Here is a 72,089-nt window from a genome sequence, read left to right as displayed (position 1 = left end):
TTTCATGGGCGCATTTGCTGCAGTATCCACTATGGGGTATTGCAATGTAGAGGTTTGGGTGTTTGGCTGGTTTTGAGACATTTGGTCGAATATATGCCAATAACCTTCTGGGATATCTAGGAGGGTATTCCTAGGTTGAGAAGGAATGGCTTTAACAAGACTGGTTTTAATAACACTTCCTCTATCTAGGATAATGAGAGTGCCTAATGTCTGAGGAGATTGAGTTTCTTCAACAATGATTTTTGCATCACTTCCCTTGTCTGGGGTGTTTAATGGATGAGTTGTCCCAAGAGGAGACCTTGGTTCCATAGTTTCCCTTGTTTCTCCTCCTCCTCCACAAAGATTGCTGAAATTCCATTCTTGCAATAGTTCTGGAGTAGAATTTTCAATTTCTTGAAATTCCTGCTCTTCAGTTTGACTATGCACCTCAGCAAAGGCTACAGATGGTGATCCTGTGACCTGAAGGGAACTAGTAGGTTGTCTAGAAATAACTTTTCTGGGTCCTACTGAAGGCTGAGATTCTTCTTTCTTGAAGATTTCGTCTATGAAGGTTGATCAGCCAAGGCTCACCGGCCCCTTAGCTTTTTCTGGCTTGGGTAGAGGTTTGGAATTCTTTTCTGGATTTTTCTGCTTAGTCATGCACACAAATAAACTACTAGGTTCTACCCAAACAAAATAGCAGCAAATTTGTAGGAAAGTGGGCAGGGGAGCAGGGCTGTTACATGCTCCACACGTAGGTTCTTACCTTCTTTTTTCAGAACCCAATTCTTCCCTAACAGGTTAGTACACTGTTGTGGAGAAAAATGCCTATGCAGGACGATCCTATCCACCTAAGGTGTGACAGTGCCTTAGAAACAAACATAAACAACTATTCTAGTATTCTTCCTTTATGAATTAAGAATGAAGAGAGATGGATGGACTAACCGGTGTCTTCCGTTTGTCCCTCGATCCGGTTTCTCTTCTCTTTGAGAGTTCCCAGCTACTTGCCTTCTCGCTTGCCCAGCTTCAACAGGTTCCTGCAAGATCACAAGAAGGGAACACTACAAAAAGACATAGATTCATATTCATAACTAGTTCAAGATTAGAAATAAACCAAATACACTAATGCAATCATACATCAAAGACACATCAGCATATAGGAGAAACCAAGATAGCTTTATTGATGAATAACAAGGTTCAGGAGGAGATACAACCAAGAGAGTTCCAATCCAGCATCTCCCTCCCAGCAAATGAAATTCCTATCTTCACCTCCCTTCAAAGCATTAAGCACCCAATGATTCCAATCTCAAACCAACAGCAATTCTTTGCAATAACAAAATTCCAGCCTCTGGATCTCATGGAGGAGAGATCCATATATAGATTTTTGGAGAGAGGATGAGTCAGCTTGAGATCTGACTAGTGTCCTCTCCCTCTGTCAGTTCTTGCTTCCACTTGGAGACTAAGAGCCTCTTACTCATCACTAGTCGAATTCATTGAGGCAAGTGTCATTCGAGAAGATTCAGGAAGCTTCCAGGGTCTTTCCACCTCGTTGAATGAACTTGCCATTTGTCATTTCCCACTCAGCGCACCCTGGTAGTGCTTCTACCTGCGTTGCAGTGCACCTAGCCAGTGTAATCTCTGCATTTCAGCGCAGACAGCTAGTGGAGCCTCTGAATTGATCCTGAATTGACTTGTTTTTTAGCAGTTTCTGGTGGAGAACTTCTGTGAATTGCTGTGGTTTGTTAGCCTTGTTCCTCTAGGGGTAGGAACAACATGTTTAGGGACTTTGGATCCCTTGGATTATGGACATTTCATGCTTATAGCTGTAAGGCACAAAAATGTCTATAACAGTTGCCCCCTAAAGTATGAGGTCGTTTATTGGGTGAAATGCTTTATTAGGAGGATCTGAAGTTCATCCAATGCTGGGAGGAGACCTGTAATAAGATACAATACAATACATTATTTTTCATACTGCTTTCATGATCTAGCTGAGGCGGGCATTCCCATGCTGAGCTTTATAAATTCATTTTTCTGTACATAGAACAGACAATCGTCTGATGGTAGACTGATAATTTTGATGAAATTATCATCCTTTGTGTAGGATGATTATCTGCTGCAATGATGTACATGTCAATTTCTTTATCTTTCCTGAATATATATCGCAGCCCGGATGGATGAAACTAGATCCGGGGTCTTCAAACTCGTTCGATCTTCACTCTAAGTACAAGTCGATCCATGTGAGAAATGTTCTGAAGTCGAACATGGAAAGACATCGCTTGATTACCGGTCAATGAGGTAAACCGTTAACAAGCGCGAGAGGAATCACCGATAATGATAATGACCCTCAAGGTACTGCAGTACAATTCACATGGTGTGAATAAAGGACTTGGCGTCGAACACCACGCAAAATCTTTCGGTCGAAGGTCATTGATGTATACCTGTCGCCGGAAGTGAGAAACTTCCCATTGAGGCATGCAAGCTTCAAAGTACTGAAGGGGTTGTTCCTAGATCAACTTCTTGGATAATGAGCTGATGTCGACAAGAAGTGATCCGCCAAAGGAGGGCCTTAATGAATCCCACATCAATGACACGGAACGGAGCTAATGATTTTGATGGAGGTGAAAACGATCTGATGACATATGATTCAGGGTGGCAGTCATGAAAGAGTATAATGTATGGTAGTGGATGGGACACTGGTGACTTCTCTGAATGACTTCTCTTGAACATATGGCGACACTGATGCGATGGATCGGTAGCATTACCCCAAATATGGATGGTATGGCGAGACCATGGTGATGTGACCGGTGAATGAAACAACCCAACCCGACTGTGGTATGGAGGAAAAGTGTCATGTTCAAGAGTGACTTGCTACCATCAAAGTTTTCTTGAGTTTCTCCCAATTTTTCCCCAGTCATTGCTGACCAGTACCTCTTTATTTTTGTCAAGCTTGAGGAGGATAACATATGCTTGTTCTATAACTCGCCCTTCAGGCAAGCCCATCGCTATGTTTTAACGAGCCTAGCGATAGTGAAACTCGTTCTCGTCTAAAGACAAGTTTGTCGCTATTTAATGCTTTTAACGAGTCTAACGGCAAAGATAACTCGGTCCTTTTCATTTTTAGAGAGTCTGAAAAGGTACGTAAAGTTAACTCCGAAAGTCCTTTTTCGTCATCTAATCCCTTAAGTCCGAAAAAGTATAAAACAATACAAAGGGATGAGTTTTCGATAGTTTTAACGAGTCGAACAAAACAAGGGCTCGATCTTTTTGTGCAATAATCCCTCAGGTCAAAAAAGATTAAAATCTAGAGGAGGGATAGCACTTCCGGTCGCTTTAACGAGCTGGAAGGCCAAAACTCGCCAATGTTTTCATATTTTACGAGTCAGATGAAAAGAGCTTAAAGAAGACTTGTCTTTTGAGGAACGAGTGATAAAACGGGTTAGCAGCTGATTCCAGGTACGGGTTGGAATTTTCCAATCACGGCAGTGTCACAAGGATGGCTAGTGAAATCACTCTTCGCAGCTATTCCTCAAAATGGGCAAACAATCATATGGAGGTGAACGATCGGCCAATGGAAAAGTGGAGGTGATGGTGCAAACACGACCAAGGCTTTAATGGCTGATAATGTTACATTCACGGTGGTTATTTACCGGAAGATAGTTCATTTTTTAACGAGCTTAAACGCGAAAAAACACTGCTCAGTCTTATGTTTATTTTTTAACGAGCATGAACTATGTGCTAAAACTGCTCGGACCTTGCGTTTATTTTTTAACGAGCATGAACTGTGTGCTAAAACTACTCGATTTTCCAGTCATATGATAAGAATGTCTCATGTAAGATCCCATTTTTTATGGAGCTTGCGCCTCACAAAGCTATGCTCCTGGAATCCTTTCTTTATGCAAGTTCGGAAACGACTAATCCTACGAGTTTAAAGGGTTAGACCTACAGGTTTAAAGGGAGGACCTAAAAATTTAAAAAATAAATAGCCGCCCCTCGCTTGCATTCAAAAAGGTTTGCATGCCCCCAGGTATAAAACAGAGTTTCAAGGTTACCCCTACTTTAGTCCGATAAAACATTTGTTTCAGCGAGAGAGGCCTACCTCTTACAGGTTACCCAAATATTGTTCTATTAACCTTTCAAACAAAACACTCCTTCGGCAATGTCTATCGAAATAGACAAAGGTGAGAGACTCCGTCTGTCAACTCACATAACTTTGACAAAAGAATCTTATTCTAGAATAACCCTCTTCCAGCATGGGCGGGGTACAGACTAGTCATATTCTCCCGCGGAAACCTACCCTATACCCAAAGTTTTCCTACCGAAGCAGACCAGGACGCATGCCCCCTGGGTTCCAGTCATATCCCTCTGAATTACTCGCGCTCATCGGGAGGATGGACCGTGGGTTGAGACATTTCTTGCGTGAAGAGACCATTTAGGGATGGTGTATGACTATTTGCGATGCGTGATCCGGGAAATGAAAGCTGGTCCACGAGCTTGACCACTCTTCCTTCGTGCGGAAAACACATTACTCTAAAGAGTGAGGAGACGATGGCTCCCATGCAATATATATAGTCTCGTCCAAGGAGTAGGTTATAATCCAAGGGTCCTTGAATGACCATCACGTTCATTTGAACGGTCTTCCCTTTCAATGTTATGGGCACATTGGGGAGGATCCCTAAAGGTCGACTGGTTCCTTTATCAAAGCCTGTCAGATTTCTCATTTAAGGCAAAAGCGCTGGCGAACCAAGCGCTTTCCAAGCAATAGAGGAAAGGATACTCACAGATGCCCCTTCATCAATGATGGTGCCAGCCATTACCATTCTGTATATTTGAACGATAATTCTGAATGGTATGCTTGCTGGCAACCAGGGTCTGCCTAGTTGGTTCCAATCGAAGGATACAACTAGGTTGCTCGGTGGTGGGACCGAATATACGGCCGGGTATGACTCTGACGACGTTCCTTCCTGCGATAAAGGAATGGGCAAATTGCCCCCTTGTTCGTTGGAGTCTGTGTTGATGAAGAGAATTTGGACGGTGTCGTCTTTATTCTCTTCTGTGTTGGTATCATTCGAAGATAGAACCTCTGAAGGCAAGACCGAGTCAACTGCCGCCTCAACCTTTTGACTTTCGTCAGGTATGGATTCGGACGGTTCATCCTCAATGATAGGTGCTTCGGCTAACCACCTGAGCGGGCCAGCCGAGTTCTCAACTGGTGAAGGACTTGGCAGGAGCTTTTGATATCTAGGAGGAAGTCGCGCTGGTAAAACCAGGCGATCTTCCAAAACTCTTTTAGCCTCGTCTAAGAAGGGACAACGGTGGATGGCATGGTCGCCTTCACACAGTTTGCAGGGAAATCTAGTTTTCCCTCTCTGTCCTGTGGCTTCACTTTCACTAGTTGACGGTGTGCTGTCAACATGGCTATCAGAGGTTGACGCCACTGAATTGTGAAAATGGGGAGACCAGTCCCTTAGTATCCGAGGGATGCAGGGACAATCTCTGTGGAAGTGGTCTCCCTTGCAGATGACACATGGCGATTTAGGCCTAGTCAGTGCTGTGTGTGGATTTTTGTCAGACGACACTTGTTTGACCCCAGTCGCTTTTAGCTCCTTCTTCTTCTTCTCTTTCTTCTTCTTTTCCTTCTTCTCCTTAGGAACTTGGGTAACTCTGGTCTGGTCTAACTGTTGATTCGACTGTTCAGGAATAGTGGTGTTCTGAACGACATTGGTTGAGAAGAGCCAGACCGGCAAGCCAATTGTCAGTCCTGGAAGCGACAATGTGGTCATATGGGGTGCACCAACATCTCCCCAAGAGGAGAAGGGACTAGGATTTCCACCAAGGGGAATTCCTTGGTTGGTGTGCTCCATTTTCTCAACCTAAAGATCAACGCAGGAAAAAGGGGTGATTGTTCCGTTTAAAATAAATTTTAACGACGCTTTAGACACAACTTGCTTTTTCAATTTTAAAGAGTCGAGAAAAAGCTAAAGATGACTCTAGTCTCCTTCGATGTTTTAACGAGCCCGAAGTGACAAATGCTCGGATGGACTTTTTCCGTTATAGAGTCTGAAAAAGGCCAAAAGGAACTGCTCTGGAGTTCTAAGTAGAGGGTGTGCCAAACTTTTCGCAAAACCGCAGAATACTTTTTAAGGTACGGGCGGTCAATCTTCCTGAATGTTGTGTTCAGTGCATTGCGATCAATAGGGCGGCCGACAGGACCTCCTAAGGATAAAGGTTTTATGCCTATAGGGGTCTCCCAATATATACTCGACGGTACGTGGGAGCACAATCCGTACTGGCGCTATCGTCCCTCAGGAGGAATCACCCAACATCAGCGAGATCGACAGTCACCAGGCTTTACGACGCTGGAACACGTCTCCAGCCTAGACCTCTATGTTGTGCGTTAAGTTACAAAGCGTTGTTAAGTTCATTCAATTTATTTTAGGTTGATCTTTCTTAGAAGTTTGCCTTTTTGGATCACCACGAGATGTATGATACAATTCCTAAATGCAGTCTAAAGATGATAAGCAAGCTTTTATATCTTTTTCAACAATGAAAATCCTAGCTACAAAGGGAAAAGAAAGACACCATATTTTCTCAAAGAGCAATCAACACACTCTAAATGCACTTTTCCTAAATCAAGCATGCAAACTATCAAGATGCAAATGCACAATGCAGGTGTTTGTTTTCCGCTCTCTTAATATTGATGCCTAAAAAGAAAGCTTTTTGTACAACTTTGAATTTGCTTTTAAATGACAAATACAAACAAGTTTACTTTTTCGAAATCAGAAAGGGTAGAAGAGAATACAACACTTTACGACTTTCGAAATGAACACTTGTTTCGACACTTAAAAGAGACAAACTCAAACCAAAAGCAAAAGTAAATGTATAATCAATTGTAAACAGCCAATGAACTCTCTCCTAAGATCACAATCAACAGATCTGAATCAAGGGCTACAGGATGACTATTTCACTCTTGCAAAGGAAAACTGTAAATGACGCCATAAACACATAAAAACACTCACAGTCTTTTTGTACAAAAGGAGGCAGAATTTAAGCAGAGAAAAGGAGTTATCAGATAGGTACCTATGCTGGTTACAGGCTGTAGAAATCAGAGATCAAAACAAGGCAAAACAGAGTAGAGAACCCCAGCTGCACAAGGCCTAAGCTGGATCAATGCACCCTCAACACAGAGGTTTTGACATTCAGCGCAGGTAGCCTTCACGGGACCTGCGTTGAAATGCAGAACCTCTTTACAGGGTCTGCGCTGAAGCAAAAACGAGAGTTGTTTCTGGGTTCTGGGTTACAGTTTGCTGATTAATCTACGGTTTCAGGCCAAATAAAAGCAACAAGAAAGGTACAATCAAAGGGATGATTTGAAGGAGGGCTAAGATCTATCACAAAGGATCATCAAATCATTTGTGAGTCCATTGTTCAGATCATAGACAAATCCAGTGATTGGATCAAAGCAGCAGTTGTCTACTTTGCATCTGAAAATAGCAGATGCAGTTCGATTGTTGCTCTTGAGTCTATGAAACAAACAATGATAGAGACACAAATAAAATGACTAAACAGATCTCCCGAGTGGAGTCGCCAATTTGTTGTGGGGAAAAATGCCTATGCAGGACGATGCTATCCACCTAAGGTGTGATAGTGCCTTAGCAACAAACAGAAACAGCTATTCTAGTATTCTTCCTTTATGAATTAAGAATGAAGAGAGATGGATGGACTAACCAGTGTCTTTCGTTTGTCCCTCGATCCGGTTTCTCTTCTCTTTGAGAGTTCCCAGCTACTTGCCTTCTCGCTCGCCCAGCTTCCACAGGTTCCTGCAAGATCACAAGAAGGGAACACTACACAAAGACATAGATTCATATTCATAACTAGTTCAGGATTAGAAATAAACCAAATACACTAATGCAATCATACATCAAAGACACATCAGCATATAGGAGAATCCAAGATAGCTTTATTGATGAATAACAAGTTTCAGGAGGAGATACAACCAAGAGAGTTCCAATCCAGCATCTCCCTCCCAGCAAATGAAATTCCTACCTTCACCTCCCTTCAAAGCATTAAGCACCCAATGATTCCAATCTCAAACCAACAGCAATTCTTTGCAATAACAAAATTCCAGCCTCTGGATCTCATGGAGGAGAGATCCATATATAGATGTTTGGAGAGAGGATGAGTCGGCTTGAGATCTGACTAGTGTCCTCTCCCTCTGTTAATTCTTGCTTCCACTTGGAGACTAAGAGCCTCTTACTCATCACTAGTCGAATTCATTGAGGCAAGTGTCATTGGAGAAGATTCTCGAAGCTTCCAGGGTCTTTCCACCTCGTTGAATGAACTTGCCATTTGTCGTTTCCCACTCAGCGCACCCTGGTAGTGCTTCTACTTACGTTGCAGTGCACCTAGCCAGTGTAATCTCTGCATTTCAGCGCAGACAGCTAGTGGAGCCTCTGAATTGATCCTGAATTGACTTGTTTTTGAGTAGTTTCTGGTGGAGAACTTCTGTGAATTGCTGTGGTTTGTTAGCCTTGTTCCTCTAGGGGTAGGAACAACATGTTTAGGGACTTTGGATCCCTTGGATTATGGACATTTCATGCTTATAGCTGTAAGGCACAAAAATGTCTATAACATACACTAATCTAAAAATAAAGAACCAATGGCTACAATCTTTCCCCAGCAACGACACCAAAATGTGGAGCTATAAAAAGGGTCTCTTTTACCTCTAATTACCTCACATTAGTTGTCAATCCAGGAACGTTTTGTTATTTCAAAGAGTGTCTCAGTCTAAGGTTACCATTTTTCAGAGTAATTATAGTAGTACAGTGTTCAGAAATACAAGAGTAAACGGATGATTGTTTATAGTAAACTACTTGAAAAGATTAAACTACACATTCAGAAAACTAAGCAAGTTATCAGTCAAGGGTTCAGTAGCAGTAACTCATCCCTTTGTAAACTGATGAAACTAAGGTAAATTAGATAACAGATCGTGGATCTGGAACCCAGGCGGTAAATGTTGGTGCTCACTATAGCCCTGGATCGTTCTTCACACCAAAATATCAAAGAACAGGAAATAGAACGGAAAATCTGAAATGGAACAGCGAAATAAGAAATGGAACAACAAATCTGAAATGGAACAGAAAATATGAAACTATAACAGCATCTAAGTCTAGAAATTAGTAACAACTTAGTCTACAAGATCAAATGCATGAATCGTGACCTACAGGAATCAAATGGAAATCCTTCACTCTTAAGGACGAATTGAACAACACACCAAAATGGAACAGCACTGATCAACAATGAATTATAGAATAGTACTTCAAAACCATATATGCATACGACAAACCTTAATAGTAACCTGATCTCGGTAAACCAATTGTCACTCTTAGTTATAAAATGTTACGACTGCATTTCAGAATGGAACAACAAGTCTATAGATCCACAATCGCAAAGAACATAATCGCTAAGATGAATTCCGTAATACCAATGAATAAGTGCACAACACAGAGGCTCTGTAATTGAATAGCAACAATATTCTATAAAGACTGACAGTATTATATTAACACTTAGAAGAATAGTGATATGTTGTAGATTCAATGCAATAGTTATGTCTCAATAAAGTAAACATAACATAGTATGTGATGTAAACTAACAAAACGCATCAGATTACCAAATAACGCTGATAAACAAACCACACATAAACCAGACGTAATAGTACAAGAGCAAGTGTCCTCCAGGGCCAGGCCCTTAGCCTCCAGGGATACACCGCTTGAAATTACTCCAGACTCAGGGATGAAATAGCAACCAAGTTTGTATTAATGCATAAAATAGAATTACAGTAAATCAATTTTCCACGAGACTCGATGATCAAAGTTCCAAATCTTCAAAGAAATTACATAAAAACATAAGGATTTGACCCCTTTGAGCTAACAGTGTTGCCCCTTTTATAATGATCAAGGCAGAGATATCTAGGTGCAAAAATAGTTAAAGCAGCGATCCCTCAGGATCAAAGGATCCTGAGGGATTCGCTGAACTGTTAGTTCTCAGTTATCTCTTTTCCTTCTTGCGCCGCACAGATATCTCCACTTCCTTTCCAGGGCTGATTCGCTTTGATTTGCTTTGCCTTGTTTGCATACGGTCTCCCATCAGAGGGACAGTAGTTAACCCGTCCTTATCCTTTCCTTTGGAACGACAACTTCTCATTTTTCCTCCTTCCTGCAAAAGGAAATGACAATTGTCAGTGTTTTCGTCTTTGCATATTAATCTCACATGTTTTATTACAATTCCTTATCGTTTTCTGAGTTCATGATGCAAAAAGGTTTGTAAGTTCTAATGAAAAGATGCTGAAATAATTACCAAAAACATACCTTCTTCAGTACTCCATAGTTATGTTCCTATACCAATAGGTGTCATAATTTTTGAATGGCTGAGGTGAAATCTGTAATATGTACATACCTTTGTTTTCTACAAATGTTTTCCATATTGAAAAAAATTAAAAAAATAAAATAAAAAATGTAAAGAGGGTATGTCCCAAAAGAAAATCAAGGGACAAAAAGATTAAAAGAGGTCAAAAAAATGAAAAAATGAACACCAAGAAAGAAAAGGACCATGAAAGTGTGCAAGTCCAAATGCCACTGCTATTTATTTTTCTGTAATAATAATGATTGTGTGCAACTTGTTATTTATGCCACAATCCATGGTAACCAAATAGTTTAATCTTGGTTATTCCATGTTTTTAATTTCATGTTTATAGATAGAGAATAAAATTTGACCAAATTATTTAATCTTGGTAGACAAGTAGATAGGTAGAGTTAATAAAAGGAGCTCAACTGTTTAATCTAAGCCCTTGGATGTAATAAGGATAGACTTAGATAGGTTTCTATCGTAAAATAAAAGAAAAATGTTTTGATAAGGTTTTGCGAACTTAAGTGCACCCTAATAAAGAGTAGAAAAAATGGTAGGATGATTTGATGGGTAAGTAGCTGGATGCTTGTAGAATTATGGTGATTGATTGGATAAAATAATATCATTTACTTTCATCATCAAGTTGTTAAAAGTATGGATGACACTAGAACATTTACAGGAGCATCTACAATATCAACTGATTAATTTCCCCATTCATTTTACCTTTAATTTCACTAATTTCCCATAAGTAAAAGCAAAAGTACCTAAAACCTTAAGTTAAAGGGGCTCAAAGCATTTCTCTAACTTCTGGAGGGACTGGACCCTCGGCCTAATAACTTATATGTTGTAAGTACTAAAACTCCTCTAACAACATTCAGCCCTCCATAATGCATTCATTTCATCTAAAAAATCCCTTTTCCTAAGGTAAAACCACCATTTGCATAGGGAAAGTAATTACCCCTATGCAATACCCCTTTTTCACAAAAACCCACAAAATACACTTAGCCTAAGTTATAATGTGTAAATGTGAATACGTAAACAAATGTTAAACACATTATACTTAGAACAAAAACCCACTTTTCCTCTTTCATTTCATATTAACTTTTAATTTCCATTATATTTAATTTAACTCCTGAAAAATATAAACCCTTCCGCATATATTTTATTAAATCCCCTATCATAAATATCCTGCCCCCAAGGTTTGAAACATAAACCTTATTAATAAATTAATTAAATGGATTAAATAGTCAATCAGTAGCCAATTAAGAACCATAACCCTCCGCCAAACAAAAAAGAGAAATTAGTTAATCAATGATTAATCAAATCTGTCCCCACCAATCGAATCAGCCCCAACATCATCAAGCCTTCCTAATCCACATTTAAATAACCCTTTCACTTATTAAAACCCCATCAAGCCCCTCCATTAAACCTTCGATCAAATCATAGCCCCAACCACCATGCTATCTGACCCCTTCAGATCTAACGGTCGACACTCATATTGGCTTGCCTTCGAAAGCAGAACTTTACCCACCCGATGTGAGCATTTTCACTCTTCACCCTGCCACTACATGGCACCTGATGAATGGCATTGGGCGGCCTCTCCCCAAAATCACTTATCCCAAAAGGTGGTGCGATGGATTCCGCTTATCACCTCTGCTACATGCCAAAAACATCACATCCCTTAGTGGCACGAACTGTCTTTTTCTCGATGTACCCACCAAAGTCATTGACTTTATGCATAAAACCAAAAAACTTATAATTTTTTCATTTTATTGTGAAAATAACATTCTGACTTCCATGCAAAGTAGAGTATGTTCAAGTGTCAACCTGCTATTAACTGCCAACTTACCAAATATGCTGAACCCTACACCACCTTGCAGACCCGTCTACCAACAATGCACAGTCACCATTTCTCCGTTCAACAACTAAAACTAGGCATTTACCCCAATTTCACTGAGGAATCTTGTTTTCTTGCCAAGCCTGAAATTGAATTGCTGTAAATACTAAGTGATTTAGTTAAATAAGTTGCCTGGTGACTCTCAAACACCCTGAAACAAACCAGTTCATCCCAATTTACTACAAACCCTTTGCCCCCATCCTTGAATCCACAAGAACCAAGTATGGAAGCCCCAATTGCACTAAATATCATGCCCATTATGACCCCCCATAGGGATTTAGACCATATCCCACTTGTAGACAAATATTTCCAGATTAAAGACACCTCTGTCTCAAAATACCCTTTGAAACTTTTCTGCAAGTACATGGACCAGTTATTGAACCAATCAAAATTCATTGGACTTTCAGAATCAAGTTTACCCAAGTACCAGTTCCCCAGAGTGCATATATTCCTAGAGATTGCACATTATTGTCACATGAACTATAATCCCATCGAAAGGGAAATGAAAACCCTGACCATGTTGTTCTATTTACCATCACTACTGAATCTATTAATGAAATTCTATAATTACAACCAAGCCAAAGTCTATGTCCACTTTCCATTGGAGATATGTTGAATAGATACACTACCCTCACATCAATTAAACTTGCTCAGTTATTCCAGACCTTCATCAGAGAAGAACTATATACCCCAAAGGACTCTCCTCCTTATCTATGGACAATATTCTCCACCCTTGGCCGAGACATCATAGACATGATATCCAGTGTGCTAGGCTACACCACAAGTGAATTTTTTGATGAAATCATAATATCTTTTATGTCAATCTATTCTCCTGGCCCACCTCCAGCCATCATGTTTGACTATGCCAAGTTTATTGCTGACAAAATGCATGGTCAATCCATGAGATTAGAAAATGAAAGAGCGTTTAAGTACTCCTCAGTCCTATATCATTTATTCCTATATTAACAAGCTAATAGATTTCCAATTTCCCTCTAAAATCTTGATACCAAAGGAACCCCCAGAGCAGTGATCTTCTAGACTTCATTGATCCATCAATTTGATTCCCAATACTCTTATACAGATTTCATAGACCTCTTTGTGTACCCTTTGAAAACTATGCTACTAGGAAGCCCTCCACCTAGAATCAGTGCAGACATCAGGAGGGTCCTACAACTGTCAAAGCAGTATAAAGTGGGGGATTGGTACTTGTAGAAAAACCACACTGACATCTAAATCTATGGATGTGAATTGTCAACGTACAAATTACCTAGATACCTCCCCATGAGATTGTTTGCTCTGGAGTACTTTAGGCAAATGATAAATTCAGATGAGGTGCACTTTGTAAAAGCCAAGAAGAAATCCCAACTCAGGATAAAGGATCAGCTGGGCCCATTTATTTGTAATAGTAGGGAAGCAGGAAAGGAGGAAGATGGAATCCTACAAAGGTTGAAACTGAAACAGAGTTTTGTATGGAATTATGATCCCTTAGACTTCATTTGTAATAAGAGACAAAAGAATAAACTATCTCAATACATCCACCACAGGATCCCTGAAATAGAACAATATGCTAATCAATCTGAATGGGTGGAAGGCGCTTTGACAGATTGAGATAGCATAGAGGTTTTTGTTGATAATGTTTTGATAGATTTAGATAGAAGACTTGATTAGGATTCCTTTATATAGGTTCCAGGAGAGTCTCAATCTCAGAGGCAATCCCAAGGACATAGCGGGCAGACAACAGAGGCAGGACCATCATGGCAACCAAAGTCTTCAGATCAAGTAGGGCCATCAAAGCAACCAGAGTCTTCAGAGAAACCAGGTTCATCAGGGCAATCAGAGCAAGTAAAAGGATCAGAACGTCGAGAAGAATCAAAATAGCCTGAGATCTTAGAGGAACTTGCTCAACCTGAACAAATCATGAGCAACCCTCCTATTTTGTAGACTCCTCTAAATGAGGAAAAGAACCCAAAAGAGATAGAGAGGAGGCCACTCCTTCCAGCAAACCTTTTGCCCAACCTATACTAAGAGACAAATGTTGAATCCATTAGCAGAGTAGGAATACACTGAGGAAACAACAGGAACTTCAGGAGTAGAAAGGATAGAAAGCATGCACACTACTCATTCAGGAGGCACACAAGAACCTGCCACCTCACATGCTCAAATGTTTGAAAGACAACAAAGTGTGGAAGTATTTAGGGATCCTACTAGAAAGAGCCTAGATATCAAGGAAAAATACAAGGAAATCAAAGAAAGGAATGGAAGGCTAAAGGTGAAAAGTTATGCACATTATCTAAAGATGTCTCCAACACACCAAACAAGGCTAATGTGAGCCTTTGACATAAAAGAAGGGAATATGCAGATGAGATTTCTAAAGCCAACCATACAACAACCTAAATCAATGGAAGATTACCTAAAAATAGATTTTGAAGTATTGGCAAAGGATATCCATCCTATTGACCAAATTCAATTACATAAGCCAACTGGTGAAATGGTCTATTCCACCTTGACTAGCAAAGCAATAGCAACCCACCAACTTCATAATTCACTGAATAACATGTCAGCACAATTCTAGTTGGAGAAGGCCTCTTCTCAAGCCAAAGACACCATAACAAAGTCCTTAGAGGACTTGGTCATAGAGCTGGGAAATGATCCCAAGGATGTGAAAGCTATAAAGAAGCTTATCAAGAAGAAAAATGACAACATGGCTGCACTAAAAAAGCAGCTCAAGGTTCCTCCTCTTCATCATCCTTAAACAACTGAAGTAATCGAAACCAAAAAGCAGGAAGAGCTTATGTACTTGGTCCTAAAGCTTAATGAAGAGTTAAAGGAGACTGAGAAAGAATTGGATAATTTGATACAGTCCAAGTAGAGTGAGTTGGCCACCACTCCTCAAACTGTAATACCTACATTTTCCATAGCAATGCCCTCCACCTTGGCTTCTGCATCAGCACCAACACTTTCACCAGCAACTGATTTGCCAGTAACAGGTACTTCAGCAGGCATATCTACATCAACCAGCACAGACACCAACAGAGAAGACTGCATAATTGATCAAGGCCATGGAATAAATGAGTATCCAGGCTAGGCCACTGAGCTTAAGAAACTCAGTGAACAAGTGTCAAGTTTAGAAACCAATTGTAAACTTGCACAAATACAACAGAAATAAGAAGCTCAGAGGAACCAAAGGATGGTAGACAGGATAAAAGCCCTTGAAAAGGACTTAAAATTACAAGAGCCATTAGGAGACATGAAAGAAATCCTTTCGGCCAACATCATTGATTCCATCAATGAGGCTTGGCCCTCCATTTAGATTATTTTTGAACAAACTGAATTTGTCAAAATGGCTACAGAAGCAATCCACAAGACAGTGGAGGAATTGGAAAATAGACCTAAAGAAGCCACTCAGTTAATCACATTTTTGAACATCAAAAACAGATATTAGCTCGACGAACTGGAGATAGAAGACAGAATAACAACAATCATAGAAATCAAAAAGTTCTCACCAAAAGGAACCTAACGTTCAATCTGGAGAAAAGATGTCAGAGCATCCAAGAAGAAATTGACAGCTTTATGCTAAAGTGTGGCATCTTAAGAGAAAAAGGACTTCCCAGTTCTGTGGTGATAAATGAAAAGTTGATGACCCAGGAAGATTACAATGAAAGGTTAAACAAGCTGGCTTAAAGCCAAGCTAGGACTTCAGGGGCGAAATCTTTTCCCACTGGAAAGGAATTATATGATGGTCTTGAGAATTTGTTATATAGAGAGCATGAGGTCAAGCACTTGTTTACAAGCAAACCAAATTTTGGTAAGTACACAAAATTTGATGATGTTTACAGGAAAATGATAAGGATGAAATTGCTGACATTGAATGGTAGACAAATTTGATTGATTTACTATAAGTTACTATAGTAAATCCACATGGTAAAACATGGCTACCACGTAAAACAAGTAAGACAAGATCAAAGAAGAATAGGTAAAGAGTATCAGTAGGTAGAATATAGAAAGTGAATCCATCACAAAACTACAAAGCAACTAAAAGAGCCAAATCCGAGTTACAACAACCAACATAGTCACAATAAAAGGGACAACTAGAAGACAGTTCTCCTTCTGTCTCTATCTTCGTGTTGATGATATTTTTTGTTTCCTAGAATAATTCTCATATGGTTATGAGACATTTTGTATCAATTTTTGTATAAATACTTCACAAATTGAAGTAACTAGGGTGGATTAAAATACATTTCTGTAGACATTTTATTTTGAGCTAAGGAGCTATTGTACTCAAAACTGGGCTGATTTTGCTGGAAATGAAATAAAGCTAAGGACATTTCACTAGATTCTCGTGCACAATTGGAATAAATAAGTATCATCTTCTCACGTTTAAATAATATATTCTCTTCATGCTATGAATATTCAAATGTGTTTCTTATTAAATCTCTAAAGCAAACAAGGGATGATATCATCAGAATGAGCTTAAGTGCTCTATGTTTTAACTGTTTTCTTTCTTTATGTTTTCGACTAAACTTCCTTTGTCTCGGAATTCTTATTTGCTCCCTTAATTCCATAGTTTACCCCCCTTTGGTCCATACTAAATGATTCTTCATTTCCCTTTACTCCTGATCATCCTTCCTTTCTTCACATTAATCCTAGTTACAGATTCTTCACTGCCATTTGCCTTGGTTAGTACTATTTCACCCATTTAAACCTACATATTTTCTTTTGTCATGCTAGCCTGCCCTGTGAACTCTTAACTTTAATTATTGATCAGATCCAGTTAAGCCACTCTTTGATTGACTCCATACCCCAATGGCCTGAATACTTGTTCTGCCAATTTATTACCACCCAATCAAAACCAAACACCATGAGCACTAAGAACTAGCCTGAAATCCTACTTAAAAAAAAGTTAAATTATAAAGAAAGAGCCCTCTCTGGACTTAGATTGGCTAGAAACTAGATCTAAAAGATTAGGTTTGTGGTTACCTCGGACTACTCCTTCTTTGATAACTTCTAAGGAAAAAACCTCAGTGATAACATAGTGGCGACCATACTAGGGATTCAAGACCCTTAGTCTTAATAAACCTCTGAGAAATTCAAATTTTTATTTTTAAGCCTCTTAAAGGGTTATTAGAAGCTATTTCAAAACGTTCATAAAAAGAAAAACATTCATAAAAAATCTCGAAATCTGGCTTCAACGAGAACTCGCTATACCAGGGCCAACCCTGATCCAGATCCTTCGCCTGTATTTGAAAATCCCAACCTTATTCCTAGAATAATCATAAGGCAAGAAAGTTTAGTAGGCCCTAGACCTATTTTTAGATCCAATTCCTACCTTTCTAAGCGATTATTAATTGAATACATTCCTTTGGACGAGTATTTTGACCTATATCTGTTTAGAACCAAGTCTGACAGTGAACTTGTGGACACAGTCCTAGACCCCGAATTCACAAGAGAGCTTGAAGTCCAACGAGCAAACTTGTCAATTGACTAGTACCTCTCGAATTCCCCTCAGTCATCCCTTACCATTGATAGACTCCCTGAACTTTCTGAAATAGCTTCAACATCTTTTAGCTCACCATCATTTCCCCACACCTCTGTAGATCATCCCTCATCTCCATTCATACCTTCACTCCCCCATCAACCCATCACTACCCCTCAAATACCCATTACCCCTACTACCCCAACTCCCCTTTTTGTCCCATATCCTCTTGTTACCCCAACTCCTGTTCTCAATCCTATCCAACCTAGAGCTATGGCACTTAGATATGGCCCCCTTGTAATGTCTGCTCTTCAAAGTGCCTTACCAACAAATTACCAGAGTAAAATTACCTTATCTGATGGCACTGGAACATACATAGCACAACAACACACAAAGAAAATGACATATTATTTTGAACTTCATGAGATTGACATAGGAGACATTCAAATGAGAATATTTGTCCAATATCTAGCTAGAGAAGTGAGAACATGGTTTATATCTTTGCCTCCTCAGCGTATAGATAGTTTAAAAGTTATTTACCAACAATTCTTAAATAGGTGGGAGAAGAAAAAGAACCCCCTTCAAATTCTTTCTGATTATGAAAACCTTAAAAGGGGACCAAATGAAACTGTTTAGGACTACTATACTAGGTTTAACAATGTATATAATGCAATCCCGCTTGAACTTAGACCTCAACCTGGCTTAGCCCTGATTAAGTTTTCGTATGGATTTGACACAGATATGGCTTTTCAACTTAGAGAAAGGAACCCCCCTACACTTGAAGATATGCAAAGTGTGGTAGTTAGAGTAGAAGCTAATATGTTATCCAAAAGGTCTAGGGTTAGAAACGAGAGAATAACACCTTTAAAAGATGAAACTTCACCCTTCGATAAAAAAATGGATGATTTGGCTAAAGTAATGGAAACGTTGATGGATAGAATTCATTGAAATGAGACCTCACTGGCATAACCAACAGGCTAATCCAGTAAGGAATCCAAACTTTAGGAAGAACCAGAACCAAAAAACTGGTAAAAACGGATCTGATCAGAAAATTAGACCACCTTTCCAAGAAAATTATGCTGAAACTTCCCACCAAGAAGACCCTAAGATAGACACACAAATCAACCTAATGCGGTCAGATGATGAAGAAATTATTTTCCTAACTCAGGATGATCAATAATTATATATGCTTCAATATTTACAGACTCAAACTGGAGAATCTTTCGACTATAAACAAGGGTATGACTCTACTATTTTCGAAGTGCATAAACAGTACAATTTAAGAAGCAAAAATAACATTGATGTTCCTGATCAAAATAAAAAGGCAGTGCCTAACCAGCCTAAGAAAGTAAAAGATGCAAATCAAAATCCTCTAGTTACAAAAACCTTACAAATCCTTTTTAGACCACATCAAAACACTCCCAGTCCCACCATTGAAGATGTAACTAATGACCAATCTTGTAATGAGAAACCTTCCACTTTAGTCCCCCTGAAGGGAACAGTGGAACAACCTCCAGAAATTATATTAGAAAATCCAAATAAAAACACTCTAAATAATGAAAAGGAAGAACAAACTACTCAGAACCTTGGTGCTAAGCTTTCAAATGTTCAAATAGATAAAACCCCTCTATCTTTCAATTTGGGAGCAGAGGTAGCCAAACACAAAATCTCAGTGCGTCTGACAGAATTGGTTAAACATGAAATTTATAGATCTCAAATCAGTAAATCTCTAAATTTCGTTGAGAATGAAGATTCTGTGAATCTATTTGATAATCAACCTGAGTTAATTTTCCGACCTGATGTTAATGGGAAACCAGTTGAAGGAGGGACACTACCCTTCTACATTAGCCCTAATATCCACAATAAAATCCTACACAATACCATGCTTGACTCTGGAGCTTCACATAATCTTATGCCTAAGTCTGTTATGGGAAAGCTAAACTTGGATATCACTAGGCCTTACAAGGATCTATTTTCCTTTGGTTCAAGCCAAGTTAAGTGCTTAGGGGTTATAAAAGATTTGTGTGTTTCCCTAGTTCAATACCCTGCTAAGGCCATACTTATGGACATAGTTGTTGCTAGTATACCACCTAAGTATGGTATGCTGTTGTCTAGATCTTGTGGTGCCAAACTCTAGGGATCTCTACAACTTGACATGTCATATGCTACCAGATCAGTCTTTGGACATCCCAAGAAACTATATAGAGAGACTCTGATGAAGTATGTGGTGAGTACACAAGAGAGGCCTCAAAACTTTCCTATATATTTAGTACATTCTAATATTGATTCTTTCATACTTTACAATGCTGAAACTAATCAAGAAGAAACTTCAAGCAGTATAATAGCAGAACCAAAATAAACTACAGTATTAAAAGAAAATCAAAATGTCCAAATTCATGAAATTGCAGATAAAAAATATGACCTATATACCTTAGTCAAGAAAGATTTCATTCCCCCAGATGAAAATTATGAGCATGAAATTCTTTGGCATCTTGAATTTGATGGGTCAGTCAACAAACAAGGTGTAGGAGGTGTATGGATTTACAACTTATAAAATGATCATGCAAAAGGTCATGCCTACAGATTAAACTTTAAATGTACAAACAACATGGCCGAATATGAAACACTTATGTTAGGTCTGAAACTAGTCAAAAGGTTAGGAGCCATAAGAGTCTCTATTATGGGAGACTCTAAGTTGGTAATAAAACAAATTAATGTTGTTTATATGACTAGGGATCCTAGGTTAGGGTTTTATAGAGGTATAGTCGTAGAAATACTAAATAAGTTTTTGGAAACCAAGCTTGCTTTCATCCCCAGAAAACACAACATGCAAGCTCACATCTTAGCCATGTTTCCTAGTACTTGCAAGTTGCCTTTTCAACCCAACCATCAGTACACTGCTGAGGTTAGGCATAGACCTTCTATTCTAACAACTTAAAGAACTAGAAAGTGTTTGAAAATGACCAACAAATTAAAAAAAAATTAAGTTTAGATGAGGAATTTATAAATAGAAACATAGACACAGACATAGCATTAGATTTTGATTGCTCTAATGAAGTAGAAATTAATAAAGTAGAAGATGATAAGATAGATATATTTCATCCTACAAAGTTTACAAAAGTAGATATTCAAAACCTAAAAAAAATGGAAATTGATGAAGCAATTGATGAAGAAACTGAAGTCATAAACCTTAAATACATTTTTTCCCCAAATGATTAACTCCTTTGGAGGACTTATTTGATTCAAATGATATTCCTAAAAATCCTAAAATGGAACCCTTGAAATCAGACATTGAGGAATGTAATATAGGATCTGAAGAAGATCCCAAAATGATAAAACTTTCAAAATCATTACCTCCCAATGAAAAAGTGAAATATATGAAACTGCTGAAAGAATTCCAAGATGTTTTTGCCTGGAATTATGAGGACCTGAAGTCCTACGATACCATCATAATACAACACACCATTCCCTTAAAAGAAAATCAAAAGCCTTTTATACAGAAGCTTAGAAGAATCAACCTCATTCTACTTCCTTCTATCGAAAAGGAGATTAAAAGAATGTATGAAGCTAAGATTATTTCACCAATTAGATTCTCAGACTGGGTTTCTAATTTGGTACCTACAAGAAAGAAGACTGGCGAAATTACACTATGTGTAGACCTTAGGAATTTGAATAAAGTTTCACTCAAGGATAACTATCATCTTCCTAAAATGGATCACATACTACAGAGGGTAGTAGGTTCCACCAGAATCTCACTGCTAGATGGGTTCTCTGGTTATAACCAAATCCTAGTCCACCCAGATGATCAAGCAAAGACTGCATTCACTACCCCATGGGGCACTTTCATGTATGTGAAAATGCCATTTTGATTAAAAAGTGCAGGGGCCACCTTTCAAAGAGAAATGGACATAGCCTTTGCTAAGGAAATCCATGACTTTCTAGTAATATACCTCGATGATATCAGAGTATTCTCCAGATCATATCAACAACACCCAGATCATCTTAGGCAAGTCTTTACTAAATGCAGGAAATATGGAATTTCTCTGAATCCTAAAAAATATTTGTTTGGGTTGGAAGATGGGAAATTACTAGGCCACGTTATATCCAAATATGGTATTCGGATTGACCCAATAAGAATTGAATCCATTTTGTAGATACCACATCCCAGGAACATCAAATAACTTCAGACATTTTCAGGCAAAATAAACTTTTTGAGGAGATTTATCTCTAATTTATCTGAGTTAATTAGATTACTAAACAACATGTTAAATAAAGATTCTACTATTAAACAAACTCTAGAGGCTAAAATTCATTTGAAGATATAAAGTTGGCCCTAACACAGACACTAGTTCTCATCAGTCCAATGTTTGATAGGGATTTCATCATATTTTCTTTTCCTTCAGAACATACAATTGCTGCAGTCCTACTGCAAAAAAATGATCAGCATTTCGAACAACCAATAGCCTTCTTTAGTAAAGCCCTGATAGATGCACCTTTAAAGTATAATATAATGGAAAAGAAGGCTTTTTCTCTAGTTAAAGCCATTAAATATTTCAGAGTTTATATCTTGTACTCTCATATAATGGCTTATGTTCCCAATGCTATAGTCAAGAACATTCTAACACAGGATGGACCAGATGGAAAGAGAGGGAAGTGCATACCTACCATACTAGAGTATGATTTAGAAATTAAACCTACAAAATTGATCAAAGGCCAAGGTTTAGCCAAGCTTATGGCTGAATCAAACTACGAGGCCCTAGACATAAAATTCATTGCAGAATTGGATAACGAAGAGGAGATGGCTACTCCACAAATCAGCCAAGCCTTTACAGACTCACCATGGTATGCTGATATAATATACATTCTACAAAATCTTCAAGCTCCTCTAGAGTTATCCAGGACTAAAAGTAGGTTCTTAAAAATGAAGTCTTTGAAGTTTTGCATAATTGACAATGCTTTATTCTGGAAAAATCATAAAGGAATCATCTTAAATTGCTTGTTAAAGGAAGAATCTGACAAAATATTTCAAGAGTTTCATGCAGGTGACTGTGGGGGACATATTTATTGGAAGTCGACAGATGATAAGAGTTTGAGAGCTGCTTTTTAATGGCCCACTCTATTTGCTGATGTAAAGAAGTTTGTAACCTCATGCCACAAATGTCATATCTTTGAAGGAAAAAGAAAACTATTTCCATTACCTTTGAAACCTATATCTACTGAAACACCATTTCAACAGTGGGGTCTTGACGTCATTGATGAAATTCATCCCCCTTCCTCCACCCAACGTATATTGATCCTGACTACCACAGACTATTTCACAAAGTGGATAGAAGCCATACCCTCAAGACAAGCCACTGATACTGTCATAATGCGTTTCCTTGAGGCCAACATTCTGTCCAGATTCAATTGCCCCACCAAAATCATCATAGACAATGCAGTGGCCTTTAAATCAAAAAGGATGATTGATTTTTGCAACAAATATCATATTAGCCTTGGTCACTCCACAGCCTACTATCCCCAAGGAAATGTAGTTGCAGAGTCTTCCAATAAGAGCTTAATGAATATCATCAAAAGACTGTTGGAAGGTAACAAGAAAAACTGGAATAAGAAACTAGTAAATGCCTTGTGGGCACACAGGCTAACCACAAAGAAATCCATTGGCACCAGTCCTTACCAGCTAGTCTATGGAATGGAAGTTGTCTTCCCATCTTCTTTGGGAACCCCAGTGATGAAATTACTCCAAGAAGCACAAGTTGAGAAAATTATATTCAAAGGAGGATCAATCAGACAATTCACTTGCAGCAGACCAGGGAGGAGGGGTATATAAGATCCCAGATTGTGTAGGAAAGAATTAAGAAAGCTTTTGACAAAAGAACCAAGGTAGAATATTTTTATCTAGGAGATAAAGTTTTGAAATAGGACTTAATAATGGAGGATAAGGGTAAACATGGGAAGTTTGACTTCCGATGGAAAGGCCCTTACATTATTTATGCTTTCAGAGGTAACAATGCTTATTTCCTTAAAGAATTGGATGGTGCAGAAGTAGAAGGAGGACAAGTCAATGGTTGGATGCTTAAGCCCTATATAGATCCCAGTTATTGATTTCACTAATCACTTGTACATAATATATCCTTCACAGAGTTTAGTGTGGATTGGATGGTAAATTTTGGAGTTGAAGCCCGAAGAGAAGGCCCTAAGCCTCAAACGCTTACTATCAATAAATATCAATAAAGAAATAAAGTAAAAGGATATTTTTGAATGGCTAAGGTCAAATCTGTAATATGTACATACCTTTGTTTTCTGCAAGTGTTTTCCATATTCAAAAAAATCAAAACAAACTTTAAAAATGTAAAGAGGGTATGTCCCGAAAGAAAAATCAAGGGAGAAAAAGATTAAAAAAGGTCAAAAAAGATGAAGAAATGAACCCCAAGAAAGAAAAAGACCATGAAAGTGTGCAAGTCCAAATGCCACTGCGATTTATTTTTCTGCATAATAATGATTTTGTGAAACTTGTTATTTATGCCACAATCCATGGTAACCAAACAGTTTAATCTTGGTTATTCCTTGTTTTGAATTTCATGTTTATAGATAGAGAATAAAATCTAACCAAACTCTTTAATCTCGGCAGATAAGTAGATATGTAGAGTTAATAAAATGAGATCAACTGTTTAATCTGAGCCTTCGGATGTAATAAGGACAGACTTAGATATATTTCTATTTTAAAAGAAAATCATATCATTTACTTTCATCATCAAGTTGTTAAAAGTATGGATGACACTGGAACATTTACAAAATCAAGTGATTAATTTCCCCATTCATTTTACCTTTAATTTCACTAATTTCCCATAAGTAAAGGAAAAAGTACCTAAAGCCTTAAGTTAAAGGGGCTCAAAGAATTTCTCTGACTTCTGGAGGGACCGAACCCTCGGCCCAATAACTTATAGGGTCTAAGTACTAAAACCCCCTTGCCAACATTCACCCATCCATAATGCATTCAATTCATCTAAAAAATCCCTTTTCCTAAGGTAAAACCACCATTTTCCTAAGGAAAGTAATTACCCCTATGCAATACCCCTTTTTCACAAAAACACACAAAATACACTTAGCCTAAGTTATAGTCTGTAAATGTGAATACGTAAACAAATGTTAAACACATTATACTTAGCGCAAAAACCCACTTTTCTGCTTTCATTTCATATTAACTTTTAATTTCCATTATATTTAATTTAAATCCCGAAAAATATAAACCATTCCCCGTATATTTTATTAAATCCCATATCATAAATATCCCACCCCCAAGGTTTTAAACATAAACCTTATTAATAAATTAATTAAATGGATTAATTGGTCGATCAACGGACAATTAAGAACCATAACACTCGGCCAAACAAAAAAGAGTAATTAGTCAATCGATGATTAATTAAATCTGTTCCTGCTAATCAAATCACCCTAGACATCATTAAGCCTCCCTAATCCACATTTAAATAACCCTTCTGCTCATTAAAACCCCATCGAGCCCCTCCATTAAACCTCCGATCAAATCATAGCCCCGACCACCGTGTGATCTGACCCCTTCAAATACAATGGTCGATGCTCATATCAGGCGGCCTCTGAAAGCCGAACTTTACCCGCCCGATGTGATTGGTTTCACTGTTCACCCCGCCGCTACATGGCGCCTGATGAATGGCATCGGGCAACCTCCCCCCAAAACCACTTATCCCAAAAAGTGGTGCGATGGATTCCGCTTACCAGCTCTGCTACATGACAAAAACATCACATCCCTTGGTGGCGCCAACTGTATTTTTCCTAATGTACCCGCCAAAGTCATTGACTTTACACATAAAACCATAAAAATTATAATTTTTTCCATTTTATCGTGAAAAGAACATTCTGACTTCCATGCAAAGCAGAGTATGTTCAACTATTGACCTGCTATCAACTGCCAACTTACCAAAGCTGCTAAACTCCAGACCACCTTGCAGACCTGTGCACTTTCTACCAACAATGCACAGTCTCCATTTCCCCGTTCAATAGCTGAAACCAGGTATTTACCCCAATTTCACTAAGAAACCCTATTCTCTTTCCAAGCATGAAACTGAATTGCTTTAAATACTAAGTGATTTAGCTAGATAAGATGCCTAGTGACTCTCAAAGACACTGAAAAAGACTGGTTCATCCCAATTTACTGTAAACCCTTTACCCCCATCCTTGAATCCATAAGAACCAAGGATGGAAGCCCCAATTGCACTAAATATCATGCCCATTATGACTCCCCAAAGGGATTTAGACCATCTCCCACTTGTAGACAAAGATTTCCAGATTAAAGATACCTTTGTCTCAAAATCCCCTTTGAAACTTTTCTGCAAGTACAAAGACCAGTACTTGAACGAATCAAACTCCAGTGGACTTTGGGAATCAGGTTTACCCAAGTACCAGTTCCCTAGAGTGCATATATTCCTAGAGATTGTACATTACTGTCACATGAACTATGATCCCATCCAAAGCGCAGTGAGAACCCCTGACCATGTTGTTTTATTTACCATTACTACTGAATCTATTAATGAAATGCTACAATTACAAGCAAGCCAAATTCTGACTCCCCTTTCCATTGGAGATATGTCGAATAGATACCCTACCCTCACATCAACCAGACTAGTTCAGTTATTCCATACCTTCATCATAGAAGAACAATATACCCTAAAGGACTCTCCTCCTTATCTATGGAAAATATTCTCTAGCATTGGCTAAGACATCATAGACATGATATCTTGTGTGCTAGGCTACACCACAAGTGAATTTGTTGATGAAATCATAATATCTTTTATGCCAATCTATTCTCCTCGCCAACCTCCAACCATCATGTTTGACTATGCCGAGTTTATTACTGAAAAAATGCATGATCAATTCATGATATTAGAAAATGAAAGAGTGTTTAAGTATTCATTAGTCCTATATCATTTATTCATATATTATCAAGCTGATAGATTTATAATTACCCTCCAAAAGCTTGATACCAGAGGAAACCCCAGATCAGTGATCTTCTAGACTTCATTGTTCCATCAATTTGATTCCCAATACTGTTATACATATTTCATAGGCCTCTTTGTGTACCTTGTGACAACTATCCTACTTGGAAGCCTTCTACCCAGAATCAGTGTAGACATCAGGAGGGTCCTACAATTATCAAAGCAATACAAAGTGGGGGATTGATACTTGTACCAAAACAACATTGAAATATGAATCTATGGATGTGAATTGCCACCTTACAATTGCCTAGATACCTCCCCATGAGATTGTTTGCTCTGGAGTATTATAGGAAAATGATCAATTCAGATGAGGTGCACTTCATAAAATCCAAGAAGAAATCCCAACTCAGGATAAAGGATCAGATGGGCCCATTTATTTGTAACAGTAGGGAACCAGGAAAGGAGGAAGATGAAATTCTCCAAACGTTGAAACTGAAACAGAGTTTTGTATGGAATTATGATCCCTTAGACTTCATTTGTAATAGGAGACAAAAGAATGAACTATCTCCCTACATCTACCACAGGATCCCTGAAATAGAACAATATGCTAATCAATCTGAATGGGTGGAAGGCACTTTGATAGATCGAGATAGCACAAAGGTTGTTGTTGACAATGTTTTGATAGATTTAGATAGAAGACTTAATGAAGATTCCTTTGTACAGTTGCCGGGAGAGTCTCAATCTCAGAGGAAATCCTCAGGACACAGTGGGTGGACAACAGAGGCAGGACCATCGGGGAAACCAGAGTCATCATATCAAGCAGGGTGATCAAAGCAACTAGAGTCTTCAGAGTAACCGGGTCCATCAAGGCAATCAAAGAAGGCAGAAGGATCAGAACAAACAGAAGAATCATAACAGCTTGAGATCTCAGCGGAACTTGCTCAACCTGAACAAATCATGAGAAATCCTCCTATTTTGTAGTCACCTCTAAATGAAGAAAGGAACCCCAAAAGAGAGAGAGAGGAGGCCACTCCTTCCAGCGAACCTGTTGCCCAAACCTATACTAAGAGAAAAAGGTTGAATCCATTTTCAGAGCAGGAATACATTGAGGAAACAAGAAGAACTTCAGGAGCAGAAAGGACAGAAAGCATGCACACTACTCCTTTAGGAGGTACACAAGAACCTTCCACCTAACATGCTCAAATATTGGAAAGACAACAGAGAGTGGAAGTATCCTCCTTTAGGGATCCTACTGGACAGAGCGTGGATATCAAGGAAAAATACAAGGAAATCAAAGCAAGGAATGAAAGCCTAAAGGTGCAAAGTTATGCACATTATCTGAAGATGGCTCCAACAAACGAAACAAGGCTAATGTCATCCTTTGACATAAAACAAGGGAAGGTGCAGATGAGTTTTTTGAAGCCAACCATACAACAACCTAAATCAATGGAAGATTACCTAAAAACAGATTTTGAAGTATTGGCAAAGGATATCCATCCCATTGACGAAATTGAATTACATAAGAAAACTGGTGAAATGGTCTATTCCACCTTGACCAGCATGGCAATTGCAGCCCACCAACTTCAGAATTCACTGAATAAAATTTCAACACAATTCCAGTTGGAGAAGGCCTCTTCTCAAGCCAAAGACACCAGAATAAAGTCCTTAGAGGACTTGGTCATAGAGCTGGGACATGATCCTAAGGATGCAAAAGCTGCAGAGAAGCTTATCAAGAAGAAAAATGATGACATAGCTGCACTGAAAAAGAAGCTCAAGATTCCTCCTCTTCATCATCCTCAAACAACTGAAGAATGGAAACCAAAAAGGAGGAAGAGCTTATGGAGTTGTCCCTAAAGCTTAATTGATATTTAAAGGAGACTGAGAAAGAATTGGATAATTTGATACAGTCCAAGCAGAGTGAGTTGGCCACCACTCCTCAGACTGTAATACCTGCAGTTTCCATAGCAGTGCCCTCCACCTTGGCTATTGCATTAGCACCAACAATTCCACCAGTAACTTCTTTGCTAGTAATAGGTACTTCAGCAGGCACATCTACATCAACCAGCATGAAGTCAAGCACTTGTTCACAAGCAAACCAAATTTTGCTAAGTACATAGAAGCTGATGAGATTCACAGGAAAATGATAAGGATGAAATTACCTGATAGTGAATGGTGGACAATTTTGACAGATTTACTATAAGTTACGGTAGTAAATCTACATGATAAAACATGGCTGCCAAGTAAAACAAGTAAGACAGGATCAAAGCAGAATAGGTAAAGAGTATCAGAAGGTAGAACGTAGAAAGTGAATCCAGCACATAACTACAAAGCAACTAAAATAGCCAAATCAAAGTTACAACAACTAGAATAGTCACGATAAAAGAGATAGCTAGAAGACAGTTCTCCATCTGTCTCTATCTTCATGTTGAATATATTTTTTGTTTCCTAGAATAATTCTCATATGGTTATGAGATATTTTGTATCAATTTTTGTATAAATACTTCACAAATTGAAGTAATTAGGGTGGATTAAAATACACTTTTGTAGCCATTTTATTTTGAGCTAAGGAGCTATTGTACTCAAGACTTGACTAGTTTTGTTGGAAATGAAATAAAGCTACGGACATTTCACTGGATTCTCATGCACAGTTGGAACAAATAAGTATCATCTTCTCATGTTTAAATATTGTATTCTCTTCATGTTATGAATATTCATATGTGTTTCTTATTAAATCGATAAAGTAAACAAGGGATGATATCATCAGAATTAGCTTAAATGCTCTTTGTTTTAACTGTTTGCTTTCTTTATGTTTTCGACTAAACTGCCTTGGTTTGGGAATTCTTAATTTCTCCCTTACATCCATAGTTTACCCCCCTTTGGTCCATAGTAGAGGATTCTTCATTGCCCTTTTCTCCTGATCATCCTTCCTTTCTTCATCTTAATCGTGGTTAAGGATTCCTCATTGCCCTTTGTACTGGTTAGGACTATTTCAGCCATTTAAACCTACAAATTTTCTTTTGTTGTGCTAGCCTGCCCTGTGAACTCTTACTTTAGTGATTGATCAGATCCAGTTAAGCCACTCTTTGATTGACTCCATAGCCCAATGGCATGAATACTTGTTCTACCCATTTGTTTTATTAATTCCACCATCCAATCAAAACCAAACATAGTCACGATAAAATGGATAGCTAGAAGACAGTTCTCCATCTATTTCTATCTTTGTGTTGAAGATATTTATTGTTTCCTAGAATAATTCTCATATGGTTATGAGATATTTTGTATCAATTTTTGTATAAATACTTCAAAAATTGAAGTAATTAGGGTTGATTAAAATACACTTCTGTAGACATTTTATTTTGAGCTAAGGAGCTATTGTACTCAAGACTAGGCTGGTTTTGCTGGAATTGAAATAAAGCTAAGGACATTTCACTAGATTCTCGTGCATAATTGGAACAAATAAGTATCATATTCTCACGTTTAAATATTATATTCTCTTCATGTTATGAATATTCAAATGTGTTTCTTATTAAATCTTTAAAGTAAACAAGGGATGATATCATCAAAATTAGCTTAAGTGCTCTCTGTTTTGATTGTTTTCTTTCTTTATGTTTTTGACTAAACTGCCTTTGTCTCAGAATTCTTAATTACTCCCTTACTTCCATAGTTTACCCCCCTTTAAATGATTCTTCATTGCCCTTTACTCCTGATCATCCTTCCTTTCTTCATCTTAATCCCGGTTAAGGATTCTTCATTGCCATTTGCCCTGGTTAGGACTATTTCACCCATTTAAACCTGCAGATTTTCTTTTGTCGTGCTAGCCTACCCTGTGAACTCTAACTTTAGTTATTGATGAGATCTAGTTAAGCCACTCTATGATTGACTCCATAGCCCAATGGCCTGAATGCTTGTTCTGCCCATCTGTTTTATTAATTCCACCACTGAATCAAAACCAAACATCATGAGCACTAAGAACTAGCCTGAAATCCTACTTAAAAAAAAAGTTAAATTATAAAGAAAGAACCCTCTCTGGACTTAGATTGGCTAGAACTTGAGTCTAAAAGATTAGGTTTGTGGTTACCTCATAGTATTCCTTCTTTGATCACTTCCAAGGAAAAAATCTGAGTGATAACAAGATGAAGAGGCTCCAGAGGCTGACGCTAGGCTAGTTGGGCTGGCAATGGTCTAGAGAGGCTGACGTAGACCCTAAAGGCCGACGGTGGGAGATTTCGTGGGGAAGATTGGGGCTGATATTTTTCTCCGACTAAGAGGTACTAGTGCCGAGAAAATTCTTTGTTGGGTGAGACATTTCTGGCACCTAGATTGTATTTTTAATTTGCTTAATAATAAAACCCTCAGATAGTTGCACCAATTTTCCCGCATTGGGTTTTTCCGGGGACATTAGTCCAAAAATAATGGTGTCACTTTTGTGCTTTTTTTGTCCTTTAGTTGATGATCTATATGTCTTGAGATTGTACTTGTATTTATTTTCAGTATTTACATGGTAATTAAGTAGGTAGAAATAAATCAAAAGTACAGGAAGGATTTCTAACAGTTAAACTTAGAATTTGCAACACTTGGGAAAGAAACAATTGAATTAATGTGATTATTGACAAGATCCGGAAACCAATGTTGGCAGATAATATCAAGGCAACATTTCCTTTAGTCACTCCTAAAATCCCTACAGGTTGATTAATAAGATTTAATATGATTGGAGAGAAAATCTATTAAATAACACGATGTAGAGAATAACACCAAGTAATGGTGAATAAAGCACTGCAAGAGAAAAAGGTGGGATTTAAAGAAAAAGGAGAACACACCTTTTTTTTAAAGGAGAAAAGCCTAGTAGGCTACTTTGCTGGCAGACCGTGGAAAAAATGACACCACTAAGGAAAGATCTTCTACGGAAGTCAGGAATAAAATCCTTTATGTAGAATCACAAGGGGGGTTGATTCCTTCGAAAAAAAATCACTCCTATGGGGGAACTCGAGGATTAGTTCATGGTTGTGAGGAAGTTGTTTCATCGAATAGCAGTTTCAGTTAAAAATATGGTTAGAATTTCTGTAGAGTTCTTAATTGATGGTTTGCTGAAAATTGTTAACATTTAGTTTATTTTCGAATAATGCAATAGAAATTATAATATGTGTAACTGCTTCAGAATATTGATAATATTTATCGTATGGGTTACTGAAATGATTGAATATGGGAACTAAAATGATTGAATATGGGTAGAGGGAAGTAGCTATATAATTATTGGAAACTGTATGTATATAGAAAATAAATGTTTTCCATAAAAATTTATGAGTACTTGATTGATTGGGAGTGATTAAACGAGAATGATTATTTTAAATAAAATTATTTTGATATTACTAGCTTCGTGAATTACCATTAAGTTTTACTAAATTTTTGGATTCTTTGTACACACATCGAATTAAGGATATAGCCCAGTTCACCTAATTTTTCTCTCTGGTAACATTAGGAGTTACTAAATGAATGGAGGAATTATTCAAATTGTGCATAATTATAAGAGAAGTAATAACTTAGATGTTATACAAAACATCCCTCAATTTTGAATTTATTATCAAAGGATTCTCTTTGGCTATTTGTTCATTCATGACTATAGAGTCAAACTATAAAAGAATAAAAATATAAAAATATAAAACCTCGAGAGGAAAATCAGAGCTTTCAAAAAAATAGATATAGTGGCTAACTCGATTCTCGCCTTCAAGTTACAAGGTAATCTGAATATTTATAGATTTTATTTAGAATCCTTAATTCTCTACAACTTGAAGGTTACTCCTCGTAACATTGCTAGTATACTTGTCTCTAATGCTCGGTAGAGAAGAGGAATTTTCATATCTTAACCATAGCAGTACACCTAATGGAACCAAGCTAGTAATAACGAGTGATAGAATGTAAAGGAAGGAATATATTAATAAAACATATTTCTTAACATAAAAAAGATAAACTGGATAAAGAATTTTACGAGAAGGATATATTTGAAAAAAAATGGAAGACGAGTAATTTCTTGCAAGCGTCTCGCAGAGATCGAGAGGACGAAGAAAAATTTGTGTTACTAATTTATATGGGTTACTGTTGAATTATTTCCTCCATAGGGAGAAAGGAATGATATAAGGGTCTGAGCCATGCGGATGAGTTGATTTGATATAGCATAACATAAACCCTATACAAGTCAGTGAAGGTTAATAATATACAATCAAAATCATGAAAGCCTCTGTACAAATTGACGAAGCTAAAGACTGGCAACTAAACTCCCTAGTTGAAGAGTTTTATAACAGAAATACCTAAATATATCAAAATAAATCCTTTAATTTATTATGGAAAACAGCTACCTAGAAAGCAGACTGAACATTTCCTTAATCACTATAGCAGAATGGAGTCATGGGATCTAGTATTCATACGTGTGTACATGCATAATATGAAAATGATAAATTTCATCATAGTAGCCGTAAACATTATTTCTAGATTCAATTAAGAAATTATAGAATTTTCACCATAACCCATCATTAGAAATGTTATCCAAACAAAATTAGAAATAGAGAAATAACAATGATATCAAATGACAAGACTATAAAGAAATAAATGTTTTATAATACATAAATTGATGGTTCATACTCATATATTCAAATTAGGAAGGAAATCTGAGAGTACATCTCTTAAAATAATATTGCCCCAGACATTCCAGTGAAAGCATGGGTGTTGTTCTAGACAAAGGAGTAAATTCCCTCTTAAATATTTACATACATGAAGCAGATAAAAATTAACCCCATAACAAATAAGGTTTCAGCTCATAATTATTTGCTTAGTCCAGAAAGAACCACACGAAACTAAAAATGATCCTAGCAGAGAAGAAACTACATTACATAGGAGAGAAAGCACCGTTGTCCCTAATACACGTGAAACACTCCATTGAGAAGCAAAGCTGATGTGAAATAACCGACCTAGCGCGAGCGAGAGTAGTCAACCAATGAACGACAACATTTGAACCCATGTTGGGACCCGCAAGAGAAAAACCCTTCAGTAAGAAGGGGTTGGATGTACCTGCAAAAGAAGAATTGATGGAATGGTGTTAATCTCGTTGGAGAAAAAAGATAAAATATATATATAGAAAATGGGAAACAAAACTATTAAGAAAAAGTTGTTTACCTAATGAAGGATAGTCTCCTATCGCGAGCCACTATTTTCCTGAAATATGCAATATAGGACAAAAAAAAATAAAATGAAAAGGGTTACCTCGAATAAAATAACTTTGTAACATTGGAGGAACACTAGAATGAATTGCATATTGGAACTAAGGAGAATACACTTGCTTAAAGTAGAGCACCAATACCCTTTTGATGCAGCATCAAGAAGCATGCCCAGAAGGGTTCCCCTATTCCTCCATAATGATAATTAGAGGTATATTTGTCAAATTTCTAAAATACCATACATTGTAGAAGGAACCCTGAAACAAACTTAATAAATCAATGTGGGGATATTTATTAGCTGAATGAGGAAAAAAATGAAGGACTTACGAAGTTAAAACTGGAAGGTAAATTTAAGCCATTCTTGGTTGAATTAGTGAAATGATAGTGAAGGCCCATTTGCATTCCGATTTGGACATCGGCATGGAGAAAACAAAAAATAGTGAGATTTTTAGAAAGAAAGCAAACCTGGGTATTTAAATAAGGTTGAAACCGAGCTTCTTTGAAAAGTTTACATGATTCAATGGGCACTAGAGGCGTCAAAGTTATAGGGGACGTCATAATATCTTCACCAAAACCCAGTTGTGAGTATCCCCTTCTTCATCACGACATTGTTACCAGAGCCAACACATAGAGCGATATAGGAAGGTTCTTGAATTAGGCATGTTACAAACCATCCCACTAGGGTGAGAGAAGAAGAAACCATAGTAGCCGTCGGATGAGAGGACATCAAATCCATCCGTCACAGGGTGGATATTACCATAGGCCATTTGAAAATCACATGGGCTTGGCCTAGATGACGCAAGACCATTTTCCACGAGAATCAAGTCCAATATACGACATTACAGTAGAAGGATGGGTAAATTGAAATAAATTTAAATGATAAGTTAGAAGTGGGGGTTACCTTTGTTTATATGACCATATTCTTCGCAAATAGAGAGTTATAAACAACAAGGTTAAAGTTACAACGCACATCCAATTAATGATAAGGAGTTATAATAACATTCCCACCTTAGTATGTATATCCGAGTGGTTGGCCTTAACATTAGGAAATGGAGTCATTCAACGAATTCATAAAGGAAATGGCATGTCAAAGACCTACACCACTTCTTAGCCACATGCCTAGGATGTCACATAATAACCAAATGGATCAAGAATGTTAACACCAAGATTGTATATGTATACATAGAAAAACTAGACCATATGATGTTCTCATAAATTAGGGTAATGATTAATGTTACCATGGAAAATAATCCAACAAGTATGAATTGAATAAAAACTATAAAGGAATGTGGGAAGATTAATTATAGAAAAAAAAAAATATTTATGTAGATGGAGGAATTTTACAAATAAGAATTATGAATTTCATGAATTATGTCATGAATTATTAGAAACTATACATGAGGTACCCATTATTGTTGTAGTGGAGAAAGAACAACATTGGGTTCATGAAAGAGTATATTATTTTTTTTCATGGTATAAATTTGGATGTTTATGTTGCATAAATTTTGATGTATGTTAGGAAAATTCTCTCCTCCTAAATATCTTGGAAACTATTAATAATATTTAATTATTATAACTAATATATGACTTATTGAATTTTTTTTCATTCAAATATTGTTTTTTACTTATTGTGTTTGGACACTAATTCTACAAGGACATGTGTAATTCCTTTGGTGCTCAATCTCGAGTTAACACATGTCTCTTTAAAGAAAAATGAAATATGTTATAAATGAAAAGACAATATATGCTATTATAAAATGCAAAAAATGAATATACATATTTTTCCAGTTTTAAATAAATCATTATAAACCCCATAACTTAGAATCAAGGAGATTTGGCAAAAAAATTATTCTCACATTCAACCATTAAAAATAACAAGTAATAAAAAGAAAAATAATTACTTCCTAATAAGAAACTAAGAAGATTAAGAAGATTGGGTAACTCTTTTAATTCTTAAATTAAAATTAATATCTCAAATTTGAAAAATATGAATAATAAAAAGTAGAATATAAATCATAAATAAAATATTTAAATATGTAAGATTAATTAATATTAATCTATATTTATTTTTTATTTTATTCTTGTGGTTCGTTGTATCAAATATGGATATTATCTACACCAATGGAAATCGCACATATTTCCCTCTCATGTCAATCTTGGTGGGACTAGAATAGTGAGCCAGATGAGAACTACTCTTCTGTACCACCAGTGTCCCACTCGTGTTAATCCCAATCCAAACTTGTGTTAATCTCAATCAAATTGGAACGTAAGTGAGTAGTATAAGTGCTACTCCTCCCTACCACCCATGTTACACTCACATGACAAGTTTATATATCTGTAAGTCAAAATATTATATTAATTGAAGAAAAAGTTACATTGGGAGGATTATAGCTTCAAAACACCATTGGCCTCATCCCTACCAAACTTATTGGCCATATGGTAATGACGAAAAGAGAGTAACAATAAAAAGAGAATGCTTGAGGACCACATACAACTTGCCCAAAATGATCAAAACAACTCAATTATCAAAACACAACCCACACAAAACATTTAACATCCATATTACCTAGAGTCGGGTCATCCAGGCCAGACACAACATTTAACATCCTTATTACTTGGAGTCGGGTTATCCGGGCCATTGCCACATGGCTGGAGTAAGGTTTCATGTACATGTTCCTCCATATGTGACATTCTGAGTTGTCGAGTCACTCTTCCAATGCTAAGTAAATATTCTAATGTCAATTATGTATAGATTATATACGGTGAAGTTAAAAACAATGTGTATATCTCATGCAATGAATGAATGAATATATATATATATATAAACTACAGAAATTGTATTAACAATAAGATCCTTGGCCTTAACTATATAAAGCAATTGAAAAGAAGAGTCTTCAACAATGGTACCACCTAGCCATGCACATGTCATGTTTATGCATATGTCAGCATGACAATAACCCCTTAGTTAAGGCCAAGGATCTTATTTTTAATACATTTCATGTAGTTTTACTATTCTACACTATGACCATGTAGTTTAGTCAATTTTGTTTGAAAATCCAACAAAAATTTCTTGGAATTAGACTTACAAGTTTAACCTATGTAGTCTACACTATCCAAGTAACCATGAAGTTTTTAAGACTTTGAGTCTATTTATGTATTAAAAAGTGCAATATATAAAATGAGGACATATCCATATTAACCATTAATCTATAAAAAACCTAAATGAATCAAATGTTTTATGTTTCATATCTTTTTTCAATTTTTCTACTCAAAAAAATTTACCTTTTTTATACTAATAATTATGTTATTCTAATATTATAAACAAACTATATCTATTTTTGAAACTTATTAAAACTAATAATATAAAGTGTAAGTAACTACATCCATCATAAATATTTATTTTACCATACATAAAATTACAATTTCCTTAATATTATTTTCTATTTTCCAAAAAAACAAAACTATTCATTGCTTCTTCCTGCAAGGCATTCAATGAGCTTTCCAATATATACCTCCAAACTTTCTTATCCGTATCTTTCTTATGACCATAGAAGTTACTTTACGACCATAAGCTCCAAACCTTCTTATGTTTACCTTTTCTGTGACCATACAAGTTGCGTTACGAGCATAAGCATTATGGTTCTTGTGGAGATGATTTCACGAAATGTATTGACTTTGGGCATGTCTATGTAAATATGGTAACATATTTTATTACAAGCGTTACCAGCATAAGCATTATGATTCTTGCGGAGATGATTTCATGAAATATATTGACTATGGAGGTGTCTATGTAAATACGGTAACACTGATGATATTGAGCGAAAGCATTGGCTGTACGTAAAGCAAACTCTGTTCGACAAATAGTGTGAGCGAAGCATTGGCTGTACGTAGCTCCGATGATATTAAGCACCGATCATTGCATTGCACAGTCTTCGACAGAACAGTGTGCACGAAGCATTGGGTGTACATTGCCCGTCTATTTAAACCAATAGAAGCATACGTTGAAATCTGATGAATATGAATTAGCATGGGTAATTAATAGCTGTAAATATCAGAAACCCCGTTGTTTCTCATAATCACTGTACCCAAACGGAAGGCTAAATAGTAAGATGTCTTATTTTATTATTTCGAAAGACGTGAAGTTTTGATCGTATTTTTAAACTAGGTTGTTTTCCAACGTGTATTATAAAGAAATATGAAAATTAATAATCAATTTGAAGTAAAATAGATATATGAAAATTAATAATCAATTTGAAATAAAATAGATGGAGTGGTAATAAGTATAAATGTGGGCATTTCAGAGCAGTATCATTTTTTTTAAATTTTTTCAAATAAAATTTATATTTTAATTAATATACATTTTTGAATTTTTAATTAATTTCGTTATTTAAAATGTAGAAAAATATATTTTAACTATATAGTAAATTTCATTAATCTAAATATTCTTTTTAATTTTATAATGTTTAAAAAAATGATTAATCATACTAAATTGAATTTTTTCGCTACGCTATATCTAATTAAATAAATTAACAGACAGTTAACAATTGAATAAATTAATAAAGAATTAATAGCTTTCATCAACCAAAATACAATTAATAAAACAAAATATAAAGTAAATAGAGAAACACAAACATGTTTCACAAATTGAACTTTAAAAAAAAGTTTAACAATGTGAACGATGTATTTGTAAGACATTACACATGGAAGGATGGAGTGCATTAATTAAGTAGGAAAGAAACTCTCATGATTACCGGACCATTCATGGTCGGAAAGCGCTTCCTAACAATATAGACCCAGATTTCGCCAAAGCCAAGTCGCTGCTATTGTTAGCTACTGAAACTCTTTCACAGGAGGGGCACATCGTAAGGGTTGACGCGGGCCTAAGAGGTGGCGATGACATTTTGAGAGCTTTTAGGTTTTCCAGCTCCATGCGAAGTTTTCTGTTCTCGTCTGCAAGTGCCTCATTATATCTCTTCATAACCTCGCAGTCCACTTCGATTTGCTTCAGCTTTGTCCTAAAAACAAATTCATAACATTTTAATTAACCTATAACAGAAATCGATCAATAAAACTGTCAACACAATAGGATCCATTGGATCAAAACTTTTCCCCAGTAATAAATTTGCTGGAATTTTAAGTTCCATGTCATTCCTCAAGATTACAGGACAAATTATGTACCTGTGGATTCCAAAGAGATAATTTCCAATATTATAACGTCTACATGCAAAATAGATGAATGAATGAAGTACACTAGCTAACCTTGCTCGTTTATTCTGGAACCACACTTCAACTTGTCGAGGAGGGAGATTCAACTGTAACGCCAACTCTTGCTTTTGCTTCTGCGGAAGAAGAAAAAGTTACAACAGCCGAAATGATGACGAAACACAAATGATAAATAAATAATTTGAATAGAGACTTACAGATTCAGGTGCCCTGTTCTTTTTGAAGCTTTCTTCCAGAAGAGCACACTGCTCTCTGGACAGTCTAACATTCTTCCTGGAAGAGCCCTCTTCTTCCACATCGTTGAGTACCCTCGACCAAACTCGGTCATTCTCCTCCCCATAGCCCCGTTTTCGCTTGATCTCGGTATACCTGTTCTCGGTGTTGGTGGCCTTGGAATCCACGGTGTTGCTGTTGGACGACGACACGTTGATGGCCCCTACATCTTCGCTGTAAAGATAGGACGCTGGGAATTTGTTGGCATCAGATCTCCCTGTCACGGCTACCGGATGGATCAGAGCCTTCGCTTCTCCCGCTGATCCCTCGCCACCAACACCAGTGGTTGCTGCACATTACCATTATCCTTATTATTATTCAAAAACACCATTAAAACAACAGACATATCAATCAAAACGCCATTAAAATAAAATTCAATCTGTTCTTAAAGATTAGTTTTAATATGTGTTAAAGAGGGCAAGAACATACCAATCGATGGTGAGGTCTTCTCCCAGGGCAAAGTGCCGCGGTCCGAGTCAGGAGCTGACGGAAAAAGATGTAACTGCAGCGGAGGCCCACCCACATTTCTTTGCGAAACGTACATCTCATCAGTCATTGTCCCATCACCTATACCCAAACCTAAAGAAAGGCCTGCACTACAATCCTGATCCATACCCCTTTCTTTCGGCTAAGGTTTCGACAGAGTGGGAATGATTGAAGAAGGTATAAAATAGAAAGGGGATATATAGGAGGAGAGAATGGCAATAGATCCAGAGTTTGCCTGACCCCTCGATCTTTAACAATAATTATAATTATAATTATAATTATTGACCGTTCAAACGATAAAAGGTTCACCGTCGAACACAAAGTCGTTGGTCCTTCAAAATTCAGGGTGTTGACTGCCTCTAACATCGTATCTCATTGACCCGTCTAGTTGGCCAACTAAGACGGGGCATACATTATTATTTGATAAAAATGTTTGAAGTCAAGCAATTTCTTGTTCAAAATGGAGGAAGAACCGATCAATGTATTCAATAAAATAAATTTTAACTTTAAAATATATAATAATATTAAAAAAATTAATATATTAATTTAATATTTTATTAATTTATAATTTTAAAATTATTTTTGATTGGTAAAGTGCTGGTCTAACAAGTTAACGACCCAAGACCAAGAGACATCTCGTGGTAAGGAAACAAGTTAACTGCCCAAGACTGCCAGAGTAAATCTCTACCCCTTACAGATGTTTCTTGCCGTAAGGAAACAAGTTAACACCCCAAGACGGTGAGAGTGGAAGTCTACCCCTTTACGGATGTTTCTTGCCGTAAGGAAACAAGTTAACACCCCAAGACCGCGAGAGTGGAAGTCTACCCCCTTACGGATGTTTCTTGCCGTTTCGAAACAAGTTAACACTCCAAGACTGCCAGAGTGAATCTCTACCCCTTACGGATGTTTCTTGCCGTAAGGAAACAAGCTAACACCCCAAGACTGCGAGAGTGGAAGTCTACCCCCTTACGGATGTTTCTTTCCGTAAGGAAACAAGTTAACACTCCAAGACCGCGAGAGCGAAAGTCTGCCCCCTTACGTACCACCAACAAGTTATTCGAGGTAGTGTAGTTTTCTTTGAATAAGGTTCATGAGTCCACCTTCATTCGTGGATAGCAATAAGAGATAGTTGTCTCCATTGCTCTGTTCCACAATTGAGTTATAACATGTTTTCCGACACTCTATTAAAAAAAAATTTAAAAATAAATTATTATTAATATGATTGTTGTTACTCATTTTTAATAAGATTAATGTTTAGATATTGAATTTTATGATTATGTTTAAAAAACATAAAAACAAAAGTGTTAAAAATTTATAATGTATTGATAAGTTACTATTTTAACATAATTTGAAATTAAGATTTAATGTTAATTTTCTACTTTATATTAATTAAAAAAAACATTTTAATTTTTGTAATTAATATTAATTTTTTTATTATAATATCTGAATGTTATATTAGTTTTTAATTTCTTATAATACTATATTTCATTTTTAAATTTATATTAATAATATTTTTAATATTAATAATAGTTTATGGAGTGATTTTTCTTTTGACTTTCCGATGATTTAGTTAAGGTATGACATCTTCATGCCAATCTAAGGGGTTTTGATTTGATTTTGAGGTAACCATGTCTCTTTCATGTTGTTTTTATACATTATATACTTAGTGATGTTTTTAATGTAGCATTTCCTTTAATTTTAAAATGATATAAGTTATGAAAAACTTTTCAATTTGCTTGATATTTCTCAAAAAAATCTTTAGAGATGTTGCATTCCCAAATTTTATAAATATATAAAATAATAAGAATGATGAGTTACAAAGAAAATTTTCTTTTATCCCACAGTCAATAGTTTACATCATTTCAATTTTTTTCAATGTTGAAATAAACTTTTTTCCATTAGTTTATCCATATTTTAATGAAGTTCATATTAATCTTATGTTGTACATTAATTTTCAGATGTTACATCATCCAAAGTTCAGTTATCATTTAAAAGGTGAATATTAACTTGATGGATTTTTTAATTTTAACATTTATTACCAATGCAAAAATCATACTTATAATAAAGGGCCATATTTAGAATTCTTATTTTTTGTCATGACCATTGACACACTTCCCCATAAGAATAAAAATATATTATGTGAAGAAACTAGAGGAATTATGACTACTTAGTTAACATATGCAAAAATAAAATTACCTTTCACACAACCCTCTAACTTCTAGATGTATTTGCTAAAAAAATGGTAAATAGCGAAAAACTTGGCTTGAATCCAATATTAGAGTGAATATGTTCCGACTATCCCTCTTTATTTTTTAACTTGACATCAACAATCTCATATAACCTTAATATTAACATTCTTTAAAATAACATTTTTCTATTCTATTTCAAAAACTAATTATAAATAATACATCAATTTCTTTTACAAATTCAATAAATAAATTATCTTTATTATTGCATTATTTTTCCATACTATTCAGTTACTTAAAATAAAGTGATCAATTATAAATTTATTCTAATTTTAAAATATATTTACTAATTTATAATTTAAAAGTGAAATATAGAAATTTAAATAGTATAGAATATCAAAAATTAAAATTAGATTTATTTTTTATTATTTTTTATATATAATAAATATTATAAATAATTAAATATATATATATATATATATATATATATATATATATATATATATATATATATATATTAATTATTCAAAGTGGTTAACATCTACATTCAATATTCTCATTTGGTTGAAGTTTTATCAAAAATTATCATTGAGTCAACTTTTTATTTTTTTTAACCATAGTCAAACATATATATATATATATATATATATATAAATTTGTATTAAATTTCCCTATTCAAAGATTTATTAATTTCTTTACAAATAAGGATAATAGATCACAATTGGATTAACTTTTTGTTATTCGCCCGTGTTAACATAATTAAATATAGTACCCATCACCCCTTAATCACTTACTAATCCTCATAGATAAAAATAATAAATAGAAACCATATTTGATTATATACCTAATTAATTTTTAATACTGATAAATGTATGTCCAATTAATTCTTTTTGGTGTATTTTTCTCCTTTATAATTTAAATGACATATATATTATAATTTTATTTTTTTATTATGAATCATTTTTTATTATAATTATTTTAAATAAAGTATTTATATAAAGTAAACGATTAATAAATATTAAAAGAAACTAAAATACTCATTTTGTAATATATTTCACATTATTTTAAAAATCATAAAAATTAATTTTTTTTTTTAATTACTATATATATTATATATAAAAATATGTAATAAGATATTGAGATATTGAGTTTCATCTCCATCTTAATATGGAGAGTTAGCCTGTAAATAGACTTTGTTACAATATCATGGACCATTAACATGCTTTACAAATACTGTATGCCCAAAATGCAATAACTCATGTTCATAGAGCACAAGTTCACATGACATTTTCTTAATAAATCAATTCAATTAAAAGGAAAGAAAAGACATAACCACATTTTATATAAATCTCAAATTTTGATTGTTTTTCCTTTACCTACAAGAATCAACAACTAGGTCATTTACATACCTGCACATGTTAAAAATATGTACATTTAAAAAAAATGGAACAAGATTCTTAAACATGGAGATTTAGCCCCACATTAGCATGGACATTCTTAATCTGTAAATAAACTTTCCTACACTACCACTCAGCAATACCATGTCTTATTAACACATCATGCCCAAAAATTCTAAGTCACTTCAAATGATACTTGTGCATAAGACATTTTTTTTTATCAATCAATAGAATTAAAACGGGAAAAAACTCTAACTACTTTGGAAATAGATCTCAACCTTTAATTTGTGTATATTACTATGAATATTCTATATTATTCTTTGATATTAACTCTCTACCATTCATCCAATAATTATTAGAAACTTTTAAAATCTTTATTTCAAAATAAACACTAATCTCTAATAATTATGAGTGTAATTAATAGTTTAGAAATCTTATTTTAAAATAGTGAAACCTATCACTTTAGTCATTCATATTACTTAACTATGTCTCATATAATTATATTTCTTGTTATTTGGGTGTACCATTGTCATTACAATTCATATATTGTTAAAAGAGGTATTTTTAAATATCAAATGACAAAATGTGATGATGATTTGTGTTATTTCATAATTGAATGCAATATTATAATGTTAGTTTGAACTTTCTCTAATATGCATATTTAAGTCAATAGGATTTTTATGCAGAGATTCCTCCTCACGACACTGTACCAGATTTGTTGGCCTTCAAAACATATACCATTTTTATGGTGTGATTAATCGTGGGCCTCCAATCTGCGATTTGCTCTTCCCGAGGTTCTTTGACTCTTAATAACTGCATTCTAGCCACATGGCAGAGTGTGACATCATGACTGTGGAAAGGACATTACGTAATAAAGCCAATGAGTGGTGCCTTTCAAGGATAAGACCTTTAGCTTGGGACACAAGGTCGATTCTTTAGAATATTGCGCTACAAATTGTTCCAATGTGTAATGAATGAGACCACATCACACGTGCTGGAATCATAATCAGCGATCTCACAATGTAGCGTTTGGTTGCAGTCCCAAAACCTTGCAATCTCCGATGAGTGACGTGGCCTGATCTACGTGGAGAGGAAATCAGTGAAGCCCCAAATCATAGCCCTCTCTATTGGTCATTTCCAGTCAGAGGTGTAACCTTGGTGTAAGACATGTCAATTCACCGATTGTCAATATTCGATCACCTTCTACATTTGGGCCTCGGTCTTGTGGCTCTTCACATGACTTTAATCTAGCTCACGTATCAAAGCCCTTCAATCAGAGGTTATCAATAAAAGGTTTCACTTCGATGCACAATATGCCTCAATCTACAATTGATGATCTCCCATACGTGACACAATCACTGCCATGTATATTCCATGTGTCACCTTTTTAATAATTCCACGTGCCACCCTTGATTCCTTTGAGCTCTTTGTGATCACGGTGCTAGCCCCCAAATAGGAGCCCTCTCTATCTGTGATTTCCAATCGGAGGTGCAACCTTGGTGCACGACATGTAAATTCGCCAATTGTTAATCGTTGATCACCTTCTGTGTTTGGGCTTGGTCCTGTGTCTCTTCACATGACTGCAGTCCAGACCCCGTATCAGAGCCCTTCAATTGTAGGTATCACTTCGATGCAAAATATGACTCAACCTCCGATCATTGATCTCCCATACGGGATGCCATCACTACCATGTATCTTCCACATGTCACCTTTTGAATAATTCCACGTGTCGCCACTTTGTGGCCTATTGTGTGCCTTGAAACTATCAAACCCTACTGCCACATGTCAACCATGTTGGCATGCCGTGATGATGTCAACCTCCCCGTGTCACTTGGTGCAGCCAATTGTTGGCTCAAACACATCCCTTAACGTATCTAGTAGTTGTTAGCCACGTGCCTCTTATCAGGGTCAGTCGTTTTGCTGCTATGTGTCCCTTTGGGAGGAGACAGAAAAGGCTCAAGCTTCTTTGGTTTTGCATACAAATCCTTTGCAAATTTGTTATCACCCATCTCGACACTTTAACATTACAGTCTCATTTCCTATGGTTTCCTCCATATCACAACTTGCATATCGCAACTTGCAATATCGACACTTTTAAGATGTGGCCCATTCTAGAAAAGTTCCCCTTGAGACCAGATGTGATGTTTTATTGAATTAGGTTTCATATCTTTGGAGGGTCCAAATATTAGAATGAATGGAAATCTCCAAAGTCAAAAGACAAAACTTCTGAAAACAAGGCATTTGGAGGCTGACAAGGATTGTTAGATATCTGAAACATATAAAGAAATGACAACTAAGACATCCAATAAATTCTTGTTGGTCTATTTGTTAGATGAACCCGCTTGATAGTAAACTTATATCATACTAATAACATCACAGAAATCATTTTCAAAATTTCCAATACAAGTAGCATTGGTCCTATATAATAATAAACAAATATCTAAATTCCAAATCTCTGAACTCTTTTATGGACTTCCAACCACTAATATGCAACCATGATTTTTTTATCATACCAAACTTAAATGTGAAATCACATCTACCCCTTATCATGGCTTTTGGAATACGACCTCTAATAAGATCCACTACCTATGCACGGATCTTGCTCTCACTATCTATTTTATTCATTAATTACCATTGGTTAGTTGACTATGTGCATTTCCGATCATTTTGTTCTCCCTCATACGAAGATCACATGTTTTACACCCTTGTACAAAGGAAAATTAATATGATCGATTGCCCTTTTTTGTCCACACATTTCCAAAATATTTCTTCTGGTGTCAAGGTTTTAATGCCCAAAAAATTTGATATATATTTAACATTTTTTTAACAATTGCCACTTAAAACCTCTACATGCATCTTGGTCTCGATGGCTACTCTACTCATTAATCTAATTAAGGGATCGACCATGTGCGCTTATTTTGGCTCACACGAAATTTATATATTTTATGTCCTAGACACTTTATTATATGTGTTTATTCAAATGTGCCACATTGATATACTGGATCGAACTTTAGACTTGCAATATCATGAAAAGGATTCTTCTGATGTCAAAGTTTCAAAATCAATAAATCTTAACGTCAAGGAATGTTCTATTCAATAATCTAATTAATGGCCCACCTATGTGCATTTATTCTCTCTTTACTCTCGCTCGGACGAGCATCTCTGTCATTGTCTATGTCATTGGCAACCCCGCGACCTCTGCCACATGTCGTGACTCTGATTTATTTCTCCCTCTACTTAGATGGTAGATGGGTGTGTGTTCTATTTATCCTCTCCATGTTGCACTATTCTACAAATTTTTTAAGTTGCATTTTCTATTGTTGTTGATGTGCTATTGCTAGTCTCTTTCTGTTGCTCTTGTTGTTGCTACTACATGCCATGCTGCTACCTTCAACCAGACAACTGCCCCGTAATTTCAATAACAAGCAAGTTAGAATCATGAACCTACTAACCATATCGTCTTCTGCACTCAAATGGAAACTATAAATTTTTTCATATGGCGTATATAGCTTAGAATACTATGCGCGTTGTCATGATGTACAACACACCTACCTGTAGAGTTTCTGAAATGCCATATATAGACAACTAACTTTCTATGCTTAAACATTTCAATTCTCCTTTCACCTTCCCTTTGACTATTGGTAGCAATCTAAATTGTAAATAATTATTCTTTCATTTGACTACAAGTATGCCAATCCTGTGAATGATCGCACTCACTAATTTATTTTTTCTTCTTTTCCAATTTTGACAACACTTTACAAGCTTTCACCTTTCACGAAACCTCATTTCCTCCTCATCATGTAATTTGCCTTGACAATGAATTTCATCACTTTGTTGTTGGTTGCCTCTACATTGATCCAGCCATCACTCCAAATCGTTGATCTCAACCTTCCTTCTTCCACAAAGACATCATCCCAATTCTACTGCATTTCCCTCTCCAACTATAGCTCTTACTATAGAAATTTTCTGTCATCTACTTACAATGGCCAAGTCACCTCTGGTGCCCTCTTGTTGGGCTCAATTATCAATCGCAAAGTAGTTAGTTGAACATTTTTGAACAACTATGTGTATGTTCACTCTTCACGATATTCTTGATTTTTTTTGTTCCTTCCCTCTCTAAGCCACTCTCACTTCGACTAATGCCGCATTATTTTTCTCTTTATTTCCTTCTTCTTAGGACTCTACAAATTATTAATGTGGAAATTCTCAAACATCATGTAAATTTGATTGGGGACCCATACCTTCTTCAAGTTATACAAACATCGACACACCTACCCTATTCTTCAATATCAGATGCCCGTGCCTCATCTACTACTGCTTCGACATGGGATTATGCGTCATAATCGACTCAGTTGTCCTCTATTCTATCTACTCCCATTACATTCATGGTGCTAAACCCCTATCATAAACAATGGTCGATCTAGGGTAGGGTGCTTGGAAAAACATTCGTTCACACCTACAAAAATGGTCGAGGCTCCGAAAAGGTCTTTTGATTTGACCTCATTGATTCTTCCAATGATACAACCCATCTCTCTACCTTCGGTGATCTGGAAAATTCCTTGCACGACCTTGTCAAAATTAGGAGGCTTTACATGGTTTCTAATGGCACTATTAAACCAACAAACACAAATTAAAACCATTTGGATAGAAAATGGGAAGTCTCCCTCTCTCCAACTTCCATTGTTGAACGTTCCTTAGAGGATCTTCCGAAAATTCCTTCCCACCATTTCCATTTTAAATCTATAGATGAAAACATATATGCAAACCTCCGCTCAATTGTTTACATCATTGGCATTGTCACGTGAATTTGTCCAATTTCCAACATTAGTCAAAGAGATGGCTTTGAAACACCGAGGAAAACTCTTAACTTGGAAGCCATGTTTGGTTATAGTATCAAATTCACCCTATTTGTGGAGCATTGCCACACCTTGGGCAAGTAGCTTGTTGAACTCACCTCTTCTGGTCCTTCGAATTTTCTTGTAATCAAAGGGGGACACATAACCGAATTCAATGGAAAAACTGTTGGGACTATGTTGACCACCAGCCTCATGCTAGATCTCGTCATTCGAGAGAGTGAATATATCCAATCATTGTTTCATCAAAGAGACCTCATTGCCCCTTTACCATCATTAAGTGGAAAATTCGTAGGGCCTTCCAAGTGGGGCCACCCACAATGTACAATTGTGTACCTCATAGTCTTGCATCTCGCCGAAAAACCAACAGGGTTCTCTATTTGTGGAACCATCACCTCTATTGACATGTAATATTTCTACTTCCTTAGATTTCCTCCCTCATCTGATGGCATGCAATGCATGAAAAAAATTTTCAACCACTCAAATTGAATGTGGCACTACACAAAATGTGGTGGGGCCTTCCTGGAATGTGAGTATCAGTATGTGCAAAAATTTGAAATGCATGACCTCAAAGGCATATTGGAAAATATCATCACCCTTGATAATGCTACAACTAAACTCATAGGTGTCAAAGCAAAAGACTTTTTCATACTCTCCAATGATTCTAGTGCTATTCATGAACTTCGTACAAGGATTTCATGTTGTCCTTTCCTCTTCACACTGTCTGTGAAAACAGATATATTCAATGGTGTGGACCATTTGAAGTTTGTACTAATCAATTCAGAGGAAATCAAATATAGCTCTACATGTTCCATTCTCCTCCAAGAAATTGAAAACATTTCCACTACTTCAGTTGTGCGGCATGTTTGAAAGTTGATTTATTTTCCCCATTCCACCATGAAATGTAAACAATAACTTATATATGATTTTCCATTCATTATCATTTCATCCCTTCACACCCCCCTTCTTTCTGTTCACTTCATCCATGTACTTCTCTTCTTTATGTATATACAGCTACGGTACATGTTAGGGCTTCCACCTTTGCATAATTCTACATCTTTTGCTTTAACATATAGTATATATGTTTTTTTTCTTCTTCCTTCTAAAGAAAATAGAGTATTTACATCCTTTTATATTGTTCTTTGTGACCCTAAATACAAACATTGGTTTCTTAAAAAGGGTTGTCATTTGGTTGCCTTAAATATACTTAGTAAATCAATGATAGATAGTTATCAACCAGAAGAAAATTAATTCATTGAAATAAGATTGATTATAATCTCATTATATGCTCCAAAGATAGCTTAGAAAATGTTTGAACAACAAAATTTGAATCACACAACATTAGCAAATAATATCAAAGAAACATAAACTCTTTTATAATAACGTTTTTCCGCACACTAATCTTCAACTACTTTGTCAGAAGACACATCTACTTTATAAGCTAGAAGGCACTATTTCGAAAATATACCCATTAATGAAGTTCTTGATTTTGGGGCCTTTGTAATATATCTCTGTGCTTAAGACAACTCTTTCTCATCTCCTATATTCACTTGAACTTGTGTCCCCATGTTTGTATTAGGATTGACATGCCAACATCTTTTGCAAACCCCTAAATAAATCCTCAGAAGGAACTCCTTTATGCACATAATAAAGACACCTCCAACAAATAAAGACAACTCAAATATAAAGCTGATTTAAACACCCAAACCTCTCCAGCTATACCCCCGTCTAATGTTTTTCTTCCCCAACATCCCAAAGCTTCACTTGCAAACCCATCTACTTCGACATTCCATACTCTAACTGTACGTACCCTTAAACTTCCTCCATTCAATGCCACTTCTTCCCCATATACATCACACACCCCACCATTGAATAAACCTCCTTCACCCTCCCATCCCCATATTTTGGTCAACCCTGCCCTTAACCATGCACATGACCAATTTGGTGAAAAGATAGGTGACTGCTCTCCCTTGCATATCTGGTCCATATGAAAATTATCATACCCAAATATGAAAAAAAAATTCTTACATGGTAACCTCTATGGCTGCCGATGTGGAACTACAAAATCCACCCATCACTTCTCCCTTGAAAACAACAAGGACCTTGGTGACCAACCATTTTTCCCTGTTGCTTTAACACAAATAGAATAAATGCTCATATCACGTGTTAACCCAATATTTCAAGTCACCCATGGATGAGGTGGATGGTACAAATACATTGGTTATAATATTTTTTTCCTGCAAGACATCATTACCATCGCCAAAATTTTACCATGCTTTGTTTCCAAATTGGACATCGTCATTTTTACTAGGCATGGCTCTAACCACAAAACATATGAATCCAATGTTAGCCAGAACGTGTTCTTGTAGCTTTAGAGTAAGAACTAGTCCATGATCCCTACTACAATGATGTCCAACTATACCAAGCTTCAATATCTGCCTTTACTGACTCACCCTACCGATATGCCTTCTCTCATCCATCGCATCTCCTCCTCCTCTCCTGAACCACAACTTGACTTCCCTAATTTCAATGATACCATTCCTACACACCCCACTCCAACAAACATCCAACTATCCTCTTTTGTATCAGTACTCCTTAATTCCCATATTGAGCTTGAAGAAATACGCAACTACCTGTAGTCCCCCTATCCTAATTGCACTACTTCACTTTGCTCACCCTCTGTTTCCCCCTCCGCTATCAATGAATATACCATAGAAAGACTCTTTTTTATGGTGTTTCCCACACTCTACCCCATAGGGGCTACCATGATTGGTCAACCACGTGTTAGAAAAGTTGAAATGAAATTATATGTTGTTCACCTCATACGCTACTATGATAACCATTTTTCCCAACATCCAAGATTCTAGCATTACTTGTTCAATCTTATGCTGCAACATCGTAGTCATGAAAATTTTCCTATTTTCATGACGAGAAACATTGAAGAGGGATTTCCAATGACCGTTGCATACCTTCATGCATGCCTTCATGACATACCTGATTCCATGCTTCCTCACCAGATTATGCACTTTGGATCAGGCCTTAGAGGGACACGCTCGTTCTAGAACAAACGTAGAGGTGAACTCACTAATATGATCATACCAATAGGTAGTCCTACTTTATTCTTCACACTAAGTTTAGTTCACACCAACTGGCATGAAATGCACATGGTCATGCCTGAAACCCCCCTAAAATTCATCCAAGCTGTGTTGATGGAAATTCAATCATATAATCAACAATTCACATCTTGCAGTGTAGTACATTCATTATAGATTCGCAATCTTACTCGAAGAGGTCTTGAGAAAAGGTGTACATGAAAAGGACCTTTGGTGCAGGTTTTTCTCTCACCATCCTTCTCCTTTTCGTTTCTCTTCCTGGATGTACAATCACCTCACAAAATTTCCTTTTTCATCTTTGCAAGAATGAGTCGCAACATAGGGGCTCTGCACAAATACATTGTTTCCTTTGGCTCAAAAATGTACCTGATATGGGCAACCTTTATTGGGATGACCAAGTCGCGATGGATAGAGCTAGTTCCTTTTTTGATGAACACATTTCTATTTGGAATCCTTGCCCTCCTAAAAAACATGGACCTTATGTACACATGGCAAATGCTGAGATAGAGTTAGGATAGAGACAAAGAGCATTGAAGGAGTCTGTGTACTCAGAGAAAACTTGAGAGGTTCAAGTAAAGCTCTTGTTATTGTATTTTGATGTGTGTGAGGCTCAAATTGAGCTCACTGTTGTAAAAATAACTCTACTTGAAGACATAATAGAGAGGCCACCACTGAAGGCTGGACAAGGAGATGTAGCCCAGGAGTATTGGGTGAACTCCTTATTAAATTTGTTGTGTTATGTGTTGCCTATTATGTTTTGTTTACTACTTCATTGTCAGTGCATGTCGCAATCTTTTCGATCCATTACATAAAATGGAATAGACTAATCCATGCACATAAGTCTGTAATACCTTATTCTTTGTCTTAGATCTCATTTTTAGATCAAGTCATAGAAGAGCTCTAGGTTGCTAAGGTTAGACAAGCTTGTGCTGGACTGTTTGTGAATGATAACTATGTCAAAGGTTAAATTAGGAGAAGGAGAACTGGTTGAAACTAACCCAGAAATTGGTAAAGTCTATCCTAGGAGGAAAATGGCAGAAGAAGATCCCTTGGAATTAGACTCTCAGTTCATGGACAGTTTCATGACCATGAGATCCATGGTAGAAGAAATGTATAGATAATTTAAGAAAGGTCAAAGTGAAGATTCTTCAACTTCCAAACAAGAGAAAGGAATAAAAGAATATCTTCTAGATGGCCATTCTGAAGTCAAAGAGAAAGGAAAAGGGGCTCCTCTATCCACACCTCCAGATAGCCCTAAAAATACAAAGAAGAAAACATCTTTGATTAAATTAGATGTTAAATTTGATTTGCCAATATATGATGGAGAGTTAATTGCAGAGAAGCTAGATAATTGGATTAGACAAATTGATGTGTATTGCAGGGTGCATAGCATTGATTCAGACAGGAGTAAAATTCAGCTAGCCAGCCTATGTCTTAGAGGAACGGCCTTGGTATGGTGGGAAGGCAGGACACAAGCTGACTTGAAGAAGCATGGTAAAACTCTTTCTGTCTAGAGTGAATTTGTTTCTGCAATTAAAAAAAAAACTATCCACTACATTATATGCAGCAAGCTATGATGAGTTGGCAAACTCTTTGCCAATTAAAATGGAAAAGTGTATAAAGCTACACCCAAAAATTTAGGAAAAGAGCTTTGGTTCTAGGCATTTCTTTAGACTCACCTAAAACTTTGTTGAATTATATAGGTGGTCTACATAGTTATTTGAGGCACACATTCTCATGTTTAACCCTACTAGCATAGATGAGGTATCTGTTCAGGCTACCCATCTAGACGTTAGAGGCAAGAATGTGAACCAAGAAAATGGGGGATCATCAAAACCCACTGCAAGCAAGAACAAGGAAAAGAGGAAACAAAAATGGAAAGAGAGGAAGGCCAATGTTGTACAGAAGGCCAAGCCTTCATGCACTCACTGCAAGAAGGATGGACATGATGAGGAACATTGTTGGTCTTTGCATCTAGAGCTGAAACCCAAGAAGTTCGATGGCAAGAAGAAGAAGGTTGCTACTGTTGTTCAGAAAGATTTGGGTCAGACTCAGGTGATGAAATAACCATCGTAGCCACACGTATACAAGGTAAAAATTTTGAAGCATCTACTAGTAATTCTACCCAAACTATTGATAGTGAAGAATATGAGAGGAAAAGGTATGAGATTTTTCATATTAGAGTTATTTCCAAGCATCAAAAGATTGATACTTTGTTTGACAGTGGCACACAAGTAAACTTAATTTCTGAAGCAATTGTAAATATTTTGGGGTTACTAACCACACCTCACATGAAGCCATATCCGTTGGGTTGGGTATGTGATAAAGCGAAACTACAAGTGACTAGACAATGTAAACTTAGATTTTCCATTGGTTCAACATTTGTAGATGAGGTTGACTTGGATGGAATTCCCTTGGATATATGTGGAATTTTTTTAGGAAGTCCTTACTTGTATGATAGAAAGGCCATTTTCTATAGATCTAAAAATAAGTATCAACTTGTTAAAGATGGAATAAAATATACTATAAGAGCTCAAAAACTCAAAAATAATTATACTCTCATAAACTCAGGGTAGAAGAAAAGGATTGTAAATTCATGCAAACAATTTTTACTGATGGTTATAAAGGAAAAGAAACCTGAGAAAACCAATGTATTTGAGGGCTGTGATGCTAAACAAAAAGCTGATTTCGAAAACGTTGTTTCAGAATATGATATCTTATTCCAAGAACCTAAAGGTCTACCACCAAAAAGGGAAATTGTATATGATATTCATTTGCAGCAGTATGCTCCATTTCCTAACATCGGAATGTACAAGTTATTCGCTTTAGAGAATGTAGAAATCAAGAAGCAAGTACAAGAGCTGCTCGAGAAAGGGTTCATAAGGCTAAGCACATCACCATGCGGATCTCAAATAGTCTTGGTGAGAAATAAGGATGGTTCGTGGAGGATGTGAATTGATTACCGAGCACTAAACAAAATAATGATCAAGAATCGTTATCCCCTTCTTCACAATGATGATCTATTCGATCAGCTGAAAGAGGTTTTTAATTTTCCATGTTGGACCTACGTAGTGGTTACCATCAGGTCAGAGTAGCAGAGCAAGATGCATGGAAGACTGCTTTCAAAAAAAAGCAAGGGCTTTATGAATGGCTAGTTATGCCTTTGGGATTAACTAATGCTCCTATCACTTTCACGAGGGTTATGAATGATGTACTCAGGCCTTTTATTGATGATTTTGTAATTGTATATCTAGATGAAATTCTTGTATTCATTAAAACATGGGAAGAACATTTGGAGCATGTAATGCAGACTCTAGATGTTTTGGAAAAAGAAAATATCTATGTTAAATTATCAAAGTGTGAATTTGATAGAACATCTTTGAGTTATTTGGGTCATATTGTAGGGGTGGTGAACTGAAGATAGATCCCTCTAAGGTTGCAGTCATTGTAAACTAGCCTAAACCCAAATCTGCTACAAAAGTTAGAAGCTTCCTAGGAGCAACACAATATTGGAGAAATTTTATTGCTAATTTTTCCTTAACTGTAGCTCCTTTACATGCTTTAACAGGATTGAACAAGGTGTTTTAGTGGAGAGACAAACAACAGAAAGCCTTCAACACCTTGAAAGAAAAAATTAGTACAACACTAGTACTAGCATTTCCAAATCTTCAACAACCATTTGAGATCGAAATAGATGCCAGCGACTATGCCATGGGAGCGGTGTTGATGCAACATGATAAACCCATATGCTCCCATTCTAAGAATTTTAATTCTGTAGTAGTTTATTATCCAACATATGATAAAGAGTTTTATGCATTAGTCCAGAGTGTGAAAAAGTGGAAACATTACTTAATGAGCAAAGAAACAATTATACATACTGATCATCGGCCACTTCAGTACCTGCATTGACAAACTAAATTGCAGCAATCAAGACACTATAGGTGGATGGGTTTCCTACAGCAATTTCATTTAGTCATCAGATATAAAAAGGGCATACACAATAAAGTTGTAGATATGTTGTCCAAACCAATCATAAATGCATCTACTATACTTAAGCATAACTTAGTAATGCATGAAAGCTACATTGAACAATATGCTCAAGATATAGACTTTAAAGATGTATATGCAACTTTAAGTAATGGAAAAAAGGTAGAAGAATTGGATTACTATGTTAAGGACCAACTGTTGTATCATTTGGGAAAGCTATGCATTCCATAAACTGAAAGATTTAACATAATTACGGAGGCACATACTTCCATGATATCAGGTCATTTTGGTGTAAGTAAAATAGTTGCAGGGCCGCAAAGATACTACTATTGGCCAAAAATACATGAAACAATTTCTAGATATGTAAGAGGGTGTACCATGTGTGCTAAAAGCAAGCCCAGCAATAGAAAACTAGGCTTGTACACCCCACTGCCAGTTCCTTCCCATCCTTGGGGAAGTGTTTCCATGGAATTTGTTGAGTGATTGCCAAAATCTAGAAAGGGACATGACTATTTATATTTTATTGTGGACAAGTTCAGCAAAATGTGTATTTTAATACCTTTTAATACGAAGATTACAGCTAAACAAAAAACAAAATTGTTCTTTCAACATGTGTAGGTGCATTTTGGGTTACCCACTTCCATAGTATCTGATCGAGACTCCCGATTTGTTAGGAAGTTTTGGTCAAGTCTGTGGGAATTAATGCACGCCAGACTGGAGAAAAGCACAACCTTTCATCCATAGACAGATGGCCAAACAAAGGTATTCAATAGGACAGTAATCCAGTTGCTCAGGGGTTATTGTAGCAGGCATCCCAAGCTTTGGGATCAACAATTATGTTATGTGCAACATGCTTACAACCGTGCTAAACATTCTTCTACATAGAGATCTCCTTTTGAGACATGTTTTGGTTTTATACCAAGGTCTCCCTTGGATTTTGTCTTTGAAAAAGACATAACAGTTGCTGGACATAGTGATGTGGACAAAGCAACCAGATTCATTGAACAAATCCAAGAAATTCACCAGGCAATGCAGGAACAGCTGGAAAAGAGCCAAGCCAAATGCAAGGCAAGGCATGATAAACATCAGGTGGAGCATAGCTTCCAAGTTCGTGATCAAGTCTACCTGTATATCAGCAAGGATAGAATGCAAGGTGAAGGAAAGAAGTTGAAGCCAATAAGGTATGGGCCTTTTAAGGTACTTGAGAAAATTGATGAAAATGCTTTCCCCCTTGATCTGCCAGCATACATGCACATCTATTCAGTAGTAAATGAAAAAAATTTAAGATTGTTTGAACCTTCATTAATTGAAGATCCTGAAGAGAAAAGTCAATTGCATTCCATTGATGATCTGTTGCCTAAATACCTCAACGAGCTGCAGGAATATAAATTTCTAGACAGGAAGGTGAGGACTACAAGCAGAGGGGACATGGAGTACCTTAGAATTGGACTCAAAGGTTCAAAACCCAGCAGTGCAAAATGGATATATATTGGGCAAGTGAGGTAGATGTATCCTCACTTAAATGATGTTTAAAAACCAACATTTGGTGATCCAAAATCCTTTTTAGTGGGAAGGCATGATCAAAATGGATCCAAGAAACACTCTCTCTGTCTTCAAAAACTCAAAAATCATGCCAAAGACCAAAGAAAATCACATAAGGAAGCCTTTCATAATACTATCGGGAGGCAAAAACCCGCGAAATCAGTTAAAAAAACTGAGTATTGGAGGCGGAACAAAGTAATTCACAGTAGCCGTCCGATCTGGTCGATCAATAGTCCAGATCTAAGTTGTGAATCACAATTGGCGGTGACCTTTGGCAAATATCAACGAAATCCACATAAGACTTGCAACAACGATTAGCGGATATCGACGGGATCCACATAAGGCTTGCGACGGAAATCGGTGGAGACCTCATAGGAGATGTGATAGCAACTGGCGAGGTCAACGAGGACAATCAATCAAGTGCGTAGATCGACGACCCACGTTGCATCGCCAAATCACAATTGGCAAAATACAAATGAGTGGGAGTTATGTATATATGTATATATGCAACCCAATGGACCAGACTCAATAAAATTATAAGCCATATTTTATGGATCTTGAGATCTGTCAAACACCATTTTTAATGTATTTCTGCAGTTTCATTTGTTAAACAAAATGCGAAGGAGAAAGCGCCAATGCAATAAGCCGGACCCAAAAGGGTACCTTAAGGCTATTATATATAGTTTCAAGTCCGGAGGAAAGCCATTTCTAATGCATTTTCACATTTTTAATATATTTACAAAACACAAAGGGACAAAGCCATTGCGATAAGCGACAACGACCAATAGGCAGACCCAATGGGAGAATAGGGTGGATTTAAGGACTTTTGAAGTCTGATACATTGAGTTTTGGTGGATTTTCTCTGTTAAAATACATTTTCACTATGAAAATAGAGCATGGTTGTTTCAAGAGTTGCAGAGGCCTGAGGCACTCTTACGTTACAGAATGGGTGGCCACCTCCTCTCTATGCATTAAGCAATGATTGTATAATGTTGGAAGAGGGATTTGAAGTAGACAGAGGCCGGGGAGACTGAGAGACGAGAATTTGAAACGAATAGGTAGCGTATCTTTGGCTTTAAATCCACAGACAGAGAGCGCAACAAAGGAGGCATTATTACAGGCAAGTTCTGAGATAGAGTTAGGACAGAGACAGAGAACATTGAGGGAGTGTGCGTACTCAGAGAAAACTTGAGAGGTTCAAGTAAAGCTCTTGTTATTGTATTTTGTTGTGTGTGAGGCTCAAATTGAGCTCACCATTGTAAAAGGAACTCTGCTTGAAGACATAATAGAGAGGCCACCACTGAAGGCTGAAGCAGGAGATGTAGCCCAGGAGGATTGGGTGAACTCCTCATTAATTTTTTTGTGTCATGTGTTGTCTATTATGTTTTGTTTACTGCTTCATTGTCTGTGTTTTGTCTTAGATCTCATTTTCAGATCAACATTGGCACAAATTAGAATGAAACAACATGAAGATCAACATCACAATGAAAGAAGTATTGATGTAGGTGTCTGGGTATTCCTATAGCTACAACCATATGAAAAAATGTCCCTCAAGCATGCGAAGAAGGATAATCAATTATCACCAAATTATTATAGTCCATGTAAGGTGTTGCAAAAAGGTTGGTACTATGGCATACATATTGGAGCTTCCTATAGCTTCCCAAGTGCACCCAGTTTTCCATGTTTCATGTTGATAGAAGGTTATAGGTGACAAGCTCTGAGTTCAAACAATATTTCCAAAAATTGGCGAGGAAGGAAAAATCATATTGTAACCTGAAGCAGTCACAGAAAAAAGAACTCGAAAGATATGAAATCAATGAATTTTGGAGTATCTCATCAAGTGCAAGAACTCACCCGCTGAAGATTCCACATGGGAGGATGCAAATTCTATACAAAAGCATCTAGAACTACTCAAGTGTTGACAACAACACTTTTCTGAAGGAGAGGGGCATGTCGGGTCCCTATAATACTACGAATTGCCCCATTACTATGTCATTGTAGCCATTATTTTTATTATTGTGAGCCTATTGTCCCCATATTGTTATTATTGTGCCCCTATTGTCCCCATATTGTTATTAGTTTGCCCCATAGAAACCCACTATTGTTGTGCCCTTATGTTATTATTGTTATGTTGGCTTTGATTATATTCTGATCCCTTAGACTCCTATATATAGAAAGGAGGTTTAATCATTTGTATCATCCAAGAATTATTCATTTGTGTAATGTAAAGGAGGTTTCCCCCTTGAAGAGGCTGACTTTGAAGGTGTTCATCTATCTTTTCTTCTATTTGTGAGCTGGTTGCATAACATATCTTGAAAGGTTTAATGAATTCTAAAAATGAAGAAGAACACAAAGAACATCATAAATTGGTGTTACAAACTTTAAGAGAACATTAAATATATGAAAAACTTAGCAAATGTGGGTTTTAAAAATACATAATACAGTATTTAGGTCACTTCATTTCCTCTTGATCCTATAAAGGTTAAGGCTATTATGAATTGGCCCATACTTAATGATGTATTAGTAGTTCGCTCATTTATGGGGATCAAAAGATATTATTAAAGATTCATAAATGGATTTTCAAAATTTTCTTATCCCACTACTTCATTACAGAAAAAGGGAACAAAGTTTGAGTGAACAACCAAATGCCAAGAAATTTTTGACAAGTTAAAACAACTTCTGACAATATATCCTATACTAAAAATTGTAGACCCAAACAAGGAATTCATTTTTTTTACTGATGCATATTTGGGAGGCCTTGGGGAGCATTGATGCAGGAAAATTCATTAGTATCCTATGAGTCTAGGAAGTTGAAACCACATGAAAAGAATTATGTTGTGTATGATCTAAAGCTACAAATAGTGGTATATGGTTTAAACTCTCGAGACATCATTTGTTAGGAAACGAATTTACCTTGGTAATGGATCACATCAGGCTGAAATATTGTTTCATCCAACCTTATATAAATTCTAGACAAGGAAGGTGGCTAACTTTCCTCGGTGAGTTTGAATTACACATTAAACACATAAAAGGAAACGAAAAAAAAAATAGTTGATTCTTTAAGTAGAAATGCTCATGGTTTGATGGGAGTACTAGTTAGTAGAATCAATACATATTTTGTGAAAAAAAAAATTCAATGCAAAAATATCATAAATGTCTCGAAATTCAACAAAAAATATAGAAAATGAAAGTGTGGGCATATGTTGAAAATTCTAAAAAATTGGTAACCTACTTTAATAGATTGTATATTGACAATGTGAGTGTGCTAAAATAATTGATATTGGATGAATATCAGAAGAAACCATATGAAATCCATCCTGGATACGAAAATATCATAACAACATTAAGGAAAAAATATTTTGGCTAGGGATGAAGAAGGAGGAGGAAAAAAATTTAGTAAAATGTATATAATGTCAATAAGTAAAGGTGGAACAACAAAACCCTGTAGGATTACTAAACCCACTCCCCATTCCCAAATGGAAGTGGGAAGTGATTTAATTGGGTTTTATTATAGGATTACCAACGATAAAATGATAACATGATTCCATCATGGTGATAGTAGACACTTTCACTAAAGAAACATATCTTATACTAGTGCAGTCTACTATTAGAACCACACAAATTGCTAATATATTCACGAAGGAAATTTTCCGACTACATGCAATACAGAAAATGGTAGTGTCACACATAGATCTTAAATTTACCTCCAAGTTTACGAAAGGTTTGTTTGCATTGATGGGAACTCAATTAAATTTAAACTACGCATATCATCTTCAAATGAATGGACAAACAGAAAGGACTAATCAGATCTTTGAAGATATTTTGTGAATGTAAGCCATGAATATGCCTACTAAGCCGGAGGATTTTCTTCATTTAGAAGAATTTACATAAAATAATAGCTATCAAAATTCAATAAAAATGAGTCCTTTCGAAGCTTTATATAGCACAAAATGTCATACACTGCTTAGTTGGAGTCAATCAAAACATCGATTGATATTAGCAATGTATGCTCTAGAGGAAATGAAACATGTGGTACAGAGGATGAGACAAAACACCCAAACTACACAACCCATGCAAAAAGGGTATACAGACAAGAAAAGAAGTCACAAAGAATTTAATGTTGGACACCATGTTTACTTAAGAGTAGAATCAAGAAAAATTACCCTAAGAACCGAGATCTATGCAAAATCGGCTCCTTGGTTCTTATGGCCTTTCAAAATCTTAGACAAAATTGGTCCAATAGCATGTCAATTGGATTTTCCTACCCATATTGATGTTCGCAATGTCTTTCATGTGTCTTCATTAAAGAACTATGTTCATGATGATTCTCACGGTATTAATTAGAATCTGATACAGGTGGAACTTGAAGGAGATTTCTTGCCAAAGCCTCTCTACTCTTAGATCAAAAAGAAAAATTTCTCTAGAACAGAGTCATCACTCAGGTTAAAGTGCAGTGGAGGCACTTTACACCTAAGGAGGCTACTTGGGAGTGGGAGGATACGATGGAAGACTCTTATCCAACATTGTTTAATAATGACGAAAATGAAGAAGAAACATCAAAAACAATGTTAATTTATAAAGAGGGGGAAGATATAATACCCCTCCATTTCTATGTGAATGATTAAATTATTTTTAGTTGTGATGGCTAGAGAGCCATGATAAAATCGACTTAAAACTAACAATAAGTATGATGATGTATTAAATTAATTTTATTAAGGAAAAGGGAAACCCTAAATTACTTGGGAAATAAAACAATTAAATTAAAGAGATTATTGACAAGATTCAGAAACCAATGTTGACAGATAATATCAAGACAACGTTCCCTTAAGTTACTCCCAAAAATCCCTAGGGGTTGATTAATAAGATTTAATATGATTGGAGATAAAATCTATTAAATAACTTGGTGTAGAGAATAACACCAAGTAATGGTGAATAAAGCACCACAAGAGAAAAAAAAGCAGGATTCTTGTGGAGTTGCTTTAATGAAATGTATTGACTTTGAAATGTATACATAAATATTTTATCACAAGCATAAGGATTATAATTTATGTAGAGATGTTTTGATGGAATGTATCTACTTTGGTTATGTTTATTTAAAATTTTGAAAATTTGTGACTAAGATTTTGTTATGTTTATGAAATTTTTAAATGTTTAAAGAAGAAATAATTTTAATGACTTCCATCATTTTTCCTTAAATAGAATTAAGTTAAAATAGTCACTTCAAATTAATTGTGGCTCTTCATTTTCTAACAATGATGATATTGACCAACAATCAAATAGCATTGAAATGAAATTTTGGCTCTTCATTTTGTAACCCTGATGATATTAAGCACCGATCATTGCACAAAAAACTCTGTTTGACAAATAGTGTGCATGAAGCATTGGTTGTACATAGCTCCGATCATATTGAGCACCGATCATTGCATTGCACACTGTCTTCGACAAAATAGTGTGCACAAAGGGTTGGATCTGCATATCCTATCTATTTAAAAAAATAAGTTGAGATGTGTCACAAACGGATAGAATCATATGTCGAAATCTGAAGGTTGTAAATATCAGAAGCCTCGTCGTTTCTCATAATCAATGTACCTAAATGGAAGGCTAAAAGTAAATACCTAGTTTTATTTTATTATTTTGAAAGAGGTGAAGTTTTGATTGTATTTTTAAAATAGGTTGTTTTTCAACGTGGATTATAAAGAAATATGAAAATTAATAACCTTTTTCAATTAAAATAGATAGAGTGATAATAAAAAGTATCATTTTTTCATTATGCCATACCTATTTAAATAAATTAACAAACAATTAACAAATGAATAAATTAACAAAGACTTAATAGCTTTCCTCAACCAAAATACAATTAATAAACCAAAATATAAAGGAAATAGAGAAACACAAAAATGTTTCGCAAATTGAACTTTTAACAAAACAAAAAAAACAAAAATGTTTAACAATGTGAACGATATCCAGCCGTGAATTAAATTTGCAAGACATTACACATGCCATGGATGGAGTACATTAATTAAGTAGGAAAGAAACTATCAAGATTACCTGACCATTCATGGTCGGAAAGCTCTTCCTAACAATAGCTATCATAATTCAATAAAAATGAGTCATTTTGAAGCTTTATATAGCACAAATGTCATACACTGCTCAGTTGGAGTCAATCAAAACATCAATTGATAGTAGGAATGCATGCTCTGCAGGAAATGGAACATGTGGTATAGAAGATTAAACAACACACCCAAACTACACAACGCATGAAAAAATGGTATGCAGACAAGAAAAGAAGTGATAAATAATTCAATATTGGAGACCATGTTTACTTAAGATTAAAATCAAGAAAAAGTACCTTAAGAACCGTGATATATGAAAAATTGGCTCCATGGTTGTGATTGCCTTTCAAAATCTTGGAAAAAATTGGTCCGGTAGCATATCAACTGGCTTTTTCTTTCCATATTAAAGTTTACAATGTCTTTAATGTGTCTTTATTAAAGAAATATGTTCATGTTGATTATCACGGTATTGATTGGAATTTGATACAGGTGGAAATTGAAGGATATTTCTTACCAAAGTCTCTCTACATCTTAGATCAGAAAGAAATATTTCTCTAGAACAGAGTCATCACTCAGGTTAAAGTGCAGTGGAGACACTTTACACCTAAGGAGGCTACTTGGGAGTGGGAGGATATGATGAATGAAGCTTATCCAACATGGTTCAATAATGAAGAAAATGAACAATAAACATCGACAGCAATGTTAATTTATAAAGAGGGGGAAGATGTAATACCCCTTTGTTTCTATGTGAATGATTAAATTAATTTTAGTTGTGATGGCTAGAAAGCCATGATAAAATCGACTTAAAATTAACAATAAAGTGTGATGATGTATTAAATTAATTTTATTAATGAAAAGGAATACTAGAAATTACTTGGTGTTGGTTTGGGGTAACATCGGATGTGGTCTAGCAATGAAACTTGGTGGAGAGGCTAAAGAACATGAGATCTCCAATACCCAGAAATGGTTTGGGCAGAATCTAACCAGTTTGGGACATATTAAAATAATTAGTATTTTTAATGGAGTCCCTAAGTTTAAACTAAGGGAAAATAAAATATTAATGTGAATTGATATAAAACTGAGTTAGAATGGTCCAAAATTCATGGATCAGTCCAGATCTAATGTTAGCCATTGATTAGGGACTTAATCTTGGCTATTGAATTGTCAACAAGAAAAGTATAAGAGGAGGCTTGAGGGTCACTTGGAGAACACACCAAGTTGATCAAGAATTCGATTTTTTGGGGCAAGGCTTGTTGAGGAAATCGAATGAGTGATATAATTTGCAGCTTAGGGGTAGTGAATATAGAGCAGATAGGCAGAGAGGGTATAAGGGGCATCAAAATATAATTTAGAAGAGGTTTGATGCAGAGCTAGCTAGAGACCACGCAGAGGCCACACAGAGGTAGCAAGGAGCTGTGCAGTGCTAGAAAGAGACATCTTGGGAGATGAAGAGGCTCCAGAGGCTGACGTTGGGCTAGTTGGCTAACGTCGGGCTGGAGAAGCTGACGATGGGAGATTTCCTAGGGAAGATTGGGGCTGATATTTGTCTCTGACTGAGAGGTACTACTGGCAAGGGAATTCTATGTTTGGTGGGCCATTTCTGGCACCTAGATTGTATTCTAAATTTGCTTAATAATAAAACCCTCACATAGCTACACTGGTTTTCCCGCCTTGGGTTTTTCCAGGGACATTAGTCCAAAAATAACGATGTCACTTTTTTGCTTTTTTTTTTCCCTTCAGTAGATGATCTATATGTGTTGAGACTATACCTGAATTTATTTTCAGTATTTACATGAAAAATAACTTGTTAATTAACAGAACAAGTAGGAATAAATAAATCAGAAAGTACATGAAGGATTTCTAACAGTTAAACTTTGAAATTCCAACACTTGGGAAAGAAACAATTGAATTAAAGATATTATTGACAAGATCCAAAAACCAATGTTGACAAATAGTATCAAGGCAACATTTCCTTAAGTCACTCCTAAAAATCCCTAGAAGTTGATTAATAAGATTTAATATGATTGGAGAGAAAATATATTAAATAACCCAGTGTATAGAATAACACCGAGTAATTGTGAATAAAGCACCGCAAGACAAAAGGCAGGATTTCAAGAAAAATGAGAACACACCATTTTTTTTTTGGGAGAAAATCCTAGTAGGCTACTTTGTTGGCAGAACCTGGAAAGAAGGAGACTGCTAAGGAAAGATCTTCTATGGAAGTCAAGAATAAAATCCCTTATATAGAATCACAAGGGGGTTTGATTCCTTCAGAAATAGTTCTCTCCTATGGGGGAACTTGAGGATTAGATCATGGTTGTGAGGAAGTTATTTCGCCCAATAGCAGTTTCGGTTAAAAATCTGGTTAGAATTTGTGTAGAGTTCTTAATTGATGGTTTGCTGAAAATTGTTAACATTTGGTTTATTTTCAAAGAATGTAATAGAAATTATATTATGTTTAATTGCTCCAGAATATTGATAATATTTATCGTATTGGTTACTAAAATGATTGAATATGCGCAGAGGGAAGTAGCTATATAATTATTATAAATTGTATGTATATAGAAAGTAAATATTTTCTATAAAAATTTATGAGTACTTGATTGATTGAGAGTGCTTAAACCAGAATGATTATTTTAAAGAAAATTATTTTGATATTGCTAGTTTCGTGAATTACCATTAAGTTTTATTGAATTTCTGGATTCTTTGTACACACACATCGAATTGGGATATAGCCCAGTTCACCTAATTTTTCTCTCTGGGAACATTAGAAGTTACTAAACGAATGGATGAATTACTCAAATTGTGCATAATTATAAGAGAAGTAATAACTTAGAAGTTATACAAAACATCCCTCAATTTTTAATTTATTATCAAAGGATTCTCTTTGGCTATTTGTTCATTCACGACTATACAATTAGACTATAAAAGAATAAAAATATAAAAACATAAACACTTTAGGGGAAAATCAGAGCTTTCAAAAAAATAGATATAGTAGCTAACTCGATTCTCGCCTTCAAGTTACAGGGTAATATGAAACTTTATAGATTTTATTTAGAATCCTCAATTCTCTACAACTTGAAGGTTACTCCTGGTAAGATTGCTAGTATACTTGTCTCTAATTCTCTCTAGAGAAGAGGAATTTTCGTATGTTAACCATAGTAGTACACCCAATGGAACCAAGCTAGTAATATCGAGTGATAGAATGTAAAGGAAGAAATATATTAATAGAACATATTTCTTAACATAAAAATAATAAACTAGATAAAGAATTTTATGAGAAGGATATATTTGAAAAGAATGGAAGAGGAGTACTTTCTTGCAAGCGTCTCGCAAAGATCAAGAGGACGAAGAAAAAATTGTGATACTAATTCATATGGGTTACTGTTGAATGATTTCCCCCATAGGGGGAAAGGAATGATATAAGGGTCTCAACCATGCAGATGAGTTGATTTGATATAGCATAACATAAACCCTATATGAGTCATTGAAGGGTAATAGTATACAATCAAAATCATGAAAGCCTCCATACAGATTGATGAAGCTAAAGACTAGTGAAACTAAACTCCCTACTTGAAGAGTTTTATAAAAGAAATACCTAAATATATCAAAATAAATCATTTAATTTATTATGGAAGACAGCTACCTAGAAACCAGACTGAACATTTCCTTAACCACTATAGCGGAGTGGAGTCATGGGATTTAGTATTCATACATGTGTACATGCACAATATGAAAATTATAGATTTCATCATAGTAGCCGTAAACATTACTTCTAGATTCAATTAAGAAATTATAGAATTTTCACCATAACCCATCATTAGAAATGTTATCCAAAAAGAATTAGAAATACAGAAATAACAATGATATCAAATGACAAGACTATAAAGAAATGAATGTTTTATAATACATAAATTGAGGATTCATACTCATATATTCAAATTAGGAAGGAAATATGAGAGTACATCTCTTAAAATAATATCGTGCCAGACATTCCAGTGAAAATATGGGTCTTGTTCTAGACAGAGGAGTAAATTCCCTCTTAAATATTTACATACAGGAAGCAGATAAAAATTAACCCCATAACAAATAAGGGTTTCAACTCATAATTATGTGCTTAGGCCGGAAAGAACCACACAAAACCAAGAATGATCCTAGCAGAGAAGAAACTACACTACATAGGAAAGAAAGCGCCATTGTCCCTAATATGCATGAAACACTCCATTGAGAAGTGAAGGTGATGTGAAATAACCAACCTAGTGCTAGCGAGAGTAGTCAACCAATGAATGACAATATTTGAACCCATGTTGGGACCCGCAAGAGAAAAAGCCTTCAGTAAGAAGGGGTTGAAGGTATCCGCATAAGAAGAATCTAGGGATTGGTGTTAATCTTGTTGGAGAAAAAGGTTAAAATAAATATGTAGAAAATGGGAAACAAAACCATTATGAAAAAGTTGTTTACCTGATGAAGGATAGTCTCCTATCACGAGCCACTATTTTCCTGAAATGTGCAATATAGGACGCAAAAATAAATGAAAAGGGTTACCTTGAATAAAAGAACTCTATAACATTGGAGGAACACTAGAATAAATTGCATATTGAAACTAAGGAGAATACACTTACTTAAAGCAGAGCACCAATACCCTGTTGATGCAGCACAAGGAAGCGTGCCCAGAAGGGTTGCCCTATTCTTCCATAATGATAATTAGGGGTATATTTTTCAAATTTATAAAATACCATAGATTGTACAAGGAACCTTGAAACAAACTTAATAAATCAGTGTGGGGATATTTATAAAGCTAAAAGAGGAAAAAAAATGAACGACTTACCTAGTTAAAACTGGAAGGAAAATTTAAGCCAATCTTGGTTGAATTAGTGAAATGATAGTGAAGGCCCATTTGCATTTTGATTTGGACATCGACATGGAGAAAACAAAAAATGGTGATATTTTTAGACAGAAAGCAAACCTGGGCATTTAAATAAGGTTGAAACCGAGCTTCTTTGAAAAGTTTACATGATTCAATGGGCACTAGAGGCATCAAAGCTATAGGGGATGTCATAATATCTTGACCAAAAACCCAGTTGTGAGTATCTCCTTCTTCATCGTGACATTATTATCAGAGCCAACACACAGAGTGATATAGGAAGGTTCTCGAATTAGCATGTTACAAACCATCCCACTAGGGTGAGAGAAGAATAAACCATGGTAGCCGTCGAATGAGAGGACATCAAATCCAACTGTCGCAGGGTGGATATTACCACAGGCCATGTGAAAATCACATGGGCTTGGCCTAGATGATGCAAGACAATTCAACGAGAGAATCAAGTCCAATATAAGACATTACAATAGAAAGACAGGTAAATTGAAATAAATTTAAATGATAAGTTAGAAGGGGGGGTTACCTTTGTTTATATGACCATACTATTCCCAAATACAAAGTTAGAAACAACAAGGTTAAAGTTACAACGCACATCCAATTAAAGATAAGGAGTTATAATAACATTCACACCTCTGTATGTATATCCGAATCGTTGACCTTAACATTAGGAAATGGAGTCATTCAACAAATTCATAAAGGAAATGACATGTCAAAAACCTACACCCCTTCATAACCATATGCTTAGGATGTCACATAATAACCAAATGAATCAAGAATTGTTAACACCAATATTGTATATGTATACATAGAAAAACTAGACCATATGATGTTCTCATAAATTAAGGTAACGATTAATGTTACCATGCAAAATAACCAACAAGTATGAATTGAATAAACATTATAAAGGAATGTGGGAAGATTAATTATAGAAAGAAAAAAAAATCTTAATGTAGATGGAGGAATTTTACAAATAAGAATTATGAATTTCATAAATTATGTCATGAATTATTAGAAACCATAAATGATGTAGCCATTATTGTTGTAGTGGAAAAAGAACAACATTGGGTTCATGAAAGAGTATATATTTTTTTTTCATGGTGTAAATTTCGGTGTTTAAGTTACAATAATTCTCTCCTCCTAAATATGTTGGAAATTATTAATAATATTTAATTCTTATAACTAATATACGGCTTATTCAAATATTTTTTTTCCTTAGTGTGATTAGACACTGATTCTACAAGGACATGTGTAATTCCTTTGGTGGTCAATCTTGAGTTAACACATGTCTCTTTAAAGAAAAATGAAATATGTTATAAATGAAAAGACAATATATGATATTATAAAATGCAAAAAATGAATATACATGTTTTTCTAGTTTTAAATAAATCATTATAAAACCCCATAACTTAGAATCAAGGGGATTTGGTAAAAAAAAATTCTCACATTCAACCATTAAGAATAACAAGTAATCGAAACTTAAAAAGAAAAATAATTACTTTGTAATAAGAAAATAAGAAGATTGAGTAACTCTTTTAATTCTTAAATTAAAATTAATATCTCAAATTTGAAAAATATGAATAATAAAAAGTACAATATAAATCATAAATAAAATATTTAAATATGTACTATTAATTAATATTAATCTATATTTAGTTTTTATTTTATTCTTGTGGTTTGTTGTATCAAAGATGGACACTATCTACATCAATGGAAATCACACATATTTCCGACTCGTGTCAATCTTGGTGGGACTAGAATAGTGAGTTGGATGAGAACTACTCTTCCGTACCACCCATGTCCCACTCGTGTTTATCCCAATCATACTTTTGTTAATCCCAATTAGATTGGAACATGAGTAGTATAAGAGCTACTCCTCCCTACCACCCATGTTACACTCACATGACAAGTTTATATATCTGTAAGTCAAAATATTATATTAATTGAAGAAAAAGTTACATTGCCAGGATCATATCTTCAAAACATTGTTGGCCTCATTCCTACCAAACCTATTGGCTATATGGTAATGACGAAAAGAGATTAACAATAAAAATAGAATGCTTGAGGACCATATACAACTTGCCCAAGATGACCAAAACAACTCAATTATCAAAACACAACCCACACACAACAATCAACATCCATATTACATAGAGTCGGGTCATCTGGGCCATTGCCACATGGCTGGAGTAAGGTTTCATGTACATGTTCCTCCATATGTGACATTCTCCCTTCAAGGTTGTCGAGTCACTCTTGAAGCCCTTTGTGAACTATGAAGGGAGAAAAACAGATCCATCATATGCCAATTATTATGACGGAGGTCATTAATAAATCCAGTTATTATGCCAGAGGTCTTAAATATTATTTTTAATATGTGTTAAAGAGGGTGAGAACATACCAATCAGTGGTGAGGTCTTCTCCTAGGGAAAGGTGTTGCGGTCCGAGTCAGGAGCTAACGGAAATAGATGTAACTGCAATGGAGGCCCACTCACATTTCTTTGTGAAACGTACATCTCATCAGTGATTGTCCGATCTATCAGAGAACAAAATCCACACTGAAAGCTTGTTTCATTCATTACTAAACATCACAATTTATACACACTTCTAGCTACAGTTGAACAATAACTGCGCCAGATGATATTGAGACTAGCTAACTATGTTGACTGTGGAACAATGATCGGTGCCATATAAGCAATGAGCAGTGCCATTCGTGATTAATACCTGACACCTCCCCTTAATCACAATCTACATGTTAACTTGCCCACTGGTCTAAGTCTCAGCTAGGCTTACAACATAATTTGGATTTTCAACAAAACACAACTTAATTCTACACATTTCAATCTTAGCCTTTCCAAGAGGCTTAGTGAATATGTCAGCCACATTTTCATTTGTATTACAATATGATAAGTCAATTTCTTTTGATTGCACTTTTTCTCTTACAAAGTGATGTTGTGTGTCAATGTGTTTTGTCCTTGCATGATATATAGGATTGTTTGCCAATTTGATAGTGCTTTGACTGTCACAACTAATTACTATAGGTGCTTGTTGTGTTTCTCCAACATCTTCAAGTATCCTTCTAAGCCATATTTCTTCACACATCGCATTGCATAATGCTTTATACTTAGCTTCAGTGGATGACAAGGAAACAATTGGTTGTTTCTTACTACAGCCTTCATGATATTGGTCTTGACCCAATATTGAACATGTATCCAGTAGTAGATTTCCTATCATCGAGATTTCTAGCCCAGTCAGAATCAAAATAACCTGTCAACTAAACATCAAATTCATCAGTATACATAATACCAAAATTAAGTGTTCCTTTCAGATATTAAAGGACTTTCTTTACTGCTTTCCAGTGGCTTTCACAAGCCTTAGCCATGGACTGACTAAGTATGCTCATAGAATATGCTATATCTGGCTTGGCAGTGGTGAGATAGTTCAAACTTCCCACCAGTTGACAATACATAGTTCCATTCACCTCTTTGGTTCCATCACCACTGCACAATTTAACGTTGTATTCTAAAGGAGTATATGTTGCCTTGCATTCAGTCATATTTAACCTTTTAAGGATTTCCCTTGCATATTTACTTTGTGTTATTAGTGTCTTACCAGATTCCCTCCAAACTTCAATACCTAAAAAATAATGCAATTCACCAAGATCCTTCATCTCAAATACATGTGACAACTGAATTTTAATTTCTTCAATCAACTTCCATGCATTTCCTGTTATGATAAGATCATCAGCATATATAGATATTAAAGCAACATTCCCACCTTCATCTTCCTTTATGTACAAGTTAAGATCATTTTTGCTTCTCATAAAAGAAAGAATCAATTTTCACATACGATGATCTTGGTGCTTGTTTCAAACCATATAAAGCTTTCTTTAACCTGCAAACCAGATGCTCCTGACCCTGTTTTATAAACCCTTCAGGCTGAACCAAATAAACTTCTTCTTTTAACTCACCATTCAAAAATCCATATTTGACATCGAACTGATGCATTTTCCAATTATATTTTGTAGCTAATGCAATCATGATTCTAATCATCTTCAACTTAGCTATAGGTGAAAAAGTATCTTCATAATCAATTCCCTCCTTTTGTGAATATCCTTTTGCAACCAATCTAGCTTTATGTTTATCAATACTTCCATCAACATTAAACTTGGATTTATACAAC

At 35.8% G+C, this 72,089-nt stretch overlaps 1 protein-coding gene across 1 annotated transcript; it reads right to left on the bottom strand.

The window, feature by feature from the left end:
* Positions 1–38,680: 38,680 nt before the first annotated feature.
* LOC149241865 (homeobox-leucine zipper protein HAT2-like) lies at positions 38,681–39,973 on the bottom strand. The gene is made up of 4 exons (XM_089370687.1): positions 39,847–39,973; positions 39,342–39,706; positions 39,181–39,260; positions 38,681–38,936 (listed from the first exon to the last, which is right to left on the bottom strand). The coding sequence occupies exons 1-4, from the start codon at positions 39,971–39,973 to the stop codon at positions 38,681–38,683; spliced, it is 828 nt and encodes a 275-aa protein (XP_089226813.1).
* Positions 39,974–72,089: the final 32,116 nt, after the last annotated feature.

Source organism: Pinus tabuliformis, chromosome 8, assembly GCF_031772625.1.
Source record: "Pinus tabuliformis cultivar Carrire ecotype Pingquan chromosome 8, CPIR1, whole genome shotgun sequence".
Taxonomy (NCBI): Eukaryota; Viridiplantae; Streptophyta; class Pinopsida; order Pinales; family Pinaceae; genus Pinus; species Pinus tabuliformis.
This window is presented reverse-complemented; position numbering and strand designations above follow the sequence as displayed.

Coding starts and splice junctions, on each gene's coding strand:
- LOC149241865 (XM_089370687.1), bottom strand. CDS start 39,973: ATGACTGATGAGATGTACGTTTCGCAAAGAAATGTGGGTGGGCCTCCG. Junction 39,707..39,846: donor GAAGACCTCACCATCGATTG/GTATGTTCTTGC, acceptor GGTAATGTGCAG/CAACCACTGGTGTTGGTGGC. Junction 39,261..39,341: donor AGAACAGGGCACCTGAATCT/GTAAGTCTCTAT, acceptor CTTCTTCCGCAG/AAGCAAAAGCAAGAGTTGGC.